The sequence below is a fragment of the Aphelocoma coerulescens genome, chromosome 13 (genome assembly GCF_041296385.1).
Source record: "Aphelocoma coerulescens isolate FSJ_1873_10779 chromosome 13, UR_Acoe_1.0, whole genome shotgun sequence".
NCBI classification, from domain to species: Eukaryota; Metazoa; Chordata; class Aves; order Passeriformes; family Corvidae; genus Aphelocoma; species Aphelocoma coerulescens.
In genome coordinates, this window is record NC_091027.1 from 10233177 (window position 1) to 10305265 (window position 72089).

General features: G+C 43.3%; 2 long non-coding RNA genes across 3 annotated transcripts; both read right to left on the minus strand.

Annotated features, from left to right (window-relative positions):
• Positions 1 to 17241: 17241 nt before the first annotated feature.
• On the minus strand, positions 17242 to 24033 carry LOC138118126 (uncharacterized). 2 transcript variants are annotated; one of them, XR_011155003.1, is made up of 4 exons: positions 23783 to 24033; positions 23140 to 23255; positions 22758 to 22890; positions 21734 to 21892 (listed from the first exon to the last, which is right to left on the minus strand). It is a non-coding gene; the product is annotated as an uncharacterized lncRNA (long non-coding RNA). The 2 variants fall into 2 exon arrangements; XR_011155004.1 differs by lacking the exons at positions 21734 to 21892; positions 22758 to 22890; positions 23140 to 23255 and adding exons at positions 17242 to 19335; positions 20265 to 20414.
• A 3874-nt stretch (positions 24034 to 27907) lies between these two features.
• On the minus strand, positions 27908 to 32442 carry LOC138118174 (uncharacterized). The gene is made up of 3 exons (XR_011155022.1): positions 32256 to 32442; positions 31256 to 31668; positions 27908 to 29355 (listed from the first exon to the last, which is right to left on the minus strand). It is a non-coding gene; the product is annotated as an uncharacterized lncRNA (long non-coding RNA).
• Between the last annotated feature and the right edge of the window lie 39647 nt (positions 32443 to 72089).

Consider the following 72089-nt stretch of genomic DNA (forward strand, 5'->3'; position numbering starts at 1 on the left):
CTGGGAGTTCAGGTCTTCCCATCCATACTAACCACCAATGGGGGAGGAGGGCTGGTATTCCTGGTTGAATGTCATCATGCTCCTCTTTTTATTCCAGAAGGTGCTACGATCGCACAAGGACGAGAAATCCCAAAAGATTCCCTGACGGCCCAGCAGGAGCTGTCAAGTCTTCCGGGCAGAAGTGATGGGACCCATTTGGCCAACCCTTGAATGTGAGTTGAGCCAAGGGGGTGAGTGAGTTCACATGCCAGGTATGGTGGATACCGGGGCAGATGTCACTGTGATCTCTCGTAGAGAGTGGCCCCAGGCATGGGAACTCGAATCAGTGACTGGGAACATTGCTGGGGTTGGGGGCAAAGCTACAGCTTTAAGGAGCACCCAAAATGTGACTATCCAAGGCCCGGAAGGAAATTCGGCTACTGTCCAGCCTTTTGTTATTGATGCAGGGTTTACCCTGTGGGGTAGAGATACCTTGTCCCAGTGGGGAACTCAAGTTGTTGTTCCAGCAGCCCAGGGTTTTTAGGGTGGGCCGCTGTTGCGCATGACCACTCACACATTAATTGGCTAACTGACACACCAATATGGGTGGAACAGTGATCTTTATCCATTGAAAAACTTTGTGCCCTGGAGTCCCTCATGGAGGAGCAACTTACCAAGGGCCACATAGTTCCAACTAATAGCCCATGGAATTCCCCTGTGTTTGTTCTCCCAACACCAAAATGAAATGGGTGGCGTCTCCTCCATGACCTGTGAAAAATCAACACAGTCATGGAAGATATGGTCCCTGCAACCAGGCATGCCCTCACCGTCAATGCTCCCTCATATGTGCAAGTTAGCTGTCATAGAGATCAAAGACTGCTTCTTCCACATACCTCTACACCCCAGCAACGCTCCTAGATTTGCCTTCTCAGTGCCATCTGTTAATCAGTAAGCCCCCATGCACAGATATCATTGAACAGTGCTGCCCCAGAGCATGAAGAACAGCCCCAGCATTTGCCAATGGTATGCTGTGCAGGTCCTGTCCCCTGTCTGGAAACAGGCCCCAGAGGCAATTATCCTTCATTACATGGATGACGTTCTTGCATGTGCCCCAGATGAGACACACTTAGACCTAACCCTAGATCTGACAATCCAGGCAATTGAAGCTGCAGGTTTTGTAGTCCATCCTGACAAGACCCAGCGCTTGTGCCCCCTGACCTACCTTGGCCTCCGGATCCAGGAGATGACCATTGCTCCCCAACAGCTTGCCGTTGCTGACAAGCCCTGGACCCTCCGCGACCTTCAACAACTGTGTGGTACAGTGAACTGGGTCTGGCCCTTGTTGGGGATATCCACAGAAAGCCTCTCCCCCCTCTTTAACCTACTGCGAGGCGACAATGGGTTAGATTCTCCCCGATCTCTAACTCCAGAAGCAGGAGAGGCCATTGGTAAGGTCCAGAAAGCTCTTTCTACCAGGCGGGCCCACTGGATGGAACCAGACATGCAGTTCAAATTTATAATTATGGGCCAGCTACCACACCTGCAAGGCCTTATTTTCCAGTGGGACGAGAGAATCAAGGACCCCTTCTTAATCATATAGTGAGTGTTCTTGCCTCACCAGCTGTCCAAAAGCATTACCATGCCACAGGAATTGATGGCACAACTGATGAGGTAGGCCAGGTCTTGCCTCCACATTCTTGCAGGGTGCAAATTCACGTGCATTTACATGCCATTTAAATTAGACTATGTCGAATTTGCTCTACAGAGCAGCAAGTGCCTGAAGTTTGCCCTAGATAGTTACTCAGGGCAACTCTCTAGCCACCATCCGCCACACAAACTGTTCAATTTAAATTTTAAATTAGTTCCCAAACTGTTGCAAAGTAACAAATCGCTCCAAGCCCTGACAATCTTCACCGACGGTTCAGGGGCTTCCTATAGATCTGTTCTGACTTGGAGGAACCCCCAAACATCTGAGGGGGAAAAAGATGTTGAAGTAGTTGAGGGATCTACTCAAATTGCGGAGTTAGCTGCCGTCATCAGGATCTTTGATCGATTCCAAAAAGAACCAATCAACATTGTCACCGATTTGGCTTATGTGGCTGGAATGGTTGAGAGAGCAGAGCACTCAATGCTCGAAGAAGTATCAAATCCTAAATTATATAACTTGCTCTTGCAGCTTGTCTTTCTGCTGTCCCACCAGGAGCAACCCTATTATGCCATGCACATGAGGTCGCACACCGACCTCCCAGGTCCTATTGTTGAAGGGAACCGGAATGCCGACGCCTTGGCTGCACCAGTGCAATTAACATCACTACTGGGAACGTTCCAACAAGCGAAGTTGAACCATCGATTCTACCATCAAAATGTCCTGGCTTTGGTCTGCATGTTCCATCTCTCTCGCAGCCAAGCTAGGGCCATTGTGGCAACTTGCCCAGACTGTCAAAACCATCAGATCCCATCGTTAGGGTCTGTCATGTGTCCACGCGGTCTCAATAGCTGCCAGCTGTGGCAGACCGATGTGATTCACGTCCCTGAATTTGGGAGGTCTAAGTAAGTCCACGTCTCTGTAGATACCTTCTTGGGAGCAGTCTTTGCCTCTTCTCATTGTGGGGAGAAGGCAAAAGATGTTATGAAGCACTTTCTGCTGGCATTTGCCACTCTAGGAGTGCCAGCAGAAATTAAGACGGACAACAGACCAGCATACGTCTCGAAGAATGTCCACCAGTTCTTTGACACGGGGGGAATTTGCACACTGTGGGTGTCCCTCATTCCCCCACAGGCCAATCTATAGTTGAGTGTACCCATCAGACGCTCAAAAGAGTTCTTGCCCAGCAGCAAGGAGGAGCAGAGACTAATTTGGCCATTGAGTGACTCTGCAGGGCTCTCTTCACCATTAACTTTTTAAATTGTTCTTTTGAAGAGCCCGACCCCCCGTATACCAGCACTTTAAAAATTCGATCAGAACTAAATTGAAAGAAAATCCGCCGGTCTTGGTCAAAGGCCCTGAAACTCACAAAATTGAGGGTCCGTTCAAGTTACTAGCTTGGGGAAGGGGATATGCCACCGTATCACCCCCAGCTGGACTGAAGTGGGTGCCAGCAAAGTTCATGAAGCCACATCTGACCTCCCTAAACAGTGACGACCCCAAAGCCACAGCTTGGAAGAGGTGCCGACACCGGACACCATCTGAAGAAGAACTTGCTGCTCTCTTCCTGCTGTTCCCTTTACATGAATGTTTTCCCTTTTCCCTTACTTCCTAACCTTCCACACCTACCCTTTTATTTGAAAAACAGGGAGTTAATATAAGGCAAATGCTTCTGTAGAACTTCCAAGCCATTTACCCTTTCTGTTTGTTTTACTCGCAGAAATCCCAGCAAAATTTCTAGAGCCTCCAGGGTGGTGACTCAGACCCTCCTCCTTGGCCTTGGACTCCTCATCCTGCCCTTTCCACCGGTAATGGTGTGGATCATGCAGCAGCCACAAGCTGGTTGGCCCAGGCATTGAATCAAACTGGACTTTGTTTGGCCATGGACGGAGCAAGCAACCCAATGCTTAATAGGTATCCCCCTCCAACCCTGAGAGTTTCTTGCCCTGACACATGATGCCCACCTACTTCAGCCCAGCCACTGGAATGAGTGGATGTGGAATCTTCCCCCAGCGGACTGAGACCCCCAAGAATTATATCTGAAGGGGTCCGCCGAGGTGGTGGACTGTGTCAATTTCTTCCATCAGACTGGTATGCGCCACCAGTCTGCCAACCCTACTTTTAAGATTTCTAGTGTTAACGACTGTTGTGGGAAGATTGCCCTATCCACGTCCCAATCTAGTAGTCATCCCAAAAAATTACCACTGGTTTGATGCTGCCACAGCCCAAAAGCCCTGAGCATTCATAAAGCTGTGAAAAGTATAAAAATCCGTGCCTTACCATCGGCCACAGCCCTCCCCTCCCCTTATTTCTCATATTAGGTTGTATTTCCAGAGAGTTCTATGTTCTTCTGTTGTTAATTGGTCCTTGTTACTCCTTCCTGCCTACCCCTTCTTGCATTTGCTGTAATTCCTTCTCCCTGCCTTGGAAACACCCCCTGGCTGATGTTCCATTGGTTGCTGTGTGTTTTCTCCACCCATATTGTGGGGGTACAAGACCCGCTGCAAGCCACGCAGCTTCGGCTTTCTCCGTGGATTTTTCTCCCCAATAAACCATCTTCCCCCACGATGAAGCCCCTCCGCTTTTTTCCTACCTTCTTCTCACACCTTTGCCACCAGTGGGCAAAGCGAACCCCACCTGGAGCTTCGCCTGCCCTCCTGCGCCGTGGTTCGGCTTCTGTCTGCCCCTTCGGAGCAGGCAGAGATTGCCTGGTGCCCGGGACAGTGTGCTAGCCGGCGCGCCACCGCGGCAACGTAGTATTTCTTCAAGCTGGCTCATAGAACACATGCATTAATATATTGAAGTAAATTAACATTTGTAGAATCATAGAATATCCTGAGTTGGAAGGATCCCAAAAAGATCAAGTCCAACTCCTGGTCTGCACAGGACAAAATTGTCCAATTTATCTTGTCCAATTTTGGACAAGAACCACAAGTGTTGTCCAGGTGTTGAGCACCAGGACTTGTTTTCAGGGACTCTGAAGTGCTGGGCAGCTGGTGAGCATTCAGGAAAGGGGGGTGACTCTGTGGGGCTCGGGCAGGGAGCCTGGTCCTGTCTGTTTGTGGGGCTGGGTTTAAAGGACAGGGGCCATCTCCCTTTCTGACCTGGGATGTTCATGCTGAGTCCACTGCCAGTAGGTGCAGGACAGTGCTGGGGCTCACTTTGATGATGATTTGGATTCAGAGGGACCTTAAAACTCATCCAGTTCCAACCTCCTGCCATGGGCAAGGACACCTTCCACTAGGCCAGGTTGCTCCAAGCCCCATCCAACCTGGCCTTGAACACTTCCAGGGATGGGGCAGCTGAAGCTTCTCTGGTCAATCTGTGCCAGGGCCTCACCACCCTCACAGGGAGGAATTTTTTTCCTTATACCTAGTCCAACCCTGTCCTCTGTCAGTGTGAAGCCATTCCCTCTTGTTCTGTCACTATCTGCCCTTGTCAAAAGTCCCTCCCCCAAGCTTACTTGTAGCCCCTTTAGGCACTGGAAAGATATCTGTACCATTGAGGTAGTTTTGATACGGTCCAATTAATTTCTGAATGGTTCTGTTTTGTCCCTCAGCTCTGATTTCTACACCCTCACAGGTTTTCTGCACTTATTAAGGGTGTTGCTCACTGTGGAAGCAGTGGATAATTTATAGCAGATATTTCAGGGACAAGCATTTGGCAAAAAGTGATACTTTTTGTGTCCCCTCCTGCCGTGGGGGTCTGAAAACAGCCTCCTGCTATAATTGCTGAACAAATTAATGTTTTGAAACTGCACTGAGCATTCAAGAAACCTCATAGACGTAGATAATTGCTCACTTGGATCCACTTTCTATTATCTTCTCTTTCTGTCTTATAAATTAGCCCAAGATGAATTTTCTGTCAAGGACTGGAACCAGTCAGAACCTGAAATTTTCTTTTGGTGGGAAATTTTGTCATTTCAAGACAACTAGAATTGAAATGAAAAGATAGAATTATGTGATGAAAGACAAATACTAAAGAAAAGTGTGTGAATTATTCACAACTTCTTTATTATTTCAATAAGACCATGTTATTACCTTTCTATATTCCTGAAATTTTAACATGATGAAATATTTTATTTCAATTACTTGAAAACATATTATAGTACCTTAAACATATATAAGTGGAACTGAATTAATATTTCAGCATGATACAAAATTTGAAATAAAATTAATTGAAATAACAGGTAAAATACTGGGGTTTGTGTTTCAGAACACAGTGAAGGTCGTTCACATTTATCTTTGACTTCTTCTGTTTGTCCAGGATGAAGGTATTGCATATGTTTTCAGTTTTACAGGCATGGATATTCTCCAGGAGAACAACTCCCTTAAAATTTGAACTTCTTACTCTGGTTTTCAGTCTATGATGAGAAGAACAAAAACTTTGATGGGAACATACAATGATAGTAATCTGCCTGTGTTTGTTGTGTGTCTGTCCCAAACTAGCAATGTGAGCACTGGGCTGTTAATGTCACATAAACACAGACCAGGTTGAATTTGAGGCAGGGGCTGCTTTTTGCTTAGGCTGGACATGTAGAGTTTAAGATCTTTCCCTGAATCTTAGGGTTTTATAGTCCAGAGAAATGCTTGGTGTGTGGGTGGGCGAAATTAGAGGGCAGAAGTTGCTCTTACTGTCTTGAAAATTTATCCTTTCTGATAACAATACCATTGGCATAAATAAACTTTAAAGAAACCAAAGAAGCTTTTCCCCTCCTCTCTGTCTCCTCGCAGATAATGACAATAGAAGTGGTCAGCTGGGATATTTCTGGCAGCTCTCCTTGCCTGTGAATATCTGGCAAACCCAGACAAAGCATTTTAATGGACAGCTTTTGGCAGTGGCATCAGCTGCCTTGGAGCACCAGGTTTCATGGGAGTCCTTGGTGAATGGCTTATCCATTCCTTCAGGACTCTCCAAGGATGGGAAGTGTGGAAAATAGACAGAATATTATTTTGAGCAAGAGTCTTCTGGACTGATAGTATTTTTCCCTCTCCTTCACACTGTGCCGACTGTGGTCTGTGTCATACGACATCTGAAATGATGATTTGTGTGCTATTACACAAATTTCCTGATATGGTGTCTGTACTTGGTGGGGCATAACTGGTGTGATGGGCCCGTGTCAGTTGAATATATGAAAGCCCTAATTCTTGTCCTGGTTTTCTAAAACAAAAGTGTAACAGCATCCAGGGATTTCATGACATCTCCTTAAGAGATGCTTTGTGCCAAGCTGACAGCAGGTCTAACAGCTACCTGGCTCAGCAGGCTGGTACCTGCAGAGGAGGATGCTGGGTGACTGTCACACTGGGGTGTGCTGGGGGTCTTCCCAAGTGAACCCCTTCCCAGAGGCTCCTTCTGCCTGGAGATATTGTCTATTTGCAAGGAAATCCGGTATATTAAGGAAATGCTTTTTGTAGCTGAAGCCATCTCAGTGTCAGCCCTGAACCACTCTGGCAGCATTCCTCCTCTGTGGGGGGGGGGGGGACACGACCCTCTCCACCAGCAGCAAAAGGCTGAATACCAGTGGTCACTGGAACAGCAGAGGCTGGCAGGGGAGCAGACGCAGCTTCTCTGCTTGTGAATGGAATGAGGAAGGGAGAGGGCTGGCATTTGACTGGAATGTAAAGCCTCAGGAAAGCCAGATGATTTAAGGATTCTTGTGGCAGGCGTTTCACTCAGCCAGCTCTGGGTTTGTTGTTCTGCCCTTGCCTGGACTCCTTAATTCTTGGTAAGAGACAACTACAATATCGTGAGTGTAGTGCTGTTGAGAATCTTTGCAGCAGAAATAATGGGGCAGTGGGATCCTTAGCCTGCTGCCTCTGTGACATGGGTGAGGGGACAAGGACAGATGTTCCTGGCTGGCAGCAGGGATGCAGTCCAGGCTCCTGGGCACTGCAGACAGTTATTTAGAGATCAGTTGTGTACTAATAATGAAATATTGGTAAGCTGCACATCGAGGCCTTTGGTAACAGAGGCTGCATGTCCTGGCACTTGCTGTGCTGGGGTGAGTTGGGATGGTCCCAGGGTGGGTCATTGCTGGGGTCTTACACTGCTCCGCAAAGAGATGGTCTGACTGTGCTGGCTGTGTCAGGGACCCTGCTGGTCCTGCAGGGAGGTGAGGTACATGTTATTAGTGCAGCTGGGGCAGGCGCTGTGCATGGTCTGCCCCCACACACCCTGGCTGGACTCCAGATCCTGGCTGAACAGGGTGATGCCACATCCACCTGTGCAATGCTGCCAAGTTCAGCACCTTGCTTCTCCTCTGTGAGGAATGGTAACCATAAACCATCTGCATAAGGAGAGATTTGTAAGGTTTACATTTATTAAAGTTTGTAAAGCACTCTTTGCTGCTGTGAACAGATGCTGGTGCTGGTACATGGGATTATTTTACTTCTGCATCACTTGGGAGAGCTGCTGTGATTTGCTGTTTTCCTGGCTCCTGGGGAATCTGCAAAGACTCTTGGCTGCTTTGCAGTCCCAAATGAGATTTTTCCGCATCCTTAATGCATTGAATTTACTGTAATATAAAGAACATTATGACACCCAGGTGGTTTCATATCAGATTTCATATGAATAGCATTATGGCCAAGCTCAACTTCTAATAAGAAACTGCAGCCCACTGCTCTTGCCTCTGTCATTGTTTGGGGTTTCATTGTTTTTGTAATAAAGAGAAATAGTTTGATACAAATGCATATTGAACACGATCACCAGCAGGAAACATTTTGCCCTGCATTTCAAGTTTGGTTCAAGATGGAGTTTTTGGTCTGAACATGGATGAATTCAGGTTTTTGTTCCTGAATAGGATCCAAATAAGAAGGAAGAGAAGCCTGAGGTCTGACTGACTGTAGATGCAGGATGAAATGTTTGCAACTGCAGCAAGCAAAGGATAGGCATCACTGCTGCTCATGGTGGCTGCCAGTGCTTTGTGTGCAGAGAACAGACTCAGGTCAGGATATTCATCATCCCTGAGGATAGATTCCCACTTGCTGGTTGTTTCTGGAAAACTTCCCTTATCTTTGTTATCAACAATGATCACACAGATTTTGTAAAACACTTGTTTACTTCATTTTAGAGACAGGAAAATAACACTGAATGTTGAAGAGGATGGTGTTACAGGTAGAGGGAATGATGTTAAAACAGGAACTACAGTGGTTTAGAAAAAGGAAAAGAAGTCATAAGCAGGACTGAGCCAGTACCTACCAAGACAATTTGAGAGAAGGCAGTGGGAGGAGAAGCCCTGCTTAGCATGTGACTAATGGCTTGGCCAAATTGCTCTGAATTGCCAGGCATGAGAGCAGAATAAAGCCCAGATATAATCTGCTCAATTTGGGCCAGAAAGGTTGCAGGATATTATCTTCCAAATGAAGCTTTCATCTCTAGTTTGTTTTTCCTTCTTTTTTTTGCTTTTTTTTTAGGACAGCAGCTTTGATGTTGGATGGTGAGTCGAGCAGTGCTGAGTAGAGCTGCCCATGCAGGGTGGTCTCAAGACCCCTCCCCACCAGGCTGGCGAGGAGGAACTTGCTTTTTATATTTATTTAGCTTTTACAGAATCTGCATTTTCTATGGAAATGAGCTGAAATCTGCTGAGGTAATTCTGTGCTTGGCTATTGATCAAGCCCCTCCTGCTCCTCAGCAGGCATTTGTTGTCCAAACGCTCCTTTTCGTTTCTCCTTGTTGTTGATAATGGTGGAAATGTAATCTGTGCCCTCATCAGAAAAGAGAGGTCTGTTCTTTGTCTGGCCATTGATTTCACACACAGCTCTTTTTTCCAGCTGTGCCCATCCTCTAACAGCTGCTGGTGGGTGCCCAGGATGGGCACTGCAGGAGGACACAGAGCTTATGTACCAGCTGAGTGATGTTTTGGATTTTTTTGTTGCTAAGGAGAACATTTTTGAGCTGATTGAAATGGGTGTTAATATTGAAAGAGATGCTGTGATGCTGATCTAAGTGTGCAGACAGGTTGCATAGATCGCTGCTCTGCTGTTCCAGACAGAAGTTAGTCTTGGATGAAATTATGATTTAAAGCCAAACTGGGGAGTATGGAAATTTTTAATTTATAATTTAGAATAAAAGTTTCATCATAATAATATATATCCCATTTTGACATTTCCAAAACAAAGGGTTTCTCTAGCTCCAAAAGTATGATTTGAGAGTCTATATACCTTAACTGGTATATAGACTTTTCTTTTAAATGAGAGGAACTAAACAGACATTCTGACTGCACATTTTTCTTTGACAGAAGAGAAATCTGGCACATTATCATGATAAAAATAATTTTTTTTTTTTTGCACACTTCTGGGTTTTCCTCCCTGAAAACCTCTGTCTGCCACAGGTCCACTTGGTCCCTGTGTCTTGAGTGTCCTGGGAAAAGTGCTGCTGCAAGAGAGAGGATGGGAAAGGACAGAAAAGGAAAGGGCTCATCCTTTTCTGGGATACAACAGCAGAGCTGAGAGGTCCCTGGGACTTAATAGTGCTGCGTTGAAACTATGTCAAATTAATTTTCTGTCTGTTGGTAGAATGACAACCTCTGGCAATGGCATTGACTTGAAAGGCAATAAACAAGGAAATTGCATATTCTATTGCCAGTGTATTAATTTCATCATTTGAAACATGAACTCATTTTCTGCCGTTGCCCTGGGTAGTCTGTGTGTGCATGTGCAGGTACCAGGCACTTGGGAAGGTCTGTTCCTTGTCCCTGCAGAGGAAGGGAGAGAACAGGATGATTTTCCTGTTGGTGTTTTGGTTGGTGACCCTTCTTGGCCTCTCGGCAGCACAGGAGATGTGCAGTTCACCTCAACAGGGTCTCACATCCCTGAGAGAAGGAGGTGTCTGCAGTCACGCTGTTCCTGCTTATCATATAAAACCTTTATCCAAGGTTTCTGTCCTTAAACTCCTGACTGCTCTGTGATTTTTATTCAAAGTTGTTGGTTGAAAAGGTCCTTTTCAGAGACATAATCATGCCGGGCGCAGGGCTGTTTCTGCAGTGTTATTCCACTGAATTATCATTCATGAAAGGGACTGGAGGTGGTTTTCAGGCTGAAATTTAAAAGTGCCAGAATTAGAATAGAGGTTAAAAAGTATTTCTTGTAATACATGTTTAGTTTTGCCAGAGAGTCAATTTCCTTCAGGTTTAATCAAGGTCATTAGAACAATGACAGGGCTGAATTTATTCATAAATTTTGTGTCTGGAAGCAGAAATTGCTACAAGGTTCTTCACACAGAAGTGCAGCATGTGCTGAATACCTGGGCTGCCATGTCACAGAGGTTAACTTACTTATTGCAGTAGGGTAAATAAATAACTTTCTGTAAGACCCTGGAAAACTGTGGCTTAGGATTGTAGCTGGGTTATGAACAAGGTAAATATATTTTGGTGCAAATGAATCTATCTTTCCATGTTTCACGACTAGTTCACTGATGCATAGGCACTTCTGTACTAGGGGAGGAATTCTACTTACATCCTGATCGAATGTATGCTTTAAAAATATCTATAAACCAGATTCTTGCCCATCAGTTGAAGAGAATGGAGAGATGCTGCTCATTAAAGAGTAATGAAGTAATTGTAATTCCACAAGCACTGGATGAGTCCTACCCATTTAACTCCTAAACTGATTATTTTGTCTCTTCTTAGGGAAAGACTTTTTAAATGACTAAACAATTGGGATAGAGTGACACTGAAATGGGGCATGGAATAAAATGCTCCTTCTTTCATGGTGAGGAAGCTAGGTAACCATTTCAAGTGCTCCTGAACCCAATACTCTTCCAAGTTACATTTAGAACTGATGATTAAGATGCCTTTAACTTTTTAATCTTGAACTGATATTGAGAAGTCTTTAAAAAGATGTTAGAGTAAAACAACGGACTTTCTAATCAATCACACAAAATTATAATATATTGGAAACTTATTATTAATAATGGACTATTATTCTTTATGTATCATGTCTTACTATCTAATCTATCTATATTAGTTACTTTTAAAAGGAATTGGGTGATAAATTACTCCATTAAAACAGAACAAAGAGACTTAAGCTCTTCAGTGGGGAAAATTACAAAGGGGATTTTTACAGTGACTTCATGGCTTTGCCAAGCACATCCCATGCTGTTGGATTCCTGGGAGCTGAGGAGAACATGATACACCCACCACGGGATTGGCATTGATGTGAACCCTGTGTTGTGGTGCAGAGCTGGGCCTTATGAAGGCCACCTCTACAGGTGCAGTGTGTACAGTCGGTTTTGCTTTTTAACCTGGTGATGATGAAATAGATCAAAACACCTTTTGGTCTGGGCTCCTGTCAGCTTCCAGTGTGTCTCTGGTGCCTTCAGCAAGACTGTGAGTCATGGAGACTTCTCTACTTGAACCAGTGTAGTTGCTGATAAAAAGAAAGAAAGCAACAGCCCTTTCCTCAAGTTCTCTTGGGGCCCTGGAGAAAATCTGTAGGAGAATTGGAGTGAAGAGCAGTGTCAGGACATTTACAATCCAGTTTTTGCTTTGTGATTTGCCCATCTCCATCTCATTTTCTATCACTTTGGGGCAAGTTTTGTAAAACTGATGGAAACAGTCTGTTCCTGTGTGGTTTGTTGCTGTGGGCACCCTTTCCCTGACAGGTGTGGATTTATTACACTGTTTCCTTGATGCACTTATTTCCTCCCCTTCAGCATGCCGTGTGAGTCTCTCCTCATGGTCCCTTGGGTACGTGCCAGGCTTGAGGAGATGAAAGTAGAGAGATGAGCACATATGTGCTTGCATCTGTAATGGGTGGAGGAAAAGTCTGAAAAATAGCAGTTTTCTATTTTCCCACAGGCAAATAAAGAGCAGATTTTGTGGGGCTCAGGGAGAATACTACCTCTCAGATTTCTGACCTCTCAGCTTTTTGACCTTTCAGCTTTTGAGGCAGGTTCAGACTCAGGTGGGTGACCCGGACTGGGCAAACTGCTGAGGACATGAGCTCTGTGGAGCTGTTTGGGTTCTCTGGGCACCCAGTTTGAGTTCTCTGGGCTGGGAGAATCATGATATTGGGAATGTTGTGTGCAGGGGAAAGTTCATCCACGTTCTTTGTTACTGCAACTTGTTGCAATTAGAATGGCACCTAAAAGATTGGCTTGGTGTCATGTAGCACGAGGCATGTCCTGGTGCATGGGGAGGTGCAGGAGAGCTGCCAGGTGCAGGAAGAAGATTTGGAAACTCAGATGAGTGGGGAGAGAAAATCAAACAAATGAGCAGAAGGGGATGCATCTATTTGAATGTTTTAGCTGTGCAGTGCACATAAAAGGGAAAAATCAATTTACTGAAATCCTAAATAAACTGATAAAAGAACACATTCTTCTCGAATTGAAAACAAAAAAGGAAATGGTAGATAAATGATTGTCTGAATGGGTAAAAGTGTAAAAAGCAGCAGTAGCAGAGTCAGAGGGCTAAAGGCACTACATTTTCATATGAAACAAAATATAAAATCGGCATAAATTGTGGATAAAGGCCTACTAGTAAGAGGCCTTTGTTTACTGATGCTTTAAACAGCTCATTTTTCTCCTCATTTTGATTTAAAATAATCTACAATGGTGGGGAGGGATTTTCTGGGAAAGAAGCACAGTGTGCAGCCTAATCTTCCATCCCACAGACTTTACCGGCATTATCATAAAAATGCTGGAGGTTTTCTTGGTTTTGAACTCATTTTTCTCAAATTCTTGACAAATGAGCCCAAGTTCCATTAATAATGAAACTGGAGTGATTTTCATGTCTGTGGGGAAACAGGCAGTCTATTTGAATTTTGTGTTTTCATTGTCTTTGACAGCCTTGGTAACGCCCCCCTGGCAATAACAAAGCCTTTGCCTGGGGTTTGCTTTGGCTGGGTTGGGATTTCCTAGTGCACTGCATCATCCCTCTTCCAGCTGGTTCTGCTTTAAACTTCAGCATTGATGGCTGCTGACTTGTGGGGAGCAAGCTGGGAATAAAGGGCAGTGCAGGTGCTCTTTGTATGACCCTCTGCGTGGAGATTTCCCATCCACTTCCCAAATACAGTATCCCAGATGACTTCAGCTTTGTTGGTCACAATTGGCAGTAGTAAATCCATTGATTTGGGGATGTGTTGGTGGGTTTATCTACTGCCACTGCTGAGTAACAGTGTGATTCCTCATCGAGGATGCAATTGCCTCGAGTTAAGCTGGATATCCCCAAGGATGCTGCAGCTGTGGGAGCCAGGAGCTGGTACCGTGAGTCCTCCCTGCACTCCCCAGTGCACTTGTGCTCATTTCATAGAAGAGAATTGTGGAATCACAGAATGGTTTGGGTTGGAAGGCACCTTAAAAATCACCCAGTTCCAACCCTGTGCAATATGTGCCAAGGTTTGTGCAGCCTCAACATCATTGGATTTAATACCTGGGCTTATAGATTAAAGCAAGATTTGTTACACACAGTTGTCCCCCTGTGACAGCAGTGTGGTGTGTAGAAGGACTCAGGTCGTACCTGGACATTGTACCAATAAAGCTGCAGTAGGGTAGATGAAACCCTTAATATGGATAAAGTTAACCTGCCACAGAGGTGGTTTATTCCATTTACTGTTATTGCTCACTGCAGTGTCTGAGCAAGAGCCCATTTGGAGATGTGGCAGGAAATAAACTCATTTCTCTTCTTTTGTCGCCAATTAAATGTGCTGTTGTATGTCTTGTGGCTAAGTTAGCTGTGGTTTCCACCGCAATGCTATTTTATGGGGAAAAGAAAGAAAATAGGAAAAGAAAGTGAGTTTTCTAGGACAAAATGCTTGTTGAGTGGTGATTCTGAATGTTATTCTAACCTCTAATATCATAGTATTGCTAGTAGGAGCCATACTTGGAGATTAAATGCTGCAGCTGCGTTGAGCCTGTGCTGACAGCATGTAGTAGCCACCTTTCTTGCCTCTGAAGTGGAGGCCTCCAAATCTTTCTGGGTGTCACTTTTGACAGCAGCTCCAGTTTCAGTACTGCCAGCAGCAGTATCTTGGTATTTGTAGGTAGTCATGGCCTAGTTCACTTTTTATTCCTGATAGATGCATTTAATCTACTTTATTTACTTCATTTTTGTCTGATGTTGCTGCATCCTATGTGCCCATGCCTGGCTCTAAAAGCTTCCTGAGCATGTGAGGTGTTGGAGTAAGGTGGTCCACAGACCTTCCTCATCAGGACAAAAAGCTTTTTGCTGTTGTTTTTTTTTCAGCACCTTTTGTCAGCATCTTTGCTCCATCCAGTCCCCCCTATGTATCTTCTGAGGGTTTATGGTGCTTTTGTGGTGCTTCAGAGCAGGAAAATGAAGATTCACAGCTCTCCATGCATGCCAGGGCTGTTGGTGCTGTGCTCTGTTCTCAGAGTCATGCTGCTGGATCCTTTTGAGGCTGGGTGACTGGAAAGCAGGCATCCTGTCACCCATGGGCTATCACTGAAATCTGTGACAAAACCCCAACTCCCCTTTACTTCTCCCTCCTGCTGCCAGGAACACATGCGAGTGCTTCAAGGAAAGAAACGGTTCATTACAATAAAACATCAGATGCTTGGTTTGGTTTAACTGCTCTTCTAGACTTAAAACACAATAACATTTTTAATTTCTTGTGACCAGGTGTTGGCAGCTGTTGAAAGAGCACACAGAAAACATGTGAGTAACCCAGGGAAATGGTATAAATCTAGGGCAACTGTTGCATCAGTCAATGTATCTCAAGCAAATGCTTGATATTTTTGGGTTTTATGCAAACTACCTAAAAAAAAGCAAAGTAGTGTAAGTGTGGATGGAAGGTAACAGATTGAATGGTTTACAGTAACAAAGACATTTTCTCTGAGACAGAAACAAAAAGTTATAAAATATATTAATAGGTTCAAATAACATAAGAGTTAGTGCACTATGACCTAGCTTTCCTTTGGACCTTGTTTTCTGGTCCAGTTAAGTACTTAGTTACTTACCCAGTACAGAAGTTATAAGCATAAAACACTGATTTTTATTTTGTTCTGCAAATGAAGGGAGAGGATATGGCCATGGGCCTGAAGATTCCAAGTGATCAGAGGTACCACTTGTTATTGGGGCAAAAACTGTTTTGTTAAGTCCTCCTGATGACACGGTTTCCAGTTAAACAGGACGTTGTGCAAGAGTCATAGACCACTTAATCCTCCATTTTTATAACTGGATAGTTTGGCATCACTAGGATGTGACAGGCATAGTCTATCCCTGGACAATGACACTGGGAATGAAGCTGTTCTGAATAGGTGTCCATAGGGAATGACAGAAAATGTAGTCTAAAAAAAAGTGACTTTTAGGTCAGGTGAGTTCATTTCAACAGAAATCAGTGGTGTAATACTTTCTCTAAACCCACATAAAGTGCTACAGGGAAGCCTGCAATTCTGCCTACTTTGCTAGGTAAAGCAGAATCTCTTCTTCCTGTCTTGGCTTTTAAAAATAACTGCTTGATGCAGTAGGTTTCGCCCTCTAGAACAACAAATATCTTGCAGGACAGGTGGAATTTTAAGACCTTATTTTGCTGGTGCTGCATGTTTGAAACTTCTATTGAAATTAATGGCAATTGCAGTCCTGTAACCATGTTAGGAGAGAACCCTGTGACCTTATAAATGCAGGCAATATTTTGAAGCAGCTACTGCCTTCAGGTGAGGAAGAGGAAACAAAACTGCACTTTATATTAGACATCACTCATTTGTCCTTTCTCTTCTTCTATTGCACTCCAGGTCCTGATCCTATTAGCCACTGTGTCCTTTTGTAATTTACCAAAGTAATGCTTGGCGCGGGGATCTGGGAGGTGATTTCCTGCGGTGCCTCCATCAGCATCACCCTTGTAACAGAGCCAGAGTCTGTGAACAGTCGAGCTGGGGCAAGTTCTTGCAGTTCCAGTGCATGACAGAGTCTGGTTTATTTGCTGGCTCAGATATAAATCTGTTTTCATTGGCCTCTCTCTCTTCCTCCAGCCCTGCTGAGCAAACAGATGATGTTTGAGGAGGCAGTATATGCTGGGAGTGGGCAGAGGGCAGGAAAACTGGATAAATGGCTCTATAATTAATCTCTGGTTCTTCCCAATTATTCTCCTCTTATCTGTTACCATGGTTAATTGAGTTTTTGCCCAAATATGACCTCTCCTTCTAATTCCCACATGAATAATTTTCAGAATGACTGCACAACTTCATTCCCTACAGTTTCCAATGTGTGTTTAAACTCAAAGATGTTAGATCAGAATGGTGAAGATCAGTGTTTCCTGAAGGCATCCCATTAGTGGCTGCTCATTGGGATTGTATGGTTTTCAGAAACTCAGGTGTTTCTTGACTTTTGCTATAATTTTTTTAAAATTCAGTTGAGTACATGCTTATCAGAAGACAGTTACTCAGACTCTCAAGTCACCTACCTGCTCTTGAAAACATCTCTGTGGTTTTTTTCCAAATGCAGTTTTGTAGCATCTTGAAATTTCCATAAGACTTAAACATTTGTTCTGTTACTGTTGGCAGTGGAAAGTTTTGCATCACTGTAAATTTGGAGACTTTCTCTTTTCCAGGGCCTACTCTTCCTTCCATTAACTTCTTTAAAATGCAATTGAATATTAGGTATTTTTCCTCCTAAATGCATTTTAATCCAAATGTTAGAGCACAGTATTTATCTTCTGAAAAAAATAGAACTTTTTGGTTTCTTTAAAAAGATTTGAGCAACAAAAGTGCTTGAGTTCTAATTTTCTTTCTTCAGTAGGAAAAAAAACAGGTTCCCCTCCTCCCTTCCCACCCTACCCATAGAGAAATCAAAGGGGATGTGGATTGAGTTGACCTTCCCCAGCCAGCACAGAAAGTTGGATTAGATTCCTCTTTCCAGAGTCTTCCCAGCTCTGCCTTCATCACAGACAATATTTCTGGAAAACAAAAGAGTCAACATGTTTATAGTTCGAGTTCAAAACTCTTGAAAAAAGACAACTCAGATAGAAATTCTGATTTGTTTCCCTCCACGTGCCCCTTCAATCACCACGTGTCAAAGATGGTGTTGCTGGAACAGCTCTCCCCTTCCCAGCCACCGATGTTGATGAACATCAAGGGATGTTGAATCTCACTGTAGCACTAATTACTGAAAATGTCTTGGTGTCCTTTATCTGAATCTTCAAAGGGTGAAACTATTATTATAGCAAAATATCATATCCCATGAAATACTGCTATTGAGTGTTCGAGGCCATGGATCAGGAAGATTGCCTGAATTAACTCGACTTGGTGATGAATGAGAAGGGTAATAACTTCTCAGAAGAGCCATAGGAGGCAGGCAGCAGCTTGATTAGCAGTGATATATCATGGGTAAGGATCTGGGGAAACAAGATCCAGAAAAAAATGTCAAAATCTGACTCCTTCATGAGGCTGTACTCTGGGGAAGGAACTGGCATGGGAGGTAGGGGAGATGGAGCTCCACGGAATGCAAGTAAACCGTTTGCTGAATCCCAAGGTCAGAGACACGTGGCTGTAGGAGCAACCTGCATCTGGAAAAAGAAGAATTGGAGAATGGGAAGAATCTCTGTAGATCATGATAAAATCTACGTCCTGGGGACAATTTATTATGAAATACAAGGCAGTGATAATCCCTCTAAAAAAGAATTCTTGGCTTTCCTCTATCTTACCCAAAGGTAGATCCGTGACTCCACAGAAATCAGTGAAGTTTATTTTGATATACAGAGTTTAAATGAAAGGATTATGCCAAAGGGTCCAGAGTCTTTAAGCTGCTGTACTTTATTGAAACCAATGAGGCAACATCACATTATACCAGCTAAGGACATGGCCTTGATATATTTTGTTTCTGGGATGCAAATACAAAATCTCCTAATGGGGACAGATATTTCAAGATCCTTCTCCATCTCTTGCTTTAAGTTGTATTTCTCTCCTAATTACTTAGTTCTAAATAGTCCAGGAAGCAAATTCAGCTTTTGACTGCTGGGTTTGGATTTGTTTATGCTAATTTCTATTTATTACATGGTTTCAACAGCTGGGATTCTGAAGACACTGTAACATGGATTAACTTTTGTAATCTCATAGCAGTATTTAGTATTATTTGTTAATTCATTGTTTCCTTTTTCTGTTATTCTTTAAAATACAGATTTGTCTTGTTTTATTTTATTTTTAAATCTAATAAAATCTCAAGACTGTTGGAGTTAGTTTTTTGTATTATTTAATACTGCCAGGTATGCTTGATTAAAATCCACTGAAGTTGACAGGAAGCTTTTGAGAGATATTGGATGTCTCAGTGGCACATTGGCTTCCCCCCGTGATGCCCAGGGAGTGCTTAGCACAGGTGTCCAGCCAGGTGGACCACACCAACCCATGCTCTTCAGAGGCCTGGGGATGTCAAACTTGCCAACTGCAGTCAAAATCACAATACTCTCTTGTCCTTCTCCAGTGTGCATTAATGGTTTTTTCATTTTACATTGGGATGTTTCTTCTGGAAGGTGGGAATAACCCTGGGGTGGCAAGGGAAAGGGTATGAAACCTGCAGTGTCTCTGATCCCAAGGGGTTTGAGGGGTGGGTACCCCAAGACCCCTCTGAGTTAGGAGAAGCCCTCCAGGCTCTCTGGTCTGTGCCTATGACTTTCCTGGTCTTCCTGCCTCACCTCAAGTTGAGCACGTTCTGAAGCACTCCTGAGTGTTGCGTGCTGCAGGTTCACAGCCACTGTTCGGGGTTGATTTTTCCCAATTGCATCTCTGGACTAGGAAAAATCACGTGGCTCTTTAATAGCCAAAACCTGAAAAGCAGGGGAGAGAATAAAGCAAGTCTCTTGATAAAGTGCTTGTAAGTACAGGCAACCTGGAGAGTAAAGCCAAAGGGTCCCTCCAGTGCTGAAAGCACAAGAATTTCCTGTGGCGGGGTGAGAGCTCCGCTGCTCAAATGTTATGCTGGTTCAGTGCTTCTCCCCTTGTGCATCTCCAGCAGATGCATCTTTAACAGCTTCTGATCAGGCAGGAGGTTACAAGCTCTCATTTGCTGCTTTCTTTGTCTCAATGCATTAACCAGTTCACCAACAATTATTATCAAGGTTTTCCCTGAAACACAGACAATTCAGCTTTCTTCTGGGACAACAGAACTGCCAGATTAACACAAACCCTGCTTCTTCTTTATGTAAAATCTTGTAATATGGAAAGCCACTGTACTATCACATTTTTTATGAAAGCAGCCTTTCAGGTTGCATGTAATGTGTGTGGGATTTGGGGTTTGTTAGGTTTTGCTCGTGAAGAACTCAGGGGACTACCTGGTGTACGCAAACACTTTTCAAGATCACTTCAGGTCCTTGGGAATGAGGCTGCTAGAGAATAGTCTGGCCTAAAGGGATCAGCTTTGAATAGCTGTTGCTGTAACATGGGGGGCTGTGGGAAGTCTTCCCAAGGGGTGGATGTAGAGAGAAGCTGGGTATGGTGCACTGTGTCTCAGCACACCTCCCCCAGCAAGTTCTGTGACCTCAGTGCAGAAGTGGAAGACTGACCTGTGTCATCCTCTAAAAAGGGAGGCTGAAGGTCTGTGCAGGGTTTAGTTTTCTGTAAGATACATTAGTGGCTAATTCCATGTCAGGGTCCCTTCTAGACATGGACCTTGAGCAAATAACCAAGGTGAACTGCCCCTATCATTCTGTTCCCTCACTGACCCTCCCCAATTAGATGCTGCTCTCACAACCCTTACCTGGTTTAAATCCTTGAGAATATGTGGGCTGGATGTGCTCAGTATGAGATTTTTCTGTCCTGCCTCTCCTTCCAACACTAGAGGTCGATGCTGAAGGGACAGCGTGCACTCAGTGCTCCTGGGTGTCCAGGTCCTCATGCAATGGAGTCACTGAAAACAGTAGAAATTTCTATTGTCACGGCTGCTCATGTAGCTGTGCTAGCAGGTATTCCAGAAGGTGCTACTCTGCTTTAGCTCACTTGAGATCTGTAAGTAGCCTGTGCAATTAAAAGACTGAAGATGAAACAGCTGTCAGTAGTGCAGAGCAGCAACCTTCTGCAAGGCACTTGGAGTTAAAGTAAAGAAGCATATGTCCACGGTTTAACTTTCAAAATGAGATGAGCATTGGGAAGGTTATGCAAGAGGAAGCAGATACACAGCTGAGTGTGTGAGGATTAAAAAAAGAAAAAGAAATAAGACCATTGCACCTATCACTTTAAGGATTTCAGACAGCCCTAGCAAAATTCTGGACAATATTAAGGAATGTGTTGCTTTTAATAGGAGGACATTTGATTTTCTACCATGTAAAAAGCTTTTTAGATCCAGAAGATTCCTTATGGTAAAAATGTAGCTTTGCCCTGATTAAGTTCTTATTTCTCAAGTTCTTACAAAATGCTGTATAGTTAAAAATCCAGTGTTCTTAGAGATTATAATAATGACATTTAGATCCTTTTCCAATTTATAGATAAAATGCCATATTAAATGTAAACAGTATTATGTTTCGTTATGCAGTTCTGGATAGCTCTCCCTCAAACATAAATGAAAGTAGACTAAAGAGGAGTATTTTTGTAATGTAGATTTATGGCAGTGCAGAACACAGTGCTGCTTCTCAGTTGCAGGTATTTTTGGCATTCTAGTTAAAAGTGTCAAAATAAATGATTAAATTTAAATCACCCAGTAGCGGCTCTGCTACCCCCATCCCAATATAATAAAGTAAATACTGGAAGTGTAAGAGACAAATCCAGCAGAATCCTCCCGCTGTGTCATTAACTTTCTCCCAGTTGCTGAGATATTTGTAAGTGTTGATCCATGCCTACAATACAGAGGAGAGAAAACAAGGATGCTTTTAGTCTGAGGGCTGCAGCAGGAAAGACCATGAGTTGTCCTTCCAGGGGAGAAGCAGGGAAGTCAACAGGTAAGGATTTCATTCCCTTGTGCCCAAACCAGACCTCTGCCAGGTCAAGGCAGAGCCCCCATCCCGCATGCAGCTTGCTGGCTCCTTAACACAGTTCTCAGTGATTCCAAAGGAAAGGGGACCTGGAATGACTCTGGGTTATGCCTGCATTGAATTAGGATCTCCGTTGTGAATTATACACTTGATTTTTACTCCTGTATGTGAGTGGAAGCTCTGGGCAGTGGCAGGGGGTGTGGGGTGGCAGTGCCTGTCTCGGGGGCTGGTGAGAAGGGAGCCCATCACAGGGATACGCTCAAAGTGAACATTGTTCTCAAAGTGCTCCTTTGTGGGCAGAGCTTGCCCAGCTGGAAAGGGGGATTTGGTTTGATGTGTAGAGCCCAGGTTTGAGGAGACCAGCCTATGCTTTGTTCGCATTTTTAGTCTTTTGAGGAGAGCAGAAAGAGCACCAGGTGAACTGCAGAGGAAGCAAAAGAAAAATAGTTTGAATTATAAGCCAGTAGCATCATTTTAAGGTGAAAAGCTGTAAATGTCTTCCTTTAATTTTGACTTCTCCTTCACCACAATAATCCAAACCCATTAGAAATATTGTTTACTTAAACCAACACTCTGCTAAAGAGAAACTAATTCTCTGGTGAAAGGTTGTGACACAGCTAAGTCTGCACTGAGAACTGCCAGGTCCTTGCACTGGCAAGTAAGCAGGGAGAGCAGAGGTGAGGCTCTCCTGCCTGACATTCTGCTGGGGAGTCTCATGGCTAGGGAGATCACAGCCTCCCCGGCTGGTCAGGTGTGGCAGGGGTGATCCCCTCTGCATCTGGAACTTGACTCTGGAGAAAAATGCATTGGTCTGGTTTTAATTACATGTGTGGAATGTAGAAGTGGATGATACTCTATGAAAATTCAATAAACCTTGAGAACAGCAGCAGGGCTAGTATCTGTAATTTAAAATAATGGATATCAAGAAATTGTTTCTCATTTATCTTTACTGCTGAGTTTCAGAAGCACCAAAGAGACTTCATCAGGCTTTTTTTTTTTTAAATAGCTTCATTTATCTCAATCAATGATGGGTTCTAGAGGTGGCTGACTATTATGTTTAATAATACACTGGATAAAAAATATCCCCGTCCTTTCGCATTTTTTGACATATGTGGAAGGAATATATGAAATCTCTTCTCAGTGGGAGACAGAATTAGTTTGGGTTTTTTTTTAAAAATACACTTCATTATGCAAGATAAATGTGCTTTTTGTTGCACAATGGGATCTGTAGGCAGAACATTTAAATCTTTGTTTTACACAGATTGAAGTTTCATTAAAAAAAATACCTTAAACTGAGATTCCAAAGTAAATACTGTGACCAAAAGACGACTTGATTCAATCCTGTAAATGCCACTCCTGAAAAGCCTTTTCAGGAGGCACAGTGTAGCCTGGACCTTTGGATAGACATTCTAGGGAAACCTGAAAATTGGAAGTAGCTGGTTTTAATCTCCCTGTGAGCATCCCATGTTTACAGAATAGAGGTCCAGTGTTAACCCCAGACTGTGTAACCCGAGATTTGGACCTGCTCAGCTCCCTGCAGTACCATTCTCATTCTCCTCCCCTGGGGCCCTGTGCTCTTTCCCAGAAAAAAAGTGCTTTTTTTGGACAAACTCAGATTTGGGTTCTGCGGTTTGGTGTCACAGAGTGGCAGTCTCTGTGGGTACAAACCTGCTCTGGCTTCTTCTGGGCTCTTTCAGCCTCTTCTTGTGTCTGGACTTGATGAAAATTTAAATGGGTTTTGCAGCCTCTCCTCTCTGAGTTTTGGCACCACTTAGGAAGTGTTCCTGAGGGATTAAACTTGCATTTGATCTTAAGTGTATTCCAAAAATTTGAAAAACTCTTGAGAAGTGATTTTTCACAGGTTACCAAAGGCAGGTGGTTTGTAGCGTCTGACCAAAGGAACATCATGTTGGGGAACAAGGTGAGGTACAAACAGAGTTCATCTAATGCAAAGGAGTAATGAAAAATTATGACAAGGAAATGAAGAAACCGAACAGATAGTACTGCTGTGGGCTCCCAGGCAATGCTACCACCCCAAGCGCTGTTTCCTGGGCCTAGCAGAATTGAAGGGGTGAGATTTAAAGAATTTTAAAAAGTGGATTGTGAAGAAAAATAATGAACCTGATGCCGTACACAGGCAGCAAGACTACACAGGTGCAGTTCAAATCTGTAACAGCGAGGATTCAAAGTGGACAGGTATTCTGACTGAATTAGGTTTTCTTTTGTGGAATAAAATGCTAGCCTGCTCATACATTGACTGCTCCAAAGGGTACCATACAAACAGGCTAAAACCCAAGAGTGTCACACTGACCGCTGCTGTCCACTGCCCAGGCCAGCTCCCGAAGTGTGCGGCAGGAGTGGGGAGCAGCTGGAGGCACGGAGCTTTAAAGCTGCTCCTCTGAAGCCTCGGCTCTACCCTGCGGAGCACCGGCTCCAGACACTGTAGCAGCCAGCAGCCCCCGACGAAGGGAGAGATAAAAAGTAGCGAGGGGCTTGCCTCGGGAGGTAATCCAACTTTATTGAAGGGTCTCCTCTGAGGACAAGCCCCGCCTGCACCGCGACCATGCCTTACAAAGGGGGGGTTGAACAAGGGGAGTAAACCAACCAGGGACCAATAAGCGGATTAGGAGGGAGGGACGCTGGAAGGATGGACTCACATCTGGTCCAATGGTCTTGGTGGGTGGAGGGAGAGGGGTCACATGCCCCAATGGGGCGTCGAGGTTTAGGGGATTCCCAAGAGGGGAGGCATCCGAGGGGGCAGGATCTCGGGGGACTGATGGGGACCATATAAGGGTAATTAGGGAGGGCTCAGGTGATGGACACCGAACCTTCGGGAACAACAGGAGGGGTTTGGGTGATTGATAGGGAAAGAGCCAGAACAAGGGGAGGAGAACAACCATATAGGGAGCACCGGGGGAGCGGCTTGGGGCTGGGGCAAACCAACTGGGAGTAGGAGTGGGGAAGGTAGGGATGAACCACTGGGGTACAGAGAACATATGAAAATACAGTAAAAACCTTGCATCCCCACACAAGAGTTTTTGTGAAAGGGCTTTCAAAAAGGTATTGTCCACAGTTTTTAAAAAGGAGATTTTACCTGGTGGATTTGAATGCTGGAGTCTGTCAGACATTCCTCAGTTCATGAATATGAGGAACCTAGTTAGCTCCAGTTGTGCTCTAAACTTATTTTGTTAGGGTTTAGCAGGGAAGAAAGGCTGTGTTTGGGTATGTAGAGCCAACAGGGAATGGTTTAATGATATGAGCTCTGTTTTGAAATAACTCAGATGATTTGATAGTGACAGGGAAATAGTTCTGTATATAGGCACCAGATGCAAAACACATCTTTATTTAACTTTGATAAATTGTAGGTGAAATGCAGAGGAGCTGTGTAATTACAAAGAGGGGAAAAAATTAGTATCTTAAGAGAGCTTTTTGAATAACTCCCTGTGAAGGGCTGAGCTGGCAATTTCCATGCTCCAGAAGCAGTTTTTTTCCTTTTGCTGCAATATTTGACATTGGGACCCCATGTTTGAACCCCATGAACACCAGTTTGTTAATTCACACCTTGTGGATAATTTCTATGCACTTTTCTGGTTGAATGGCCATGTTTTCAAAAGATAAAGGACATGGGAAAAAGAATAATTAAAAAGCATAAATGGAAAGAAGACCTTTGACTTTTACCAGCATACAGGGGAATAGGGAAGTTTGGTCTGTTTCTGTATGGATGCAGTTGTCCCAGCTTTGTATCATCAGTGGAGGATGAGGTTGGGAGATATTAACCCATACCCATAGCTCAGGATGATCTGGGTATGCCAAGGAGGTTGTAGAAACAGATAGAGCAGGTGACTGACAGTGAGTTTGTGGCAGGTGATGCTATTGATTCTGGTTAGGATAAATACAAATGTGGTGATGATTAAAGATGCCAGATCAAAAATAGGTTTTAAAGAGTTGGCCATGTGCCTTGAGGCTTCTTGCATCACATCCTTAAATATCAGCAAACCCAATTCAATGAGGGCAGAGGTTTAAGCTAGTTAACAAATAAGATTGAATCAGACAGGAAATGTGTAAAAATGGGGATCTTTGGAGGTTTTGCTGTATTATCTAGTGCAAATATTAAGGCTGGCAGCTTATCTTTACATTAAGAGGCCCCTGACTAATTTAGGGGTTCTGGCAAGGATTATTCTGCAACACCAGAGGCAGGGAGAGAGCAGTTGATGGGATGGCTGTTAATGAGTGCAGAATCGAGGCAGATGTGCTGCTTTGAGACAAACAAACATTAGCTCAGTTAACATGCAACGATTAAGTTCTCCATATAAGTGCAATAGATTAGGCCCCCTCATAATTCACACCAGCAGTTTACCTGAGATGGAATAATCAGACGTGATCTTGGTTTGGAAGTTACAGCTTATTGATTTAAACACAATATTTCTTCTAAGTTGTTCTATTCTTATCATAAATAAATAATAAGTCTCTGGGAATCATTTTAAAGAGATCTAAGACACAGTGTTTTCTATCCGAGTTTATTTTTTTTCAACTCCTTAGAAAAATCATATTGCTTTTGGTTATGTGAGTTTCTTCATCTTGTTATTGCAGCTCGAACATGGATCTGCACTGACAGTGTTTTTAGCAGGCTCTGTGAAGCAATATGCACAACTAGAGGTTTTCCCAGCATGTATCGTGGAATTGTGTAATTTGGCTTCCTGGGTTTAAAATACATCTACTGTTCTTATAGTGTGTTAAAAATGGACAACTGGTCTTCAGGTAGGTGGTTCAAGGGACTCTTGAAACACCAGAAGTCAGGGCCAAGCTCTGCTTCCAGAGACAAAGCTTCCATTGATTCACTGAGAAGGCCAGGAAAAAATGATGTCGTTAGTTTTAAAGGTAATGCATTTCTTTAGACACTTAAAAATAGACTCTATATTCACACTGGATTTCTCGGGCTTCTGGTCCTTTGAGATCCTATTCACTCTCTTTGCTGAGTGCTATTGAGAAATATAGTTTCCAAAGGTTACAGCAACTCCTGAGATCAATAATTCTGGCACAAGGAATAAGTAAATCTCAACTTTCTGACACACTGGAGTATAGGTTTCTGTGCACGAGCAGGATGTGACTGATCTCTGGGTTTGCTGAAGGTTGTGTGCTCAGACAAGGTTACTCTGGAGCTGGTGACATGGGGGTTTGCTTAATCACAAGCCCCCAGAAACAAGGGGGAGGTTCATTGTGGTGCTTGTGGGAAATAAGGGTTCTCAGCTGTGAGTGGTGTGCACTTGAGCCCATAAGGGCTGTTTGTCAGAAGGGCTGCCCTTGGGCAATTCCATAGGAAAAATGGTGGAAGCAGGCTGGTAGATCAAATATTTTCCATGGGCTGTTTGTCCCTGGTGGGTCCTGTAAAGGTGGAGAGATGCCCTGCAAGTGGAGTGCTCTCAAGGGCAAAGTCATGAAACCAGGCGATGTGATTTTCTCTCATGTTTACTATGGAATTCTGTTTTGAGCAGTGCATGAGTGAGAGGCACTATTTTAGCTACTGTCACATCTAATAAACTGATCATTAATCATCAATCATTGTCTGTTTTCAGAACATGTTCACTGTGTATTTGGATATGTATCTAGCTAATGCTTCTTGATACAGTTGTATGGGAGATCTAAGCTTGTCACTTGAACTTGTAAAGTGTTTTTATTAAATTCATCTTTTCATGTTAGTGTTTTCAAGGACTGGTTGGGATTCTTTCCATGAAAATATCAAGCAAAACACTTTTTTAAAACTAAACCTGCTGAACTGAATCAAGGTTCTGACAATGTACCAGGCAGTCTCACCTGGTTCCTGTATGGATGTTGTGTTTCAAATGCTCTTCTACCCTTCCTGGTGAGGAAACCCATCCCACAGTGTCTTGTAGCCCTACCAAAACTTGTACAATCACATCATACCAAGTTTGGCCCATTCTGGACCACTATCCACAGAAGTTTTTTTTTGGTTTTTACTCTTACTATCTCCACATACATTCTGAAGGCATAATCCAGGCACCTTATTAAGACATTTTTCAGATTAGATTTTTTTTTTTTCTAAATCCTATAAAAAGACTGAGAAAGATCCAAAATTCAGCATTTTTTTTTTTATTTGAAATAGATGGCCCATTCCTCCCTCACCTTTTTCATCTCAAGGACACTCAGACCCTACACTTTCTCCCACACTACCATGGGTGATTTTTGAGCAAGATATTACACTGAGTTTCCCCTGTGCTTGATCTTGCCTAAGTCTTCTGATGAACTTATATTTTTATGGCTTATTCTATCTAATATATATATAAAATATTATTATTCCTTTTGAATGATATTTATGATTTTGAAAATGAAATTCAGAGGAGAGCAGTCATGACACTCCAGCTCCCCACCCCAGAGCTGTGTCTCAGACAGGTTTGAGGTGCAGGAACAGTCTATTCCAAGGAAAGAGGGCGTATTTTAAGACCTGTTGTAACTCATCTGTGGCTCTGGCAGAACATCCATCTCTGCTGAGCTTTTTTTCTCTATCTGCATTAGCAATGGGAGTTCATATAAAATAATAGGCTTGAAAACTTTCTGGTATGAATCCTGCTGGTATAAAATTTCTCCTTCTTCCCCATAGGAATTTTGCTTGTTGGTTTTCTTTGAGATTATTCTAGTATGTTTGAATTATTTTCTCCTCTTAATTTTATAAGATTCCTCCTATGTGAATAAATTTTAATGCTAAGGCTGCAGCCATTCATACCAACTGTAAATCCCAAGGAAGCTCAAGAGAAAAGAGGAGCTGTTCTCTGTACAAAGATTCCACTTCACTTAATTTTCTTGTTATGTTTGTGTCATGTGCAGTGGGGCTGATTTCAGCTGTATATGCATCATTGTGTAGTTAGAATAGAAGGGATTTTTAATACTTCTATTACTAAGAGATTTTTGTGGCACTCACTAGTACAGAAGAAGGCTAACCTGGAGCACAGCTACTAGAGTCTGGACCTTCTTTCCTCTCATGTTGGTGTGAAATTTGTCTTGGCTTCAGTAGGCTTTAGAGGCAAAATTTAAACTGATCTTGCTGCAGAGGATTTTCTTTAGGGGATCTATTCTTGAGCAGTTCTCATGCCTGCAGGTCTAAAGGGCTGGTGGTGCATGTCCCTATTCTGCTAATTAAACAAGAATCAAAGCTTGGTTTTGTGGTATTGTTAAAGTAACACCTGCAGGATGCTCTAAGGATGGAAGAGATGCTGCTCATGGCAAGATGGTCTATGCACAAAGCAGTGTGGACTTATTTCTGCCACCAGCAGCCTGGGAATTTCAGGGGAGAAAGTTACAATAATTTCTGTTGATGATTTTTCTGTGGCTTTCCTGTTTTGGACACTTTCCAGTGGTTCTATACAGACAACATAGTGTACTGATGATGCAAAATTGGCTTAAGCAGGTAAGGCATCTCAGAGATGGTTAAAAATGTCCTTTCAATCAGAGACATCTTTGTTTCCACAATTTGGAGAATGCTGCAACATTTGTTTGCAACTTGATCTGTTTATCAAGTATTCCTCTTTTCTGGCACTGAGCTACATAATTTTAAGTGCATTTAAGATATGAGGTTTAGCCCCATTATAGATTGTTTAGTTTTGTATCTACAGAGAAAGACAACCACAATTCATCAAAGGACTTTATGATTGCTCCTAAATGTTTTGTTGTGTTTGAAAAGAGGCATGTACCTGTTTGAGTTATTTAGACACTTCTGAAAAGTTTCTGTTGTCCGGTAATTCAAATAACTCTGATTTGATAACCCGTGATGTTTGTTTCAAGAAACACTCCTGGGTGATCCTGGATCCCAAGGATCATGGTCTGCAGTGGGATGGAGCCACATTCAGTGAGGTCCATTGAACTCTTCTAGAACTAAAAAGAAAGGAGAAAAAAAGCATGGGAAAGAGCATTCAAACCTAAAAATGTTAACTTTGTCAGTTAACTTTCCTAAAAGTACTGCTTCAATATGGGGTGGGACAAAGAGAAAATAAAAAAACAGAAGAGATTGCAGGCTTGTTGCTTCTTTATGGAATCAGGTGGGATTAGTCACTGTCTTCCATGTGCTCTCCTCCAGATGTTTGCTCAAGTTTTACTGGGCCATCAAATAGTTATATTTTCACATTTCACCTCAGGCTTCCTGGGAATCCATGTTTCTCCATCCCTTAAAGGTCACAATCTCCACAGCTCAGTAGGGCTGATTTTGTTACACAGATTCCTACTCCATTAACACAGTCCATAGGTTATTTCTAATCCACAGAATTGATTTATTTAATCCTTGTAGATGCCATTTGTTACACATTATTCTCAGCATTTATTCACAGCACAAACAGATGGTCCACGAAACCAATTAACCTTTCCCAAGCTCCCTTTCAGGCTTTCCACGTTTTTTTTTGAGTCTATGGACAAATGAACAAAAAACTATCAGGAGACTTCATGCCAGAGTGTGATGAATAGGAAGGCAGACTGGCACATGTGCTGTGCTTAAATAAACCTTGTCCTCCCCTAGGCTGGAGTGCTGGAGGGAGAACTACTGCTGACAGAACAGGTAGAAGAAATGAGCTGCCAAAAGGTGAAGTGACCCAAGTCCGTCTGTCTTCTTGTTAAATGGTGTGGAAGATAGGGAGAGTCGACAGCTTAACCTCATTGCTCCTTCCTCCGTTTGTTTGGTTTGTTGGTTTTTTTTTTAAATAAGATTTTTGAGATATGAGGAATGTGTATTTTGAAGTGAAATGACAAGTTTTGTTAAAAACAGTGCTCTCAATCATCAAAGCCTTCACTAAGTGCCTTGAGAAAATATTAAAAGAATAAATCTATTTTATTAGCAATAAATGCAATATATGAGTAATTAGAAATTGCATCCTGCCCTTCACTGATAAACTGGAAGACAGACCATGTAAATTTAGAACAGTATTCATTGCTAACTTTTATGACAGAACTAAAAATAAGTATTGAGGTGGATCCTATCTCAATCTGTTTATCTGTGTAATAAAACCACAACCTCATTTGTGTTGTACAAAATATCCCTTGATTGTTTCATGGCTGATTAGTATATTACCAGAGCACATGGTCTGTTGGACACATTTCTGTTGTGCTTTTGTCAAATCCTGAAAAAAACAGGTTGAAAGGCCTTGGCAGGGTATGATAGGGCTGTGTCAGAGCTCAGACAAGGATTTGGGGTAGTTTATTTTGTCTCCACAGCATTTTCTAATCCTCTCTAGCAGATATTACCTTGTGTAGAGAGGGGCAATTTTTTTTTGTTTATAAAAGCTCTACCTGTTTGTGTAACGACCACAGCATTGTTTCTTACATGCCTAATCATGGAACCATAGAATGGTCTGGGTTGGAAGGGACCTTAAGAATCATCTCATTCAAACCTCCCTGCCATGAGTCCACTAGACCAGGTTTCTCCAGGCTGCATCCAACCTGTCCTTGAACACTTCCAGGGCTGAGGCAGCCACAGCTTCTCTGGGCAACCTGTGCCAGGGCTCACCACCCTCATAGGGAAGAATTTCTTCCTAACATCTAGTATAACTCTCCCTTTATAGGTTTGAAGCCATTCCCTCCTGTCACTCCAGGCCCTTGTCCCCTCTGAATAGGTGGAACCTCTTGGAAAAGTTTACTTAGGGTCCGAGGTGAGGACTCTGTCAGCAACAGACACAGTTGGCATTTTTTTGTCATTGTCTTAGGTTGTCAGGGCTATTTGAGCTCAGAAATGGAAATCCAAAGGTGTTTCTCTTTATTTACATCAAGTGTGCCAAAAAGTGTGACTTACCTGACTCTGGGTATCTTCTCAAAAGAGTGCAGATGTTGCTATTGATCCAGTCCTTTGCTCACTCAGATTGTGCCCTGGTAGCAGTCGAGGGACTGTGGACTCTAATTACTCCATTGGGTTAATCCTTATGTCAGATTAGTCCTGAGCCAAGATCAGGGGCCTGCGGCTGTACCTGCTCTGCATCACAGCAGGCACTGAAGTTCAACCTTCTGTGGGAGGTGGGAAGTTGTGTTTAATAATGCTCAAGATTCTTTCCCTTTTGTTTCTTCCTGTGTTGAAATTACTGGATCTGCACATGCACAGCTGATACAGATATTCCCGTTTCCCTCCAGCCCCTTGCTTTGTGTGGTGGTGCTGCATGGCTTGGGTTCTGCCTGCAGCAGGCTGGTGCCAAGAGGCTGGATTCCCCTCTGCTGAAATGCAAGGAATAATTCAAGTGAAAGCTCCTCATCTTGGCTCCCCCTCTAGTTACAGCAGGAAAGAAGCAAAGATTACAGCAGAATTGACTGTATTCTGCAAATCTGAGAGTCTGATCTCTTCTGTTTTACAGATTTCACTCTTAAGGAAAAAAAAAAGATAAAAAATAAAAAATCCTAGATTTTCAAGTGGAGTCAGTGCTGTCATGATCAGGTTGGATCTTAGCATTGCTATGTGGAAAGAATCTCCATAACAGAAGCAAATGTTTGAGGACATTGTGTCCTGCACCTTTGAACTCCATAATGCTTAGCACATCTCCTGGGTGGGCAGCTTCTCCCAGCAGAGCTGAAGCCAGCCACAGAAGCTTTATTGCAGACCCCCATGCCCCTGAGAAAGCACTTTCCTTTCCTGGGTGTTTTAAAAATTGGCAGTTGCTGAAGTGAGGGTTATTACAAATTTAATATCCTGCTCTGCTTATATCTTCAGACAGTCCCATAGTTTTTCACAAATATGAAAATTGTCTGAGAATGAATTCTTAAAATCCCATTATCATACATAGTAAAAATGGATGAAGAAATCCTACCTAGGGCAGCGGTGGCTGATGATGCCTATAAAATAAGCTATAAACTCCTGGAGCCCTGTGACCAGAGGGGCACAGCAGGTTTGAATTCTCCGTCCTCATCTTCCCAAAGTGTGGGAATGCTGTGGGAGTACATCAGGAGAGGTATTGGTCTCACCTTCATCTGTCCATCACTCTCACTGCAGCCCCCCAGTTGCTGCAGCCCCAGTAGCAATGGCTTGAGCTCAGGATCTGCCCCCTGCCCTTATGCCAGGTGTGGCTGAGGATCTGTAGTTATGTCACAGTAATTGGAGGGTAATTGGCTTATAAAAACATGAGAGATTGTGGTGGTCTGATGGGGGTCACAGTAGGGTGTTTCTCTGGTCTTACTATATTATATCCTATGAGACATCATTTTATGAGATATTACATCATATTATTATTTGAGAGCTCATGAGCATTTACAAGAAAGACTTGTGAGCAGCAGAAATGCTGGCTTGAGTTACACATAATGTTGTTAAGGTTTTGCATATAAAAGCCTCAGGTATGGCAGTTTTTACCTATTTATTTTTTTATTATTTATTTTTGACAATCATTGAGTTGGCCTAGCAGTGTGATACCCTACTTTGAGTATTTCACATGAAATTCCCATGTTTTATGAGGGTAGAGGGGAAAAGACTTGCCTATGTGCCTGCTCTGTAAAACAGGAATCACGCTCCCTCTCCTTCAAACAAAGGGCACTTATCACTGATAATATATTTCATTCCCCAAACCTTAGAATCAGAGGCTTAAGTGTAATTTTGAACTTGACATTCTCTGATTAAAATTAAAATTTAATAGAACTCTGTATGTGTCCAGCTATAGGGAAAGTAGTATCCAGCTTCCAGCTGGTTGCTCCATCTGTTAAAACCTCTGTGTGACTATGGGGCTGTTTGGGAGAGAACAGGGAAAGATGGTGAGATGGGGTGTTTTGGAGAAGGAGGTACCAATCCTCTGCCTGTTGGGAGATTTTTTCATCCCTCTTTTGGGGAGATGCTGCTCTGTGCCTGAAATATCTCATGGGTATCATCCTCACTGGGATCAACATCGTGACAGGCTGTGCCTGCAAATGAGAGCAAGAAAAGATCTCAATGAGCTGCTGCTTTGACAGAAACTCTTTAAGGCAAAGTTATTTTGAATTTTCTTTTCTTTAATGCCTCGTCTGTCTCTGGTTCAGAGAAAGCTGAATGGCAGTAATGTTTATTTGCTGTCCCTTTGCTGGTTCTCTCCCTTGTCTTTATTGTTATTTGTATGGTAAATGCCACAGTTCAGGCAGCTGCAAAAAGCAACAGTCTTGTTCAAAGTGTGTGTCAAGGGTATTTTCAAGGCCTCTTCAATAAAATCAAATAACTGGTGAATATTTATCTTTTAACTCCCATTTAAATTGTACGTCAGAGCATAATGGAAGCTGACTACGATGTTGTCTGGTGGAGAAGAACTTCTTGTAATGGTTTATGTCTTTATGACTTTTCTAATAAAAAAAATGGTTAAACTGAATCTCTAAGTTGGGTTTTAGAATCTGTGTATTTTGAATTTGACAAAGAATTAAGTTTTTGGTCCATCCACAGGTGAAAATATGATATTTGTTGCAACTAGGTATTATCTGGCTTGGTACTTCATCTCCATGGATGGGAAAAAGCTCCCAGTTTTCCGACTGGAAGCTGCCCTGCATCGCCTACATGACACAGTCAGTCAGAACTTTTGGGGGAGTTTGTGAAAGATAAAATTTGCCTCTTCACGAGCAGCTTAATTACTGAGTTAAATTTATCCTCTTTTCCTTTTAGAGGATCTCTGCAGAATATATACTGTAAAAGTAATTGAAAGCTTCAGAGCACAAAGACAATTTGCCTTCACCTTCCTCTGTCTCCCGCAGGAAAACCCCACCCAACCCTAAAAAAGACCAAAAAACTCCATAAAATGTCCTTCTGTCCTCCTGTTTCCTTCTAAGGATGGTTGTCCCCACCCACAGCAGCCAGATAACCTGAGCAATGCTTGCAGAGCTAGAAGATAATGTGCTAATACTAGAAAAGCTCTGTAAGTAGGAAAAAAAAAAATCTGTAAGTAACCCCAAGTTTAGCCTCAGAAAGTAAATTTCTTAATTCCCTTCATGAATAGTTTCTTGTAGGAGTTAATTACATTTTTAAAGCAATGATTGATTATCCTGATGTGGTTGAAATCACTGCAATTAAATGTGAGAGCCTAGAGAACAGTAAGAGCAGTATATATGCAAAATACGCAAAGAACTATTTTTTCCAGATCCTTCTTGAAATGTTTCCACACCTTCTTGTACTTAGCTCCGTTTCTTTTACAGTTAGGAAGGTTAGTAATTACAAGTTTACTTGACCAACACAGCCACTGTTGATATGGTATTGTGAAATATTTCAGCATTGATATATTTCTGTTTGCATTTTGTATTTTAGATTAAATCTGAACAGCACAAATCAAGTATTTTAGTGGCTCTAAAGCAAACTACCCTTTCCTCTATAGTTTTGCCCACTTGGATTTGTGGATTTTTAGCCATTGATTATTGGGAAAAAAAGTATTTCAGGAAGTAACTCCTTAAATTGAGAGTTAGGTGTCTTGGTTCTCCCTGTTTTAAAACAGGCTTTGGTAGCTTTGAGGAAAATTCTCCTGTACATTCCTCTTGATTCCCAACTGAAGGAGATGTAAAGTCTTTTTTAACGTTTGAAACCAGCTCATCTTTTGGCACAAGGGATCTTTCATAAGCAAACATTGTTTTTAGTGTTAAAGCTGAGCTAGTATAAATTGTCCCAGTTCCACTGAGCTCCATCAGTCTATTCCAGTTGGGAATAGAGCTGACACGTCTGGCAAAATCCTGCGTAAGACTCCATTAGCACACCTGAGTGGGGGGTAAAATCCAGTAGAGTGACCACAAGCTCTTCTATCTGTTGAAAGATTTGCTAATTGTTCTGCCTAACTGGACCTTGTAGAGCCTGGAAAAGTAGTCTAATTTCCTGCTTCGTGTGGTTTTTTTCCCTTTGCTGTCAAAAATGCCCCAAACATCCATTAGTTTCATTTGTTATATAGACAATAAATTAATTTCCTATTGTTTTCCTGTCACTGTGCTTGCTGCTGATTTAATTAACAGCAAGTTATCTCTCTATATTATTGCTGCCTGTTACTTTTGTCTTTATTTATTTATTTACTGTCTTATGTATTCATTATTATTAATAGGATTATTTTTTATCCTATAGGATCCAACCCCCAAATCCTTTGCTGGGTCTCCAAATGACCTTTGGTAGTGGTAGACCTTCACCTCTGCCTCTGTGTCCCTTGGGAAAAGGCTGTAAATCCAAGATGGAGATGCTGCAGCGGAGTCAACAGTCACTGCACCCACTGAGCTGGGACTCCAGTGAGTGCCTCTGTTAGGGAACAGCTACTCCCACAAGCACTACCTCATAAGGAAACTACATACCTGCCAGCATGATTTATGGTTCTATATTGCTAAGCTCCCAGTCAGATAATCTTTCAGTGTCCACTTTTCTGCAGTACTGTGTAAAATTGAATTAAAATTTAGAATTCAGTTAGACCCGTCAGTTTGGGAAATGACTTGTTTTGGGAAATGACTTCTTTTTGGGAAGTGGACAGTAAGGGCGTGGAGGGGTGACAGCCCTTGGTGAGCAGCACGTGGAGCCTCGGTGGCTGTGGACATATTTAATGAATGAATAATTAATGTAAGAGCTGGTTTTGGTACAACTCAGTTTCTCCAGGCTGGCAGCTGGGGGATATTCCAGATCCCCTCCTGATTGGGTTCAGTGACTCTGAAGGTGTTTGTAACTACTTCTCACCCTCTTGGCTCTTAAAAGGTGGAATCAAACCATGTTTACAAAATCAAAAGCATCATTTTCTGCACCTTGAAGCTGTTGTTCTGCAGTGGGTAGATGCAACAGCTTATCCCCTCAGTGCATTGGTACCCCCAAGTGTACTCTAACACCTCCTGTGCAGGATTCTAGAGTGCTTGATGCCAGCAGGTAAGGAAGCAACAGAGGATGTATTTACTAGAGAGAGAGGTATTCACTGCTGTTGCCCTTTATTTGTAATAGAGGCACAGAGCATCCACCAGCACCAGGAGCCAGTTGATGGCTGCTCTGAAATGAAGTGCTGAGATTTTCCTGGTGGGAACTTTTTCAGCATGTCATGTGGTGAAACTTGATCTTATCTGTTTTTCCTCACACTCTGGTTTCTGAGCTTTTATTATAACAGAGCACTGACTCTTCTGAATATTTGATTAATGAAAATTGGCCTTTTGCACGGGTGCACAGTGCAATATTTCATATTTGGTATTAGGCGCTGTAGAGAGCCCAGCAATTCTGCAGAGATAGAGATTATGCAGCACAATGATAAAGTATAAAAGGTGATGTGAAAGGGAGGAAGGAAGAATAAAAAGGAAACCATAGACAAAGGTGTCTGGGTTTTACAGCTTCTTGATACAGCAGCTGCATTGCAATTCTGATGTAAAAGTGCAGCAGAAGCACTGAAACACCAGATTGAATGAGGCAAATTTTCCTTTAGGACAGACCTCCAATTTATTGACATTTGTATAAGCATGTGGTGATCTACAGATAAAACCGCCCTGGAGAGCTCTTTGGCATTAAGGTAACAGGCGAGCAGAAATTTCCAGATCCAGGCAGCAGCTGGGATAGATGGGTATCCTTTGGTTATCCTTCTCCCTCCTTAGAAAGCAAGAAATTCCTGGCTCAGATAAAATAAGTGTATAAATCACTGCAAACGTGTATAATATTTATGGTGCTAATTTATAATGTTGGATTTATCTCCTGCCTGGCGAGACAGAGTTTCTTCTGATGCCCTCAGTGGCTGCTGCTTCCCAGTTTATATCACTTGTTGTCATTTTTTATATCACTTGAAAGGCTATGTATGAAAGTGGAATTTGTACCAGCATGTTACAGTATAGTTAAAAATAACTTTGGTGGTTGTCCAGGTTCCCTCCTGAAGGAACAGAGGGCTTTCTCTCGGAGGACTGGTTAATTGGGACTCTGTTGAAAGGTGTAAGTCTATTTCAAAATCTAGACTGAGTGAAGGTCTCAGCAAGGCAGAAGATGAAGCAGTATAAGACGCAATCTTAAATTTTGAAACTGCGCCCAGTTTCAAAGCTGGGTTTTCCCTGGGAATATAAATAATCTTCCCTTAAGAAATGTGTTTTCCTTTTTGATATGGAGAATTGTGATCAAAACTCCTCCAATTTGTTCACCTTTGTGAGAATTTTGTAGCTTTCTCTGGAGCATAATGTGGATCAGTTGTGCTGGTGCAAGCACTTGTGGGCACGGAGCAAGGTTGGAAGGTTGGGGTTGGAGGAAAGTCATCCAACCTGCAGTGCTTGCGCTGCAATTTTTACACAGTTGTGAGTGAGCTGTGATATTTTTTCTTTTTTTTTTAAATACATCTGGACAAATTAACATCTAAAACCTGAGTTATGTTCAGACCTTGTTCTTTGAGATAATATTCCTGAGGCCAGCAAGACAGCACAACTACCAAGGTAACAGGTTAAACCATTTTACCTTGAACCCCAGGTATGAATTATTCAAAGCTGCCTCATTAGTATTCATCTGTATAACCTCACTTGTCACTCATCAAAGGTTATATTTTCCATCTATGCCCAATTCTTCCTTTCCATGTCTAGACCTCCCAAACCCTTGTATTTTTTAATAAGCATTGAATTACAGGGGCATAACTGATGGTGCCTCTTCCCCTCTCCAACTTCTGCTGGTACTGGAGATTTTAGTTTTTATACAGGCCTCCTAAATTCCAAGTAAACCTCAGCACAAGCCTTTATAGATAAGAAAACCCATGAAGAACATGGAGGAGCCATTTGCTGGGAAGTGCTTGTTTTTTCCAAGGTTACACTCTGCAGCAGACCGAAATCAGACTGTGCAGACTAGAGTGCTTTGGTCCCATTTGGTCTGGAGAGACAAGTAGTTTGGAGGAAGCAGTGAGGGACAGGTTGGTGGCAAGTGATTGAAGCAGGAGGTGATCTGTGAAGGTAGGGACAGATGGAGTGTGCAGGTGTTCAGCTGCTGAGGGCTTAGCAGGGAGCTGGGAAACTTGAGACTCTCTTAGTAAGAAGTTGCAAGGATTCAAACATAGCAGACTTTTTTAGGTTGGCTTTTTTCCTTCGTTATTTGGAAGCTGTGTTTCTATGTGTGCCTTATCAGACACGTGAGAGCCCCTTCTTGCGAAACCATCAGGTGATAAAAGGGATGCTCCTGGGGTCAATGGATGCTTCCCCCAGCTCCAGCATGACTTTTCCTGGTGTTGACAGTGATGGATGTTGCCTGTCTGCCCTCTTTGTTCTTGTTTTGGGTGTTGTAGTTCTTTAAAAAACAAACAGCCTTCAGGAAGGGGGGCTTCTACCCAAAAGCACCTCAGGGACTTACCAAGGTCTCTAACGTGGTGGGGAAGGTGGCAGGAAAGGGAGAGAGATTCAGGGAGGAGAAGGGAGGTCCAGGATGATGCAGGGATCTGGCCAAGGGGAGCAGGAAGGAATCTCTGCAGGGAGGAGCAGTGGGTTTTTGTGACATATCATATCCTTGTTCTTAAGTTGAGTACTCTCCCTAGGAACACGCATAGGAACGGTGCCTGAGCAGCTCAAATGGGCTCTTCTGGAAACTGTCACGGTCTTTGGACCTATAAAAATTCCCCAGGAAAGGGAGAACTAAGAAAACCACATTCAGATTCCTATCTGCCTATTTGCTTCTTCTTCCCCTGTGACTTTTGAACCTGTTTCAAGTGCATCCTTACAGTGAAATGGAGGGCTTAAAATTCCCAGGAGAATTTGTCAGAAGAAATTGTGGCCTGGAAGAGGGATACCCAACAAACACCAGAAAATCCATACATAGCCATGCCACAGGAGAGCAGGCATTGTAAACTTTTGTTTTTCTTGGTACATATTTTGCCTGCTGGCACCAGGACAGTCATGCAGATGTTTTGCCCAGCGGTCATGCCTTCAGCACAGCTGGGAGTATGTTCTGATGGGGGGAAAGCATTGTTAAGCCAGGTTGGGCCGTGCTCTGGCATTGTAGAGGCACTCACGGGTGGTGGGAAGGTTTTGGCAGCTGCAGGCACCAGGGGAAAACCCTTTGTTCTCATACAGCCAGAACGATAGAGGGAGAAAACTGGTGTTAGTCATCCCCAAATTTCCTTCAGTACTACTCAGTTTCATTCTGAATCTAGATTGAATGCAAGTAGTGCATCCAAGTTAATTACAAAATTAAAACATTTTAGGAAATAATGAATTTACGCATGTTAAGTACAAATTGTTTAAAGGTCACTCGGTAAGGACTGTTTAAAAATCTATTAAAGATCTTGCATCCACAAGATTATGTGATCAAATTGTTTGCTCATTCGGCAGCGAGCTTCTCTGAGTTACTCAGATTTATTCTTGGGTAAAAGGAGGTGGAAGGGGCCTTTGCTATTTCTTATTTTAACATTTCATTTCACCTTTAAGGTAATGTGGAAGGTGATGATCTAACTTTGATTGCTATTGCAGTTTTGACAATGATGATTATGAATCTGTAACAGCCATTGGAAAAACTCAATCTGCTCTTCTGCTGGCACTGCTTTGTGTAATGTGGTTTTTGATTCAACATGTTTGCATGTGTGTGTCCTGGTCTGAAGCAGGGCAGACCTATGAGGGGTTTCTCATGCTTTTTGCTGCCAGACCTGCCTCTTCTCTAAACTTCATCCTTCCCACAGCTGGAGCAATTCCAGTCTCTGCTGTGTGAGTCCCATGTCTGGCTGCATCCTCCATGTAGGGTCAGAGCTCCTTCTTGTGTTCACTAAAACTGACAGCAAAGCTTTCACTGGTCGAATGAAGAGCTAGTGCTGGACTGAAGCAGGGAGTTTGTCCTGTTTAACTTTAGGACTGGCACCTCTGTAGCAGGAAGAGAAGAGAGTGAAGGGTTGGATTTAGGGTGTCTGGACTGATGACTGCTGGGATCGACAGGCTGCCCATGGAAGTTGCAGAATCATCATCCCCAGAAGTGTCCAAAAAACACATAGATGTGGTTCTTGGGGTCATGGCTTAGTGGTGGGCCCGGCAGTGCTAGGTTAATGGTTGGACTCCATATCTTATAACTCTTTTCCAACCTTAAGGATTCTATGATTCTATGTGGAAGCCCTTAATGCTATTAGACAGGGCAATTTCTGATAGTAGAGACCTGTGCAGAGTTTAATATCCTCATTGCAACTGTTCTTTAGCTACAATGCCTCCTCCTGGGCCATTCCACTCTGGTTTTCCCTTCCCTCCACAACAGTACATCAGCACAGCAGATGGAGAGGAGGAAGCAAGGACCAGCTGAAACCTGGGAATTGCTGGTCCCATTACCAGAACTTTGAACTCACAACATCCAAGTGACTTCCAATTTTTTCCAGAATCAGCTGCTATTATCTTTGCTTCTCTGGCTGAATGAACCAACACAATTTTATTAAATTAGCCATTTGTTATGTCTCTTGTACACCAAGGAAAGCAATTTTGGACACTAATGACTGCAAGGCCCCTCACAATAGCAGTGTGAACTCTCTCTGCTGTAGACAGTCTTGCTGAGGACAGTGTCACCAGCAGTGGCATCAAGAGGGAAGAGATGACAGAGCAGTGGTGACACACAGCATCTGCCCTCTTAGATAGAAATCACCTGAACCCAGGTCATGCATCAGCAGGAAGATGTCCCTTTATGTAAAATCAGACCCTGAAAGAAGTCATGTTATTTTTCCTCTATGCCACAGCCCACTTCAACTGGGCTAGCTTCCCTTTGGGATAGGGGCTGTGGCTGTTTCAGCAGACAAATGTCTGACCCTTCCAGCCTGCCCAAACCATTAGGAAGAGAAACCATCCAGAGTTTGAGAATATTCCCCATCTCCTTCTATTGTGATAGAAAGACAAAGCCCTTGAAGAAGACAATAGAGACTGAAAATAGAAAAATATGGTTTTATAAAATCAAGAGATGGAGGGAAGGATGGCAAGCCATGTGGTGAAGTCAGGAAATGTCTTTCCTCGAGGAGGAGGGAGGGAAGTAAGTTCAGCTCTGGAGAAAATGGCAGCAGATGGGCAGCATTCGTGCTTCTGGACCCCCTTTGCACTGCCTTGGAGCGCCCCTCTTCCATGCTGCAGCAACACCTGCTTTATTTTCCAGATCTTCAGAGCAAGGCTGGATGGGGCAAGAAACAGGTGTCTGCCAGCCCCTGCATTGTTCTCCTCCTCGTGGCACACCATGAGCTGTCATCCTTTTTCTCCAGCACCTGTGAATCAGACTTTTTATTCCCTGAGTCTCCAGAGATGGTAGCTCTAAAAATGATGCCTTATCCTGGGTCCTGTCTCTGTAAGTAGGTGGAGTTACGAATGGCACCCCTTCCAGAAGGTCACTGGTTTCCCCTTCTGCAGAGGCACCAGGATATTTATGGGGCACCTTGCAGCATTTCTGTCAGGATCCCTTCTCCTTATAAATGTCTTAGAGATTTTGAGCTTGGTGCACAAGAAAGATTATAAAGCTTGCACAATAAATCTGCTTGTATTAATTCAATGGCTCTCTTGTGCAAAGCCTTTTTACTGCTACCAGTACCAAATAAACACAAAGCAAAGTCAAAGCACAATGATATTTTGGAACAACTTGGGGGTGATGCATAATGCTGAGGAAGCCCTCACAGACAACATCAGCAGAATCACAGCAGATGTTCAGCCCTAGCAAATGATGGGCTTTTACCTATGAGCAGAGGCAGAGGATGCCTAGCAGCGCTCCAGGTGGTCTGGTGAGCTGTTTCCAATAGAGGACAGTGTTGCACAGTCACACTGGCTGCTTATGAGTTAGGATTCAGTATCAAAAGCCGTAACATTACCCAGTTTAAAAATCCTGGCCCAATTCCCTAATGAGCTGAGTTGACCTGTTTTTAAATTTTTGCTTTGTAGTGTTTGATCCCAAAACTTCCCCATGCTGTGCTGGGTTGTCTGGCAGTTCTGTCTGCTGCTGTTTCTTTGCCTTTTCTGATGGGTCCCAGCAAATCTCACTGGCTCACAAGGAGTATGATCAAACTGAAAGGCAAGAGCATCAGTGGATGTAATACTGCCCAAATGGAGTGAGTGACTGAGCAGTTGTACCTACCTGCCTATATTTGACCATTTGAGTACCCTGCCTAATAAATTCTTTGCTGTTGAAAAGACTTTGAGCATCCTCTTGTTTCTCTTTTTCTGGAGCATTTTGACTGGTCTCTTTAGAAAAATCTTGGGTGTGTCATAGGGAAGTATGTTGCATTTTTGTCCAGGGAGGTGTTCAGGAGAATTTCAGGGGACATTTCTAATTCAAACACCTATTACAAGGCCATCGGTAATTGCCAGTGGTTGTATTTGTAAGGGAAGTGTCACCTCCAGTTCTTTCTTCCATAGAGTGGACTGAGAATTTCATAAATTAGCATGAGGTTGCTAATTTAGAAGCTAAATTGTGTGTTTGTGACTCTGAGGCATGAACAGAAATCTCTGTTCCTAGTGCTGGGATCTCCCACCTCTTAAGAGCACAGGTGGTTCCTGTTGCTGGAGGGTGTTCTTCTCTCTCAGAAAATGAAGTATTCTGAATTTTAACCACAAACCAGTTGTTTTTCCTTCTGGGAAGATGTCGTTGCAGCCTCCATTCACCCTTAATCTGAAGGGAGGGACACTTGTCTGTGCCACCAGTCACTGCCAAATACCCAGGGAGAAGCCAGCGACACCTGGCATGGGATGAGATACTGCTTTCTCACCATATTCCATACCAGATGTTTATTTGGCAATAGTATCAGAAAAAGAGGAAAATCTCTTGACAAATTGGACAAGTAGATGCTGCCAATAAACCCCATAAGCAACAAAATCTTCTTTATTGCACTGTGAAGCCACATTTTATTGGTGAATTAATAGGAATAACCAAACTATTTTAGTAGCTGACTGGGAACAGTATATTAGTAGCAGTATTAATAAGTGTGGAGTGACAGGAGACTTGTAAGAGTGGGAAAATGAGATACAGTATTTATCCCTAGTGCAAAATCTCTTTTATTATTAAAGACATTGGGTTAACTAGGGATAGATTTAATACTTCAACCCTATTTTTATTGGATAATTAGTAGTGAGCAATCCCAACCCTGGGACAAGGACAGAAATCTAAAAATCAAGGAAGTTGTGAAAGGAGGGAAAGAAAAGGAAAATATGTATTATGTTTGGGACTTTGCTTTCTATCTTTTTACAGAGTCAGCCACAATATAAAACTTTGCTGGTGCAAGTGGAGGGAGAGATGGGGGAACGAAGGATAGCCAACTTCCTTCCTGTCCATGAGATAAACCCTTGCAGGAAGATTTTCTGCATTTCCTTTAAACACCTCACTCCCCACCAGCCTGTGCACTCCTAGGTCTGAGGCAAGGAAGAATAAAGAAATGCATCAGCTGTGTAATGGTAAAGGTCTGTCCTAAGTTTTGCTTCCCAGATAAAAGCAGTTAGCAAGAACAAAGAATGTATGATGCGATTTTCAAAGACTGAGAGCAAGATCTAAATGCTGGGAGTGGAAGTTTGGAAAGGCTCCCGAGATGTTAAAAGTTGGGGGAGGGCGGATGGGATGCCAGCATTTTGGGTGGCTGGAAATGTAAACCACCCTTCCTTAGGCTAATTGTGCAGAAAAAGAGCCTAGTGCTGCAGTTTTCTCTGCAAAATGGGGTGATTGTGCAACAGCACGAGCATTTACTGACTATGGAGTCTGCTTATTTCCCCCTATTTTTTATTATCAGCAAAACCTTAATTACAGCTTACCTACCACCTTCTGCCTACGTTTACAATGCAATAAATTTTTGGTCTCCCCATGTAATCTGCATCTCAGACAGTGCTGGGCTCTGGCAATGGGCGTTATTGATTCTTTGAAGAAATTATAACGGCATTTGTTCCAAGGAAAATGGGGATAGAGAGGTGTACAGGTGCTCATGCCAAGTATTGAAATGTCCCCTCTCTCCACCAGCACTCACTTGTCTGTGCTTCATTGAGCAACACAATTCCAGGTTAGAAACCCAGTACAATTATTTAAAAGTGATTGATGGGAGTCACAAGGAGCAGGAATAAGAATTTGGACTGAATTTGATTCCTTACTTTCCAAACCCAGCAGGTTTTGTTTGCTTTTTTTTTTTTTTCCCCTCTCTCAGTTGTAGGGCTATTTAAAATGGGATGCAGAAAAAGATGGTTGTTTAATGGTTTAAAAAGTAAGTGAGAAATCACTTCACAGCATTTAACTAATTTTTTCTGTTTGAGTATCAGGAGCAGATGTGGCTGTGAGCAGTAATTAAAGGTGGAATCAATGGGCTTTCGGCTGTTGGGGAGTTAAAAATAGCTAGAAATGGAGTGAATTAATTATTTGAAAAATATTGCCTGTCAGATCACTGGTATTTTGAAAATATGTACAACACACTTCATTAAAAGAGTCCGGAAATGAAAATTTGCTTCTTGTTTAAAGTTTGTGTTGATTTGTCATTAACATTCATTGACTTAATGAAGGCCATAACTGCTGCAGCATCTGTCTGACCTCAGATGAGTCTCTGTGTGCTCTAGTGCACTCTACAGAATTTTCCCAAATACTTTAATTTAATAAATATTACGGCCACGTTCTCATCTGATGTAAACTACAAGTGAGATCAGTGCACTCATCGTGATTAACATCCAGTCATGACTGTCAGGGATTAGAGAATGCTCAGCCCAGAGGTGTAACCCCCCAGGGACAGTGATACATGCAGGAGCTTAACCCAGCAGGGCCAGTGGTGTGTGTGGGAGCTTCCCATTACTGGCCAGGGATGAAAGAGCTAAAATGCTACAAGCACGAGGAAGACTGAGCTGTTTGGTTGATGGGTGACATGCAAAGCCTCTGACTTCACTGTTCTCACACGGTAGGAAGAGTTCAGTCAGGAGGGTGATGAGAGTCATTCCATCACCGAGTGCTGAAGGCAGAGCCGTAGTTGTCTCAGATCCTGCTCCTCCAAGGAATGAGCAGGACCCTGCACACAGGTGGTGGGAGAGGTGTAAAGCTGCACCGATGTGCAGCCGTGTGACAGGGATTGCTTGACAGCTCCCAAGGGCTTGTCCTGAGCAAGAATAATGTCCCTGATCTTTTGTAGTACCAACTATTGACTGTTGATAATGATGATTTATCTCTAGAGTTAAGCAGAAGGAATATTAAAAGATTGTATATGGTGTGAGAACAAACCTGATTTTAAACATGCTACATCTTATCCCCCTCCCTAAGGAAGGGAGAGAACTTCCTTAATTCTGTATCTCCTGTGTTTGTGCCCTTCTGTAAGCTCTCCCAAAGCAACATCCTGCAACATTATCATAGCACACTTTGGGTTGGAAGGGACCTCATAGAGCATCCAGTTCCACCCCCCTGCCATGGGCAGGGACACCTTCCACTAGACCAGGTTGCTCCAAGCCCCATCCAACTCGGCCTTGAACACTCCCAGGGATGGGGCACACACAGCTTCTCTGGGCAGCCTGTGCCAGGGCCTCACCACCCTCACAGTAAAGCGTAAAATGAATAAATAAATGGAAGTTTTATCATATAATATAGCTTTGTATTTATTTTTGTCCCATTCATGTGGTATCTTCTGCTTCAGTTTCGAGCCTGTGTGATACTGTAAGGGTTAAATTTAAGGATTTTTTAGGGATTAAGTTTAAGAATTTTTCAGAATTCCCAGATATTGCAGAAATAAGGCTTTAAGAAATAATAAATTTGTTTTGTGTTTGATTTTCTTTTTTTTTTTTTTTGCTGCTAATAGAAGATGCGATTCTTGGCTGTGGCACTAGATGGTGTTTAACAAGCAGGAGTGGGGAGATAAACTGGAATTCCAAACAGAAAGTCAGTGGAGTTGAATAAAAAAGAATTATGGTTCAAGTGTTACACAGGTGAATGAGCTATGCATTCTTGGCTCCAATATTTGTTTGAAAAATTCAGGTTTCAGTACCCCTTTTGTTTTGAAAATCAATAGCACTGACATGAAACCTGTACTTAAAAACAAAAAGAAAAAAGAGAGTTTAGATTCTAGCTCAGCCCCATCCTCAGCCCTTATATAATCAATAATAATAAAGGAATAAATCTAACAACAAACCTTATGGATTCTGAGAAAATGAAAAATATCATGCCTGGTTCCCTTGAGGAATTCCAATTTATACTAACTCTTAAACAGGAGGAAGATGTTTCTCAAAATGAATTATACTGTCCTTGTCCAAAAGGTTCCCCTCAGTGTGCATGGTATATTTGTGAGCATAAACCCTGCCATAAACCAGTGCTGGGTGGACCCTGGCACTCTGGGACAGGCTCTTACTTTCCAGGTGAGATAGAAGTGGGATGCTATGTCTTTATAACAATAATAAGATATGTGAGGCAGCCAGGTGAGTAGATTTGGGGAAAAAAAATCCCAAATAGTATCAAAGCCCCCAAACTAACAGAAAAACATCACCACCCATCCCCCCCCTCCCACCTCTCATGTTCCCAAAGTGCTTCAGAATACTCAGGAAAATTGGGTAGTTACCTTAATACAGCATACTTTATGTACTCACTTGGAGTATAATCTACGAATAGCTTCTACAAGGTCTTACCTAGGAAAAACCATTCACAAAATTCCCACACAAAGTGTTTAATCTGGCAAGCCAAGTTTTTTTCCCATGTGCTGATGCTGTTTAATGCCTTATATGCCAATGTAAGTACCAGGAAACTTTGGATTTGGTCAATCTCAAATTCTGAAGCTCTGATGAAAAAACAGAAAACCACTCACAATAATATTAAACGTTTAGAAAAAAATTAAGGGATCCTTCTGCAGCTGGATCTTAGCTCTAAAATACATTCAGAGTAATAGAATTGGCAGCTCTTATATTTTTATTTGGGCTTAGCATTGCTAAATGTTTTCAAACCCTGGCAAACAAGGATATAGGTGCAGCTGAGCTTTGTCATGTCAGTACCTAGAAGTAGCACAATTTACCTCAAAGGATTGTGATGGAGAAGTGTTTGCAACATGAGATGCATTCCATTTTCCTTGTCAAGCCATGAATCAACAGAAAATAGCTGAAGACAGCAACATTTTAAGAAAAATAAAGTGTTGAACATCATCACCAGTAGCAAAGCTGTGGTTGCAGGAAGGGGCGGGTTGTGGTGCTGGAGCTGTGGTACCACCAACTGCTGTGGTCCCTTTTCCTTTTTGAGACCTCTGCTCAGGACATGTCAGTGGGGCTGTGAACAATAGCTGCTGCGACCTGATGGGTGCTGGAGCTGGAGATCTGGTCACCCTGAGCCCATTCCGCACAAAAAGCAGATGCTGGTGCTCATGTGTGGCACACAGGTGGGTTCTGACACCCAGTCAGCCCAGGCGACTTGATGCACTGTCTAGGTTTGAAAGACAGGTGTCTGCTAAGGAAGGCAGAAGCCCCCCTTGAAGTGGCAAATATAACCCCTTTCCCCCTGAGTTATTATGATTTTGAAATCAAGGGTCTTTAGGCAAAGATGTGGGAAATAGGAATAACAGTTCTTTACTATATATATATTTATAGATAGATAGATAGATAGATAGATAGATAGATATATAACCAGTCGAACAAAACAACAACAACTATGACAATAACAGCAAACACAAACCCAGTCCCAGCCTTCTCGGCTGTCAGGCTACTCCCCCTCAGGTGCAGTTCCGCTCGCAGCCAACAGGGATCGCTGGCGGCTCCTGGTGAGCAGGGCGGGTGCGATGGTTCCCCCGCGGCTGCAGGGGGTGCTCCGAAGCGAGCTCGGGGATCACGCGGCTGCTCTGGTGCCCTGGGATCCGGGGAAGGATGGAACAAAGGAGCTCCACAAACCCTGGTCAGCCGGTCCTGGACTCCCGGAACAGCAGGCTGGAAATGGCAAGGCCGGAGCGGCAGGCACAAACACAAATCCCAGGTGGCAGATGAGATGTATCCAAAAGGGGAACCCCCCGGGGCTCCAGGCAGGCAGGGTGAGCACGGCTACAGCGTAACGAAGGCTCGAAACAGCAGCGGTGCAGGGCGGCCCCAACCCCAGCCTCCAGCAGGGCAGGGAAAGCAGCCTTGGGATCCCGGTGTTGTTTCCAGCAGAAAGGAAAGACGCCGAAAATGGGAACCAGCAGCTCTTCTCTCCGCGGCTTCTCTCTCCAGATGCTGAGAGCGAACTCCCAACACGCCCAGGTGAAACAAAGAGTAGCCAGGCCCACCCCACCCCCAAAAACGGGGTGCTTTTGTCTTTCTTAAGTATGGTCATTTGTCTCCTAGCAACATGCATATGGGAGAAAATTCCTCTAACAGAAAAAAACTAGGACAAAACTAAAACCCCAACATTATCCACCCCGAATTTTTTCCCATGTTACATGAAACTTAACCTTTTTAACCATATAAATACATGCATCATCCAAATTATATACATATGTACATGCTGATACTGATACAAGTACAGAGCCGTGGGTAGTTCACCCTAAAACAAGGTCCCCTTGCGGTATGCATCGGGTCTCTCCATCCCTTTGCATCACCCACCAGGTACAACCTGGTCCCTGAGCAAAAACAACCCCATGGATGGGTTTGTCTTTGCTCAAGGCAGACTTTACCCAAACAGTTTTTCCAAGCATACCTCTCACGTGCACCACTGGAACCTTATCCCCATCTGTTGTTTGTAGGGGTTCGGATTGGGCAGGGCCTGCTCGGCTGGTGGAGCCTCAGGTGTTAACTAACCAGGTGGCTCTTGCTAAATGCACCTCCCAGTTTTTGAAAGTCCCCCCCGCCCAGTGCCTTCAAGGTGGTTTTAAGCAGTCCATTACACTGCTCAACCTTCCCAGCTGCTGGTGCATGGTAAGGGATGTGGTACACCCACTCAATGCCATGTTCTCTAGCCCAGGTGTTTATAAGGCTGTTCTTGAAGTGAGTCCCATTGTCAGATTCAATTCTCTCAGGGGTACCATGCCTCCAAAGGACTTGCTTTTTGAGGCCCAGGATGGTGTTCCGGGCCGTAGCGTGAGGCACAGGGTAGGTCTCCAGCCATCCTGTGGTGGCTTCTACCATTGTGAGCACATGGCGCTTGCCTTGGCGGGTTTGAGGCAGTGTGATGTAATCAATCTGCCAGGCCTCCCCATACTTGTATTTGGACCACCGCCCATCATACCACAGGGGCTTCACCCGCTTGGCCTGCTTGATCACAGCGCATGTCTCACAGTCATGGATCACCTGGGAGATACTGTCCATGGTCAGATCCACCCCTCGATCTCGTGCCCACTTATAGGTGGCATCTCTGCCCTGATGGCCTGAGGCATCATGGGCCCATCGAGCTAGGAACAGCTCTCCTTTATGTTGCCAATCCAAGTCTATCTGGGACACCTCTATTTTCGCAGCCTGATCTACCTGCTTGTTATTACGATGTTCTTCATTAGCCCGGCTCTTGGGGATGTGAGCATCTACATGACGGGCCTTCACAGATAGTTTCTCTACTCGAGTGCCAATGTCTTTCCACTCCTCAGCAGCCCAGATTGGTTTTCCTCTGCGCTGCCAGTTTGCCTTATTCCACCTTTCCAGCCAACCCCACAGAGCATTGGCTACCATCCATGAATCAGTGTAGAGGTAGAGCTTTGGCCACTTCTCTCTTTCAGCTATGTCCAGAGCCAATTGAACGGCTTTTAGCTCAGCAAATTGGCTCGATCCACCTTCTCTTTCCGTAGCCTGTGCAACTTGTCGTGTGGGGCTCCATACAGCAGCTTTCCATTTCCGGCTAGCACCTACAATTCGGCAGGAACCATCAGTGAAGAAGGCATATTGTCTTTCACTCTCTGGTAGCTCATTATACGGTGGGGCTTCTTCGGCACGCGTCACCTGCTCCTCTTCTTCTTCAGAAGATAACCCAAAGGTCTCACCTTCTGGCCAGTTCGTAATTATTTCCAAGATCCCAGGGCGACTTGGGTTTCCAATTCGGGCGCGCTGCGTGATGAGGGCGATCCATTTGCTCCAAGTAGCATCGGTGGCGTGATGCGTGGAGGGAACCTTTCCTTTGAACATCCACCCCAGCACCGGTAGTCGGGGTGCCAGGAGGAGTTGTGCCTCTGTGCCGATTACTTCTGAGGCAGCTTGGACTCCTTCATAAGCTGCCAAGATTTCTTTCTCTGTGGGAGTGTAGTTGGCTTCAGACCCTCTGTAACTTCGGCTCCAGAATCCTAGTGGTCGGCCCCGAGTCTCACCAGGCACCTTCTGCCAGAGGCTCCAGGACAGACCATTGTTCCCGGCTGCAGAGTAGAGCACGTTCTTCACCTCTGGTCCTGTCCGGACTGGGCCAAGGGCTACGGCGTGAGCGATTTCCTGCTTGATCTGGGCAAAGGCTTGCTGTTGTTCTGGGCCCCAGTGGAAATCGTTCTTCTTGCGGGTAACCAGGTAAAGAGGGCTCACAATCTGGCTGTACTCAGGAATGTGCATCCTCCAGAAACCTATGGCACCTAGGAAAGCTTGTGTTTCCTTCTTGTTGGTCGGTGGAGACATCGCAGTGATCTTGTTGATGACCTCAGTGGGAATCTGACGTCGTCCATCTTGCCACTTTACTCCCAGGAACTGGATCTCTCGGGCAGGTCCCTTGACTTTGCTCTTCTTGATGGCAAAACCAGCTTCCAGGAGAATTTGGATTATTCTCTCTCCTTTCTCAAACACTTCTGTTGCGGTGTTCCCCCACACAATGATGTCATCAATGTACTGCAGATGTTCTGGGGCCTCACCCTTTTCCAGTGCAGCCTGGATCAGAGCATGGCAGATGGTGGGACTGTGCTTCCACCCCTGGGGCAGTCGGTTCCAGGTGTACTGCACACCCCTCCAGGTGAAAGCAAACTGAGGCCTGCACTCTGCCGCCAGAGGAATGGAGAAAAATGCATTGGCAATGTCAATAGTGGCATACCACTTTGCTGCTTTGGACTCCAGCTCATACTGGAGCTCCAACATGTCCGGCACAGCAGCGCTCAGTGGTGGAGTCACTTCATTCAAGCCACGATAGTCCACAGTCAATCTCCATTCCCCATCAGACTTGCGCACAGGCCAAATGGGGCTGTTGAAGGGTGAGTGGGTCTTGCTGACCACCCCTTGGCTCTCCAGCTCGCGGATCATCTTGTGGATGGGAATCACAGCATCTCGATTCGTCCGATACTGCCGGCGATGCACTGTCGAGGTGGCAATTGGCACTCGTTGTTCTTCCACTTTCAGGAGCCCAACTGCAGAAGGATTCTCTGATAGTCCAGACAGGGTGTTTAATTGCCTAATGCCCTCTGCCTCCACAGCAGCAATCCCAAATGCCCACCTGAGTCCCTTTGGGTCTTTGTAATAGCCATTCCGGAGGAAGTCTATGCCCAGAATACATGGGGCCTCTGGACCGGTCACAATTGGATGCTTTTGCCACTCCTTCCCAGTCAGGCTCACCTCAGCTTCCAAAAGGGTCAACTGCTGTGATCCCCCAGTCACCCCAGCAATGGATACAGGTTCTGCCCCCACATGTCCCGATGGCATTAAAGTACACTGTGCCCCAGTATCAACCAATGCATCATATTTTTGTGGCTCTGATGTGCCAGGCCATCGAATCCACACCGTCCAGAAAACGCGGTTCTCCCGTGCCTCTTCCTGGCTAGAGGCAGGGCCCCTCTAGCCCTGGTTATCATTCTTTCCCTGGGCATACATGCTAGAGGTACCTTCGAGGGGATCTGACATATCATCCTCCCTTTTGTAATACTTGGCAGCTCGGTCACGGGAGGCTGAGGCTACTTTCACCTTAGCGGAACCCCCTCGGTTAGTGCCTCCCTCCTTGAGTTCACGCACCCGCGCTGCCAGGACAGAGGTGGGTTTCCCATCCCACCTTCTCATGTCTTCCCCATGCTCACACAGGAAAAACCACAGCTCAGCTCGTGGGGTGTACCCTCTCTCTCTCGCAGGGGGACGACGGGCTCTGACCTGGGGGCCTGTGACTCGCACTGGTGCCACACTGACCTTCCTCATCTCCTCCCTTATCTCCTTTATCTCCTCTTTGAGGTCCTGGACCACAGCAGAGACATGAGCTTTCAGCGGACCATTGACCATGCTGTCATAATTCCTGAGCTTGTTGGCAACAGAGCCCACTGTTTCTCGGTTATTGTCAGCATCAATGGTTGCAATGAAGGTGGTGTATTGCGATGGCCCTAGTCTTGCCAGGTTCCACATCATCTGTCCTGTGCACCTGACCTTATCGGGGTCATTACCGTGCTGTCCATCCCTCCCAAAGAGTACCTCTAATACTGCCACCTCTCTTAGCTGTTGGATCCCTTCCTCAAGTGTCTTCCACTGCATTCTATGATGGTACTCCTGCATTCTCTCTTTGTGAATGAACCTTTCTCTCACACTCATTAAGAGCCACTCCCAGAGAGAAAGGGGTCCTGGCTCCCTCACAAATACCTGGTTCACACCTGGGTCCTGGGTCAACGATCCCAGATACCTTGCCTCACCACTATCCAGTTGCACACTTGTGCCCATAAGGTCCCAAACCCAAAGCAGCCAGGTGGTGTAAGGCTCACGCCCCCTTCGCACAATGTCGTCTCGCATACCACGGAGACTGTCGTACGACAGGGACTCAATGATGATTTCTGGCTCTGGCTCCCCTGCTGGTTGTGAGGGCCCTGGTTCCCCATCATCATTAACTGGTCGTACTGATTTGGTCTTACACTTCCTCCTTTGCACAGGGGCGACTGCTGCTGGCTGTACTTGTCCTTGGGGTTCAGCTGAAACCTGGATGGTTGTAACATCCGTGGGTTCCACTGCTGCACCGTCAGACTCACCCTCTTTGGGGCAGGGAGAGGTTTTTTCACTAGCTGAGGAGGTGTATTCCCTTAGCAATTGGCATATCCCCTGGTGCACCTGGCCCATCTCCTGGCGCACCTGGCCCATCTCCTGGCACATCTCCTGCATCCCTTTCGCCAGTACCCCCACCCATTTCGGGTAGTCCATTTCTGAGGTGGGCTGTTGGGCAGTATCTGGCTGTGGGGCAGGGTCTCTAGCGTCTGGGGCTGTGTCAGGCTCTGGGGCCGAATCAGGCTCTGGGGTAGGATCTCTAGTGTCTGGGGCCGTGTCAGGTTCCGGGGCAGGATCAGGCTCTGGGGTAGGAACTTTACTCTCTGGGGCCATGTCAGGTTCTGGGGCAGGATCAGGCTCTGGGGCAGGATCTCTAGTCTCTGGGGCTGGTGTCTGGGTAGTTATCCAAGCCAATCTCAACTTATCCTTGAATGCTAAATAGAGTAGGCCTACCAGCAGCAGGTGGTTAATATTCAGAGGGAATCTAAACCCTTCGAAAATTGATGGGGTGGGTCCAAAGAACTGGTTGAGGGGTTGGGGGAAAACTTCCCCTGGTGTCATTTCCTCACAGAAGGTACCATTGTTAACATAACCCCAAAAACATGCGCTCAGTGTGTGATAGCCGTTTATCCACGTGCCCACATTCCGGAGGAAGTTAAAAACCCATGAATTCCTCACCTTCTCGACCCATAGCACAAGCTGGATAACAGCAATGGTAGCCTTAGTGAGAGGACCCATATTCAAGTAAGGAGCTGCAAAGGGGAATAATATAGCCACGGCCACATGCCACCCGAACCAGGGCAAAGTAGACCACATATTGCTGCCTAACAAGGTTCCTATATCCAACACACCAAATTAAGCTATCCAGGAACTGTTATTCCTTTTTCACCTCTCTCTCTTAATGCCCTCAGGCCCCACGGTTGGGCGCCAAAATCTGTCTAGGTTTGAAAGACAGGTGTCTGCTAAGGAAGGCAGAAGCCCCCCTTGAAGTGGCAGATGTAACCCCTTTCCCCCTGAGTTATTATGATTTTGAAATCAAGGGTCTTTAGGCAAAGATGTGGGAAATAGGAATAACAGTTCTTTACTATATATATATTTATAGATAGATAGATAGATAAATAGATAGATATATAACCAGTCGAACAAAACAACAACAACTATGACAATAACAGCAAACACAAACCCAGTCCCAGCCTTCTCGGCTGTCAGGCTACTCCCCCTCAGGTGCAGTTCCGCTCGCAGCCAGCAGGGGCGCTGGCAGCTCCCGGTGAGCAGGGCAGGTGCGATGGTTCCCCCGCGGCTGCAGGGGGCGCTCCGGAGCGAGCTCGGGGATCACGCGGCTGCTCTGGTGCCCTGGGATCCCGGGGAAGGATGGAACAAAGGAGCTCCACAAACCCTGGTCAGCCGGTCCTGGACTCCCGGAACAGCAGGCTGGAAATGGCAAGGCCGGAGCGGCAGGCACAAACACAAATCCCGGGTGGCAGACGAGATGTATCCAAAAGGGGAACCCCCCGGGGCTCCAGGCAGGCAGGGTGAGCACGGCTACAACGCAGCGAAGGCTCGAAACAGCAGCGGTGCAGGGCGGCCCCAACCCCAGCCTCCAGCAGGGCAGGGAAAGCAGCCTTGGGATCCCGGTGTTGTTTCCAGCAGAAAGGAAAGACGCCGAAAATGGGAACCAGCAGCTCTTCTCTCCGCGGCTTCTCTCTCCAGATGCTGAGAGCGAACTCCCAACACACCCAGGTGAAACAAAGAGTAGCCAGGCCCACCCCACCCCCAAAAACGGGGTGCTTTTGTCTTTCTTAAGTATGGTCATTTGTCTCCTAGCAACATGCATATGGGAGAAAATTCCTCTAACAGAAAAAAACTAGGACAAAACTAAAACCCCAACATGCACTCTGAATGCAGGTCAGGCATCACTACCACCTCTAGCGTCCATCCTTTCACCTGCCTGCTTGGTTAGCCTCCATTGTTTTCCCTAATAATGTTCTTAGGAACACATTGCCCCAGCCTGGAGCTCAGCCCATTAGCTGGCAGCCTTTGATGTGGGCAGTGTTTTGGGAAGATGCTGCTAAACTCTGGGACCAGAATAAATATTCAACAGAAATGCAAGGATCACCATGTGGGGTCAAGAACCTTTATCTTTTGTCGATTTTTTCCAGTAGCCCAGCTCTTTCTGTGCTGATGGAAACCAAACCTCAGCTTCAAAAGACCCTTTGTTTAATCAACTGATTTCTCTTTTTTATTTTATTATTGGTTTACACCTTTATGGATGTTGTTTTGCATTACTTTTATCAAGCCAGTGTTTCTTCCCCTACAGCTAGAACACTCGAGTGATGTTTGAAACTTATAATGCTCTTTGATTAATATTAAATGTGGAGAACAAATACATTTGGAAGGTCTTTATCTTCTGATAGACTTAGTTGTTTGAGTTGCTGAGGCTGGGGCTTGTGACAGCTCCTTGGGGACACGTCAGGTGTCTTCCTTGTTTTCCAAGCCTCATTATAATTGAGCAAATGTTGTCAAGTTTCTTCAGTATACCTTTTTTTTGTTACATCTCTAATATTTTAGGTATTTCTTGGTTCTTTTAATATCTTACATTTCTTTTTGTAGTTTCTGCTTTTACTTCACTTTTAAAATGAAAGGGTTTATAATTTTTAAGGTTCCATCCACTGTCCTCTTTGATACAACAGGAGAAAGGCTCCCTTATGTATTGGAAGTCAAAGTTTGCTTTATGTGCAGTATTGCATTAGCCAAAATTTTTCCTCAAATAGAAAACAGATATCTATTACAGCTCTGCTTTATTGCATTTGGAATTAATTTTATATTCAATTTAAAATTATTTTCATATATTGGGGGAATGACAAATGTGAGGAGGAAAAAGATATTTTTGTGAGTGAAAGATATATTAAGTATATATGAAAATAAATGTAATGCTTGTGCAAGGTTCTGAAACCTGTTATTTTCTGGCCAGAAATCACTTCCTGCTGCTTACAAATTGAAGACAATCAGTGGTATTACCACCAGTCATTACGTGTTTCTGCTATCTTTCTTTCTTTCACAGATTTCCTCAGCATTTTGTGTCCAACTGTTTGCTCAGTCAGATAAGAAAAGTGCTATAGCTGGAGTAAATATTCCAGGCTTTCAGGAAATCCCGAAGAGTTGCTGCAAAATGACACAACAGTGGATTTGGGAACAGAGCACACTTCTGCCAGCATTGACCAGGGTCAGAGATGAAGGAGAGGATGCTCAGCAGTGATAGGTGTGAATGCTTCTGATATATGTCAACCTCAGAGTCGGAGATGTTGGCTGTGGTGAATTAGTGGTGGTTCCAAGGTGGGACTGACCTTGGACATGTTTGTGTGGTATTTGGTTTATACCCTTGTCCAGTGCAGGTGGGTAGGTCCATGTGCTGCTGGCTTATGCTTTCATTAAACTGTATTAACCATTAAAACCAATCAAAACTAAATATTGGCATAAAACCTGGGTGTGTTGGAGGGGTTGGGGAAGAGAAAACCTCCCTGTGCCACAGGGAAGTGCTGAAGGCAAAGACTGAAAGTAGGTGATGCTCCCACCCACCGTTTCATGTAATAACCAATGTTGGACACAAACTGGTGGAGCTTTCAATAGGGCTCATAAAGTGAACAGTATTATCTGTTACAGCAAATCTTCTCTTGTCATTGCTCACCTCTGCATGTTATTTGTAAAGAAAAGAGCCTTCTTTTTGCCTCTAATATAGTTACATAGACAAATCAGTACTAAGGTCCTTCCCTTTGCTGTAGCCTCCTGCAACTGTCTCTCTGAAGCCTTCATATTGGATGGTCTCTCCAGAGGCTTAAAATGAATTGCAGAACAAAATGAAACCTGACCTTATGCTGTATGTATTTTTTATGACCAGAGCTTATCTTACCAGATACCAGAAAGAAACTCTGGCTGATGTTTCCTAGCAGAAATGAAGAGATGTTGTTTCTTCAGGGCTTTGATGGTACCTTGCACATGCATTTCACCCAAGCATGACCTTGTTTAAGAATAAGGCCATTTCTGAACTCTGTTTTAAGCATGGTCTAGCAGAAGCCTGATTGCTGGGCGTCAGCTGAGCATGGAGGGAAGGGGTGTTGTGACGGGGCTGACGGCGCTGTTGTTGCCGCTTGGCTTTGACGGTAATTGGGTTGGGCAGATGTCTCCGACAGCTGTGGCTAATGGCCTGCTGTGCTGGGCAGGGACCAGACCTCCAAACTTTTTCTGCTTCACAGAAAATTCTTGGGCCTGCGTGCATAGAAAAATAGAACTTGTTCCTCATTTAGCTTTATTATTGAATTCTGCCCTCACTACTAAATCAACAAATTGTTGGTGCTTTACACTTGGAAGTTGGCCCTTTCTGTGTAAGGTTGGTTGTTTTCCTTTGTCGTTTTTTTTTTTAATATGTGGGGTTTTTTTTCTATTTCATTTGTTTGAAATGGCTATTTAAATTATTGACAAGATCTTAAAACTGAGTTAATTCACTTCAATTTATCCAATAGACAAAACTATTTATAATTAACGGAGAACCAGAGGTCATGTTGGTGTGTAATAACTGCCAAGCCAAGTGAATAACAATTATGCAGTTTTTTATGCTAAGCTAAAAATTATGCAGGGACTACCTTCTGAATAGCCTTGAAATGATTAGCAAGAGGTTCAGGTGGCAGGCTCTGGGGAAGGCGGAAAAAATCTTGGGCGGGGGGGTGGGTCTCAAAAACTGTGCACTTATTTATCTGATTAGACTGGCTATGTTGGCACTGGAAACGAACGATCTTTTAAAATAAACCTTATCTTTAAATCATAGTGACAGCAGAAGCTATTGTGAGAACATGGCCATACATAATTGAAAAGGACAAAGGGTGAGGGTTTTACCTAAAAAGAATAGGATCTGAGTGGTGGCTTGCTTCATCTGTCAGTGTTTGCTGGGCAGTTTCTAGGGCTGTTGGTGTGCTTGGTTCAGGGGGAGACTACTGTGATCAGTCACGTAACCTTTAGTTTTTCTGAACATTAAGACAGGGAGAAAATGTCCCTAAAACATCCCCACCACCTTGCTATAGGTTCCTCTGGGACTTGCATGCTATTTGAGGAAATAAGAAATGAAGGAATGGCCTTGCTCATACACTGGCTGGGTAACATGCTTTTGTTCACACAGCATATTTTATTAGTGTGAAAGAAGGAACGGTTAAAAGAAAAAAAAATTAATGTAGGCTACAATACTGAATTATAGCACCAAAGCTGGAATGGGCGTAAAAAGTAGCAACAATTGCATAATGGAACAATAAAAAAGCTTCTTTCCTTTTCTTGCAGGACATAATACCAGTTCACAACACAGTATAATTAGATTGCCACATCGCCCCTTGTAAAACCAGAAAGAAAAGAAATGTAGGGCTGCATTAAAACTCCTTTCATTTTCTAATGCCTTTAGAGAGCTATTGGACATAGAGGACTCGCTCTGGCAAAAAGCTCTAGTGAGCTATTAGGTTTTTAACTATTTTATAGGGTTTTTTTTATTGTTGCCAGGCCTAGTTTTTCAGTACAATGACTTTGTCCTCTCTCCCCTTTCCAGCCTGTCGCACATTTATCAATCTTACAGATAACATTCACTATAAAGATAAGTCCAGGCTCTTATGAAGCACTGTGTCCTGCTGACATATCCTTCCCTCCCCCCGCCTTTTCTTTAGTAAGTCTCACATGACTTCTTTTATCTGATGATCTTCTGATACAAATTTCTTATGTCAGCTCCAGATCTCATAGACAACAGGAACAAAACCCTGTCATGCAAGAAGTGGATACCATCACCTCTGGGCCAGGTTTCAGTGAAACACAGCAGAGGAGAGCAGAGACTCTTCTAGACCAGAAGATGACCTTTCCTAAACAGTTAACCATGAGCAAAGCCCACACTTTCCCCCCCCTATTAATTAATATAAATGTTTTCTCTTCAAAAAGACTGTAAAGCTAAAATGCAAGTGGTCAAAAAGGAAGCACTGAATATTCAAAAACAGCTTCATTTTCTCAGTGAAGCTGATGAAATTTACTTATAAAAAACCTCAGCTTTTGCCAAGGACAAATGGATGCAAAAATCACTACACTCCCACAGGTTGATTAGAATTGTGTCTTTTCAAAGAAAAACAATATTGCTTATTAGTGGACCTGCCAAATTTTGTCTTAACTCAAATTTTTTAGAATCTGTGGAAATGTCAGAGTTGCTATAAGCATGCACAGCTGACAGTGATAAGTTGTGTGCATCTCTAACCAGGAGTTTTAAAATGATGCATAGGGAGTGCAGTTGAATGAAATCTTGCAAACTGATACCAGCAAGAAAAATGTTCCTGCTTAATGCAGCGGAAAAAAAGAAAGTTGCAACTTCCTTGTGTTTATAGTTTTTATGCTACTGGGTGATGTAGGCTTAGCTGGGACTTAAGGATTGGTCATGAACGTCACCATCCATGAGCCCTTCAAGGCTTCCCAGGCAGCTTGGGAGTGCAGTACCAACAGCACACTGAGCAAAAGACAGGATGTGACCCAGTAAGAGAATGTCTCCTAACATGTCACCTCTTCTACATTTAATCGGCTGTTACTGGTCTCCAGAGCAGCGTTCTTGGATCCACGATAAACTAATTCATGTTGCAGTAGAGAGTACAGGACAAGCCTGTCTGGTTTCTTCCCTATCCATCCATACTGAGCACTGGCCCTTGGGAGCACAGATAAGATTTGCTTCCAAGCCACTGCAGTGACTTCTGGGGCTAAGGCTGGGTTGTCACCTCTGCCAACTTCCTAGAAATGTTTCCATGACTTGGTCTTAATAACAAAGTCCACAACATTGCTTTGGCACTAATGAATGCCTCAGCTGAGCATTTCAGTTTATATCTGTGTTTTGAATTGGAGACTGAGAAGGATGATATGCTCTTTGATCACTAGGCTGAATTTCCTACAGGAGCTACAGGGCTTTTAGCAGGTTAAGTATGTTGAGCTGACAGAGTCAGCCCAAACCACACAGTTCCAGAGACAAGACATTTCCAGCTGGCCTAGGCTGACATGATCTGTATATTTAATTAAATTTAATACCACAAATACCTGATAAGACAGCATGAGGCACCTCTATTAGACTTAAGCTTACACAGGTGCTACACACGTATGAGTGTACATGCATGTATGACATACTTTTTACATATTGACAAGTGTAATATATCTGTGTCTTTCAATCACTTCTACTGTTGTTAAATATTACTTAACCCAGTGTGTTGACTCTCACTTGTGGAGGCTGATAGGCCTGCCAATTCAGAGATCTTGCAGGCTTGGAGCCTATTACCTCATACTCACGGAGACAAAAGTAGCCTCCCCCAGGATGCTTTGCTTGACTACGTTGATGTACCCCAGTTCTGTTTCCTTGATTGGCCCGGTGGTCTCCCTGCCCCTTTTCCACCTTATATATCCCTGATCTGGAAAGTTCTCCCTTTCCTGCTCCCCCACTGGCCCTTGTCCTTTTGCCACTCCGTCGGATCTTCCCTATTGGCTCCCTTGCCCTAGCCCCTCCTGTGTACTGCCCCTGCATCCTCAGATCATTGGTCTCTGATGCTTTCCCCACCCCATATATAACCCTGGACCCTTCCCCAGTTCCTGGTCTTTGTCCCTGGATCTCTTCATGTAGTCGGAATAAACTCCTCCTGCGGAACTCCATACAAAGACCCTTCCTGCTCCCTTTGTCGTCGACTTATTCCTGTTAGCTATCCAGCGTGTGTGGACTCCGTGTGTGTGGAGTGGCCTCTCCGAGTGGCTTCCCCTGGGGGACGCTTTCAGAAGGTCGCAGCATCTGCCACCCGGCATTGCTGTTGCAACACTTGCTGCCTGCAGAGGAGCAGTTGAGCAGAGTGTTGGTAAGCATACAGAAGAGAATAATAAGAAAGATGATTAACAAGAAGTCATTTCAAGCCTATTGAGTTTTCATTTATAGCAGTGACAAACCTTGTGAGTAGCAAGCCAGTTTCAAATATCATTACCGTAAGCAAATATTTAGAGGGTTAGTTCAAAAACAGGTGGAAAATTTTATTCCAACATTAGAATTTATCCTGCAAGTGTAGCCTGCTCTGCACAGAGGGGAGTGGATGAGCACAAAGGCAAGAGGACAGGTTTTGTGCACAAAAAAATTTTGTTGTGAACAAAACCTGGACAAACACAGTCATAGATCATCACATGGAGGGGACCTTCCAATTGAAAAGTTCACATGTGGCTAAGACTAGAAAAGTTAAGGTTCAATTGAAATGAAGACAAATCAGTCTGAATAAGTAAGGAAAAAGAAGAAATCAAAACAATCAGTAAACCAGAAGATCCAAAGCTATTGGACATCAGAGGGGTTTGCCCAGGCAGTGGGGACAGTGTTGCTGTGGACAGGTAAATAAGACACCTGATTTTCTCCATAGTGAGAAATAATGCCATTGCCCAATGAGGGGCTGGGGTCTTGCTCCTTTTTTTTCTCCTTTTACCTCTCCCTTTCACTAGACAAGGCAATCAAGATTCCAGGGTGACCAAACACTGACCGATGAGTGGCTGCCAGGGCTCAGCGGTGTGGTGGTTGGGAGATGTCGGAATGGCCCCGGCTGCCTGCAGGTTCCGGCAGGAGAGGGGATGCTCTGAGATGCACCGGAAAGACTGTGTAAATGCCTGGGAATGGAGCCAGTATTTCTATAATGGCACTTGACACAAGAGCAAACACCAGAGAAAATCCAATGAAACTTTAAAGTGAAATGTCTCTTAATTGTTCAGTGGTCACAACCTCTCTCCATCAAACCCCTGCATAATGAGTTTCCCTTCAGCCCTATTTGGCCGTGTCTTTCCAAGCTAAAAATCTGAGCTTTCAAGCATGAATGACAAAATTGTCAGTGTTGTCTAGATTTGTGCAAAAGGACATGCTTCTGCTGCATACAGCAGCTCCTATAAAGAGGAACTTACCCAAGTTTGGGTCAGTTTTTCTCTATGAAGGCATTTCAGCAGAATGGGAAATGGTTTCAGGAAAGCAGCTTAGAGAACAGGCATCAACATGTTAATTATTACAGTCTTTCTGCACTAAATCACATAAGTTTAGCCAGACCATAAAGCCTAGTGCTGCTGGGTGATCAGCTTCCAGAAACAACTAAAGATGACTTTTTTATTTATGTTTGATGTTTCTTGCTAATTTAAATGTCACAGCTCATATCTATGTCTCTGTTACCTCAAGGGTAGGCTACTCAAGTGTGAACTATAATAGTGCTGTATCTTAAACACACTTGAAAAGATACTTCAATGTGGAATGCCTCTGTTTACATTAAAATGATGTATTATTATTTATTATTTATATTGCAGTAATATCCAGTAGCTTCAGACATCTATTAGGAAGCCTTTATGGTCAGTGCAAAGCAGACCACAAAGTAATGTCCCTACCCCTGCTAACTTTCATTTATAAGTAAATCCAGCCATGAATATATCAGCATGTTTTCACAGAAACCAGATATATCTGTGTTGCAGTGTTAAGGTATCAGTCATACAGCTGCCAATGGACTGAGATTTTACTACACAACAGGCTCCCTCTTCCTTCTTCTATGCCAAAATAACCTCAAGCATTCAGGCTTGGGGCTACTCAGGTTAATGAGACAGAAAGAGAAATTGAAAGAATATTTGACTTTTAAATTTGCCTTGTTTGGTGCAAATAACAACTATTTGATAATAGGGAAGCCACCTTGCCAATGTCCTATGAGACTTTGGGGATATCACTGATGGAGTCAGTCATTTGGGTCTTACCTCTCTCTCCCTTTTTGTTTCCTGGAGCTGGAAGAATAGAAGCCCAAACCACATGGAAACCTTTTAGGTCTATTTACCGAGAGATTTTTTTTTTCTGCTACAGATATGTACAGGCTGATTGGCTTTGACAGTGCCTTGTCTGATGAGAAAGGCCCTCTGCTAATAAGCTAATATTCTCAGTTGCACTCATAAATGATGCAGTGATCCTAACAAGCATTTCAGCTGCTACTGAAATGTCCCTAATCCATATGTTTAAGTGCACTCAGAAATGCTGCAGGGACAGGAAAGGTTTGCTATTCGTGTCAGGGAGCAGGTATGACTGTTAACATGTTGTTGCCCTTTTCAATTCTTCTACACATCTTTTGCTAGATGAGCTGTGCTTGTCTCCTGTCTTGTGTCATGGAAGAAAAAAGCCATAGTACTGCATGTGGAAGATGTTACATCTGCTTTGCTTTGAACTAATGTCATATTTCTGGGTACCTGGTGAATGGAAGGCAGGTTCTTCAATATCAGTGCTCCCACGTGAGAGGATGTGACACCCCAGTTCAGGTGGCAGTGTGTGAGATGTGAGGGGCTGAAGTCTTGGGGATGTTAGGCTGGGCCCCAAAATTGACTCGTGTTTCTGAGTATGTAGCTCTAAAATAAGTCATAGAAGATATGTTGGATAGGCTTCTTTATATGGAGAAGTCAAAATTGCCATCCTTCCTTGTTAAATTTGCTAAGTGCCTGGTTAGGCTGGTTGCAGGAGCAGCCGGGGTCCTTGTGTTTTGTAAATTAAGACTTCACAGAAATCTTATCGTTTATGAACTTGTCAGTATTGCAAACAAGTTGTGTTGTCTGCTGCCTCAGTTGGGCTCTTGTTCCTCCTTTGTATCATGTATTGTTTTTGTTTGGTTTTCTGCTAAGAAAAAAGCAAGTTACTTAAAACCAGTATCTGAACTGGCTTTATTTAACATACATCTGTTCAATTTGCAGAGGCATGCCTTTTCCTGAAATTCCATTTGTTTTCTTTCCTTTACACAAAGACTTTTCCTTGACAGTCTTGGCAAAAGCAAGACTGCTCAACCCGTCACGACCAGCCCAGATGTTCATCCTGCCCCAGGTCAAGGCTTGTGTCTCCAGTTCCTACAAATCTGTGCAGAAGGTGGAGAACAAGAAATTCTTTGCATCCACAACATGAACTGGAAATATGGGAAGAATGGTGTCCCTATGTGTATGTTCAGCTTGTGTACTCAACAATTCACACCCACACCCATGCTCATCATCATGCTCATCAGGCATACAAACATAAGCACAAAATCTACCTTTCTTCACTTGTTTTTTTCTGCCAAAATTATTATCTTCCCCTTGAATCTTCCCTTCCTACCTTGAAAAAAAATTCCCACTTGCTAACCTGGAGCCTTCTGTTTTGTGTGTTCTTCTATTGACAAAAAGCTGTATTTTTCAGGCTAAATTGTTGGCTTCCTGCACTACTCCAAGGGCAAATCAAGGCATGGTTTATTCCTCTGCTCCCTTTCTGCCGCTTGAGCAAATGCGTTGTGTTTGAAAGCATTTGCCTGAACTGAACCTAGTAAATTCACTCACAATATTTAAGAAAAGCTGTCAGTGGTGCCATGTTCCTTGTATTTAATTCAATAAGTATCTAGTATGTTCTGAAGTGCCGAGCTCAAAGCAGGATGCATCTGGCTATGTATCTTCTGTTTTTCTGACTACTGTTGGCCTGGATGTTACTATGATCCTGCCGGTGACCAAAATTCCTTTGTCACCCTGGACTCAGCAGAATTGTGTTAAATACCTTAATGTTACTGGAAGGAATTTGACCCATAAGCTGGTAAGTATTCATTTTTTCACTCTGTAGTGATAACTGGTTTTTGCTATTGGCGTGGTGAAAAAAAAAGTCTTCATAAACCTTTCTTAAAAACATCTTTGAAATGGGAATAAGGCTGTTAATAGTTGTTACAATGAGAGGAACATCAGATGTCACCAATGCATAGTGTAGCCTAATTATTCCTTGATGTAATAGCTCACAGATTTCTTATCCAATAGTCCTTGGACCCACAGGAACACGTGCTTTTCCCTAACTGCATTTGTAGATTTCTTTGAGAAAATAATCTTTAACAAAGAGACATGAATAAATCAATTGAAATTAAAAACATTAGTAAGAAAGGTGAAATCCCCAGCTGATATTTTCTTCAGAAAAGGCAAATCTGAGTGCGTAAGCTATTGGAGTAAGTAGCTCATGAGAGGGGCTGTGCCAGAGGTGGAAAACCTACTAGTGGCAACCCTGCCCTGTATGAAAAACAGCTGTACACAAGGCATATATATATATGTACTTACCTTTTCTGTAGAGATGTAGGAAACTGGGAAGGAAGAGTGAGGTTAATTATAAGCTTAGAAACTTGCAGCTGGGTTGGTGCTATAGGGCAAAAACTCATCAGCCAGAAATGTCTAATGAGGAGAAAGATTCTGGCATGGTGTTTGATCACAGTGTAATTATGAACCACTAAAACAGTATGGCTGTATAAAAACCCAGTGTACCATAAGATTAAACAGCTGAATTATTTTCTCCATTTATGCAGAGGCGTTAATGTCTGAATACAGCACTCATCCCTTATAGTCAAAAGAGATGGATTCAAGCTGCAAAAAATGTAAAGCAAAGTGTAGAGAGTTTGATAATTATGTGTGAGAAAGTATCATAAAGGATGAAACTCAATGAGCCAAATCCATAGCTTATTTGGCCCAGCAAAATGAAAAGTTTGAAGGTTGCTCTAGACAGATAACAAGAGCAAGGGAAGAACTTCTTAACCCAAAAGGTAATACTGTGGTGATGGCAAATGAGTATAGATGAGCTGTAAATTAATGGGAGCTGGGAGTAACACGGTTCTGGGAAGCCCTTGCAGGACAAAAGAGAAAAGTAAATTAAGATAGTATTTGTCCCAAATGATGCAGTTATTGGTTTCCTGCAGGACAAAGTGATCCTTTGGAAGGACAGTCCTTCCAGTCTCCTGCCTCTGACTTTTTTTTCCTCTTACTCTTGATCAAGTACCTTCACTTACTATTTGGATGACTTTGTCACTGTTTCCAAAGTAATTTAATTCAGATATCTATTCAACAGCCACAAAAATATTCATGAATCCTGATTGTTTTGTAGATTTTAGTGCCATAATCAGTCACAGAAGTTGTGCTATACCTTGGTGACTAGACAGTAAAACACTAGTTCTGTGCTCCATTTAAAGTGACAGAGATTTTAATTGCATGCTTGAAAGGTCTGAGGTTGTTTCTGAATGAATGAATGAATCTATTAGTGCCATTGTCTTTGACTATAAATGCTCTAGCATAATGACAAGGCAAAGCTATTACTTTGCCTTGCATGGAGCACTCCCACTCCCATGTTGTTCAAATCGTTTTCAGTCAGTGGTCAACACTGCATCAAAATCGTGATCTCAAAAAGCAAAGTGGACAACAAATGTAAAGTCCCACTGACCCCTTCAAAATTTAAATGATTTCCAGTTTATTAGATGGAGAAACCCTCACCTTATTCACATCTCGTTCCCTGTCTGTAGAGAGTGCAAGTTGCCTGGCTTTAATGTGAAGCCTTATTTATGCTGGTAAATTTATTATACTAGTGGGATTGGCCAACTTAAGGGATCAAAGCCACTTTCTCTCCTCAAAAATAAGGAATATCTTTTATTTGGCTATATCTAGTATACCTTTGCGAAAGGCAATCCCTAATGCCCAAAATACTAGTGGAGAAAACCACTGGGAAGAGTTTTGTATCAAAACTGGAATTGTGTGTTTTATTACTGACAAAATATTATGTTGCCTGCTGGCTGCATGGTTCTGAATCTTGCCTTAGTCTTTTAAGACATTTCTCTGCTGGTACAAAACCCTGTGATACATGGAAATCCTGGCTGTAGGTGTTTCTGTGTGTGCTGCAGAGCTTTGCCAAAATAGCTGGAATAAGCAAGAGTTTATCTTTGCTGCTAAAAAAGGTGCATTTCTCATCTTACAAATGAATGTTTAGTATAAAATATGTATGAATGATGCCAGCACAAAAATCACTGTGAAGGCTGGATGTATTAATTGCAGTGCTTTGACTAACACAAGCTTATTTGTGGTAAAACTGGAGTGGTTTGCTCTTGCTGGAGTCTGTGTGGTGAGTATTTTTAGGCTAAAAAGAAACATTATTTTTGTTCAGACATGACAAGCTCCTGCTGTAACCTTAGTTAATGTCAACCAAAGAGTGCTTTGGGCACAGTTATTATTTATATCAATTCTGCAAATTGTCTCTTGCTGGGGTTCTGGATCTTCAGTGGGAATTTTATTGATGCAAAATGCCATGCTAATATGTTATGCTTGATGGGAATGGTTATAGAGCCAGGAGTTAAGTGTCCCAGTATGAGTGAGGGGTCTGCAGACTGGATGAAATTACCCAAGGTCATGGGTTTACAGAGAAGGTGAGTCCTGGGCATTGAAGAAATGGGCAGAATTATTTCATCAAAGGTTGGTCCCTACCGTCCTGCACTGGGTCTGGATTCCTGCTGCTGTATCCAAGGTTTTCCTCCTCTTCGTGCCAGATTCCATAAGATACAATACAGTATTTCTATATGTTAACACAAAATTCAGCAAGTGACTATCATAGACATAGGTAGAGTGGAAAATAATGGTAAAAAGAAGCTATATAAGGAAATATAATTATTTGCATGAAAAATCCTACAGCTGATAATAATGGATGGGGAAAGGAGAGAGGGAGAGATTTCCACTTAATAATGATCTGTCTGGGTCAAAGGGACAGACAAAAATTTGGAATTAATCCTGGGCCTCTCTGAATAATTGTCTGCATATTTAGGAGCCTTAAATCTGTAGATCCTGCTCCCATTACTCAGATTTGTGAGTTTTCTGCTCTCATTTCTGCCTCGGTACATATATATGCTGTGCAATAGAAAGCCTGAAGTTACATCTTTCATTCCCAACTGCACAAAACCAATAAGACAAAATGACTGAAATACAGAATTAGGGAACAAAAGCTTCCTCCTCCCTCATTTTCTTCCTCCATGACACAAGCTAATGGCATGTCCCCAGAATTATTATATAGAAGGCTATCATCTATGAAAGAAAACCTGAGCATCACTTCTCTACTCTGGGACACAGGGAATTGGTATCTCCGTGGCACAAAATCGGTGCACCTGGGCTTGGAGTCAGATTCAAAATGTATGATGATATCTTATCTAATAGGATAAATTAACTCTTGCAAAAGAAAGCACCATGCTATTTGTCAAAGGTGTCAATAAATTTCCACCTATGTTTGCTCTTGTGAGCAGAAAGCAGACAACAAGAAAACTAACAAATGATCTCTCTCCTCCAATGCCTTAAACATCACTATAATGATGGGCAAACAATGGCAACTTCTATCACCATCATGAAACGAGGAATTTACTGTCATATTTCTCGTGGGACCTAATTTAAAGCAGTATTCCTAGAGAAACTCAGGTCAAGAGTAAAGAACAAAAAATTGATGGAGATCTGGTTTGACAGATGGAATATCACAGAGCATACCAGGTTAAACTCGGAGGGCTTTATGGAAAAGGTCTTACAGGGAACATGCGTGAATCCCAACGAACTGGAAATAAACAGCAAAGCTTTTCTATTTCTTGGTATGTAACCTCCCTTACAAATGCATGCTGGAAGTGCAGTTTTGTCAGAAATGTTTTCATTGATCTGCTCCTTTTGCAGCAGTCCTGGGCCATGAGTCTTACCTTTTTTTTTTGGGAAAAAGTCCAGGATTTTGCACTCGGGTCAGTGAACAGATGTGGCTGTACCTCTCTGAAGAAAATGCAATCTGAAGGCAGAACATCCCTCCATCTGCTGGTGTTCATCTCTCACAAGGGTTTCTTGCCTCTTGCTCGTTGATAGATGCTGTAACTTACATGAATTAAGTTATAATCATTCTGACCGGGGGGTTGTGGCTTTGGTCACCCAGAAATGGATATTTAATCATCATCTTCTTGACTTGGACTTCAAAGTTTAAGGAATTGCCTAAACAAAGCAGAAATTGACATCTTCCCTTTGCATCTGTGCACTGTGTAACATTCCTTCCACATGTGTTCTTGGACGCAAGTGCTTGTCAGAAGCACAAGAGCTAATTCTCTTTTCCTAACTTTTCAAAAAGGAAGGGAAAAGAACATACCTTTTAGTTTTACTCAATATTCTTAACTTCACAGAGGCAAACAGGTATCCTTTAGCTGTCAATTCCTTGTAATCTGTTTTAAACTTTTGCAAAGGTCATGTAAGAGAAGGAGTCGGGGGTACCTGCAGGGAAATGTCTCTTTTTTACAGTAAAAGCAGGAACCCACAGATAAGGCTATTTTTGTGGATTTTTCTAACAGAATAGGGTTTTTAAACTGCTTTTATATTCTGGATTTTTTTTTTTTTTATTGCTAAAGGTAGCAGACCACTTCAGCAATATTAAAAAAAACGCCCCATAGGGTCTTTGAATTAAATGCTCCTTTTGGTTTAAATGGTTTGAGACTTTGAAATAAAAAATGGTGAGGCCTCCTGTATTTGAAGGCTTTGCTGTTTGAAGCATTACTTTTGTTTTACCACCCAGAATGTCCTCTGGGATCTTGAGAACACTTTTACAAAACATGAGTCCAAAAGTCACCTGTTTATGGCAAAGCTGCTCTCCAGAGGAGGGGAATAAGGGAAACTGAAGTAATTCACCTCAAATAAAGATAAAAACAGACACAAATATTATTAAGCTTTAATAAATGATTAAATGTTGCCTGGCTGAGAGGAGGAGACGAGAGGGTAAGGAAGAGAATGGGGATCACAAGTAATAGGACAAGAGGCAATGGTCTCAGGTTGTGCCAGGGAAAGTTTAGGTTGGATATCAGGAACAATTTCTTCATGGAAAAGGTTTTCAAGCAGCAGAACAGACTGCCCAGGGCAATGGCTGAGTCACCATTCCTAGAGGTATTTAAAAGATGTCCAGACATGGCACTTGGGGACATGGGTTAGTGGTGGCCTTGGCAGTGCTGGCTTAATGGTTGGACTTGATGATCTCAGAGGGCTTTTCCAACCTAAAAGATTATGTGATTCTATGATGATTAAACAGCAGGATCTCATCCTGTAGGATGATCCTCCATTTATTGATAGTGCCCATTTTACAGGCAAACAGTGTCAGCTGTGCAGGATGAGCCACCTCCCACTCCCATACTCAGAGATGCTGCCCCAAGGTGAAAATAAAGGTCAGGAATATCAGAGGCATTGCCACTCTGTAGTCAGGAATGACTGACTGTAATTGACCCAAATACAGAACAATACCTCAGACAAAGCTGATAGGGATCACTTGGTCATTACAACATAAACCTCTGCCAAGCCTTTTAGCAGCAGTAATGTAAAAAGCAAACAATATTGTATTAAAAAGAAAGGCCAGCACAGTAGTATAAAATAATTGGAAACTGAGTACGCTCCTTGTGAAGATTTGCAGTCTTCATTTTTCTAAGAGAAGCTCTATAAAGGTGGTGCCAAACCCCATGTTTTCCATTAATTACATGTCACTGAGAAATATTTTTATGTGGCATATTTACTTAGAACTATCAATTTTCACGGATTCTAATCAACAAATTCAGGAATTAATGCATGCTGCTAAGTTTTCCCAGACCCTGGCCATATTGTGTTTTCTCTAAACAAACCTGTGCTCAAGAGCAATCACAAGCTGGTAAAGCTAAAAGCAGTGTGTCTACAGCAAAACAGAATTATGCTGTCTTTATTTCTGCAATTTAAGTGGAGTAGCAAGAGCTGTTCTGCATGACCCAAATTTTCTCTTGTTGAAGTGGGACGACAGGAGATGGTTCTGCTCTATGGAGCAATAGCTCAAGGCGGGGCAGAGGGAGATGCTCTCAGCCATAAATAAAGCCAAGCTTCATCACCACTCGTCAGGTCTTTGCTTGGAGTTCAGGCAGAGGACATTTGCTTTGGCATGCACAGTTTAAAAATAGTTCATTTGATCCACACTGGGAGAGGGACATCCAAACCCAGGGACATAGAATAACCCTGCACATGTCTTCTCCTGGAGCGCCCTTTCTCAGGTCACCAGGAGTCCTTCACTTTGACCTCCTCTGTGGGCTCTGCTCTTAGATCTCACTGTATATGAAGTGCATTTTTCACATAAACCCACGTTGTAACATAAAAGTATATTTTTCCAAAAAGACATTTTTGGCACCCTGACAAAGGTCATCTACACATGCCAGCTCTTCTTTTAAAACCTCAAATTCTCCAGTGCAGTAATGATGTTGAAATATGTTTTCATGCTCTAGAAACTTGTTTATTGGGTGTTTTAGTTTGGCTGCTACAGAATGAAAAAGATTATCTTTGAATTGGTTTAAGGTCTTAGAAAAAGTCTCCTTCAATATACAGGTTTGGTAATGTGGTGAGTTTGGGAATTTTCAGGCTTTTAATCTGTGAATGTGCATTTTAAAAATCTGGAGCACTGGAGGAATATATAAATGGGTTAAATAATAAAAATAAAATTAGATTTTCCTGAAGAAGAATATAATCCGCAGCAACTATTTAAAATTTATCATTAGAAGACAAAAATAATCCTACTTTGTGTTGTAACTGCAATGTAAAGGAAAAGGTTACACCCAAAATGGACACTTGGCTTTGCAGTTCTGGCTCAAGGCTTCTGTTGGGAGATTCAATCCCAGCAGCTGATCTCGTGCCTTACTACCATGCAGAACAACAGCTGGATTGAATGCATCCCAGGGAGTGCAGTAATTCTGATGTGCCAATCACCCTATGAAAAGCCTAATTAAAATGTACCAACTAATAAGACCTAATTTCATCATCCTTTAGTGCTAGAGATGAATGAGCAGTGTAATTAGACGAACACTGTCAGTGGCCTTCAGAGAATTGTTTTTAAGAAAAGCTAACAGAACCTGACTAAGAAAACAATTGGATTTATGGATTTTGGGATGTAGATTGGATAGCACTTTTTGCTGAAATGACTACTGGTAAACAGTGGGGTCCTGTAAGGGATCAAGCAGAAGGGCTTGGAAGGAAGATTAGATTAGATTAGATTAGATTAGATTAGATTAGATTAGATTAGGTAAAATATTGGGAAGAAATTTTTCCTGGTGGGGGTGGTGAGGCACTGGCCCAGGTTGCCCATAGAAGCTGTAGTTTCTTCA